The 60,948-nt window shown below is 42.0% G+C and overlaps 1 long non-coding RNA gene across 1 annotated transcript; it reads right to left on the reverse strand.

Moving 5' to 3' along the window:
* Window positions 1-14,253: 14,253 nt before the first annotated feature.
* On the reverse strand, window positions 14,254-43,801 carry LOC112625423. Its single transcript, XR_003119588.1, has 2 exons — window positions 43,761-43,801; window positions 14,254-14,835 (listed from the first exon to the last, which is right to left on the reverse strand). It is a non-coding gene; the product is annotated as an uncharacterized LOC112625423 (long non-coding RNA).
* Between the last annotated feature and the right edge of the window lie 17,147 nt (window positions 43,802-60,948).

Consider the following 60,948-nt stretch of genomic DNA (forward strand, 5'->3'; position numbering starts at 1 on the left):
ATTTTTATTAATTAAGTCAAAGCCTCTCTCGCTACCTCCTGACCCCTCTCTCCTGCAAGCTACATTGTGAAATAGTGAGATTTTTGGCTGGGCATGGTGCTCACACCTGTAAACCCAGCACTTTGGGAGGCTAAGGCAGGAGAATCGCTTGAGTCCAGGAGTTCAAGGCAGCAGTGAGCTGTGATCACACCACTGCACTCCAGCCTGGGTGACAGACCCTGTCAGAGAGAAAGAGAAAAGGGGAGAGAGAGAGAGAGAGAGAGAGAGAGAGGAGAAGGGAGAAGGAGGAGGAGGAGGAGGAAGAAGAAGAAGAGGAAGAAGAAGAAGAAGAAAGAAGAAGAGGAAGAGGAAGAGGAAGAAGAAGAAGAAGAAGAAGAAGAAGAAGAAGAAGAAGAAGAAGAAGAAGAAGAAGAAGAAGAAGAAGAAGAAGAAGAAGAAGAAGAAGAAGAAGAAGAAGAAGAAGAAGAAGAAGAAGAAGAAGAAGAAGAAGAAGAAGAAGAAGGAGAAGGAGAAGGAGAAGGAGAAGGAGAAGGAGAAGGAGAAGGAGAAGGAGGAGGAGGAGGAGGAGGAGGAGGAGGAGGAGGAGAAAAGAAAGAAAGAAGAAGAAGAGAGAAAGGAGAAAGGAGAAGGGAGAAGGGAGGGAGGGGAGGGGAGGGAAGGGAAGAGAAGAGAGAAGAGAAGAGAAGAGAAGAGGAGGAGAAGAGAGCAGAAGAGATAGATTTTATTGTTTTCCCAGACATTGAAAAAATCTGCTCATTCAATTGGAAAGCAGTGCGCCATTTTCTTTTAGTCAGTATCTTCAACAATAGTGAAGTAAGAAGAGCCTCCGCTGAAATTTTAGGAAGAGAGGAGCAGCGGAAACCACACACCAAATAGACAGAAACACATTCCCTGCAGAATAGCAAGAGGATCTGTGAGGAGGAAACCAAGAGAACAGTCTTAACAACATATTCCAAACTTCCTGCAGTTGTTTATATCTTCAGACAGATGAGAAGTTTCTATATATAGCTGTGCTTTAGCAAAATACTTTTCAGCTCTGGCTCTATCCAAAGAATGATAGGTAAAGCACAATGGACTTTTTGCAAATGAAGAAAACGGGTTCTTGGTTTGTTTTTTTTTTCAGTTTGATAAATCAGGTATGCAAGTCATTTAAGTGTTAGTTTATTCTCCAAACTATGCCTTCCTCTTCCATGGGATGAAATCAAACATTGAATAATTAAAGCAAATATGAAATCATAAATAATTCCATACAGACCCAAGGCTGTGGACATCAGAGACTTGGCTCCAGCCCATTGCTTTGATTCTAAAGGTCCAGAGACATCCTGTTGACCTCTCTAATAGGAAGAATCTAAAGTGCAGGGTAACCACTGACCCTCATTGAGATAAGATATACCTAACCCTAAGTCTCAAACCTGAGAAGACATGACCGCCTAGAATATATCTGTGGCCCCAAGGTCCTCAGAAGTCTTGGCAATGCTTCCTTTCCCTATTGTCATTAAAATACCATTTATATCTCCATGAACTTAGCCATTAGCTCCTTCCTGCCTTTTCTGAAATTACATAAGCAATGTGATACATATACTGAACTCCAGTCCAGAACTCTCATATGAACCCCAGGCTGCCCTGCCCTCAACCTTGTTCCACCAATGGTCTTCCCCATCTCAGTCAGTGAAAACTCAATCCTTCCCCTCACTCAGGCCAAAAACCTTGAAGTCATCCTTGATTCCTCTCACATCCCTCATGCATAAACTCAACAAATCCTGAATCTGATCACTTCTTACATCTTAACTGCTATCACCCTAGTCCACTTGTTCTCAGTCCCATTTGACAATTTTGCATCTCAGTGGACATTTGGCAATATCTGGAGGCATTTTGGATTGTCACATGGGGAGGGTTCTACTGGCATCTGGTAGAGGTTCTACTGGCATCTAGCGGATAGAGGTCAAGGATGCTGCCAAACATTGTGCAATGCACAGGACAGCACCCCGCAACAAGGAATTAGCCAACATAAACTATTAATAGTGGTGGAGAACCTGCCCTGGTCCAAGTCACTTTCTCTTCCCTGGATTATGTCTGTAGCCTTCTAACAGTTCTCTTTGCTTCCATTCTTGCTTCCTTCTCCATAATTATTCCCTGCATAGCAATAAGAGTTATCCTGTTAAATAAGTCAGGTTTGGGGGAGTGGTAAGAATCTCCATAAATGAAGGAGTGTTGAGGTGCCTAGGGGTTCAGTACTAAGTACTGCCAGGCTTCTTAGAGTCTCTCTCATGCAATCCCACCCAATCATGCACCTAGAGCTCTAGTCCCCAAACCCAATCCTAGACTCAGGTCCCTTGGCTATTGGAGCCAAACATCATAGCCCCCCCAATCCCAACCATCTGCTCAGAGGAGAAGAAAGAGTCAGATGGTCAGAGAGACTGAAGGGATTGAAGAAGTGGCTCTCCTTTAATACTGCTTCATCTTGAATCACTGGGGACCAGGTGAAGCTGGAATGCCCTGAGAATAGAACACTAGAAAGGCCGGGGCACCAAGTCTTCCCCTTCACCCACTACCCCTAGTGCAGACTTGCTAGAGACACTCCAGACAATGTGTTTGCTGCCAGCAAGGCTCTTTAGCTGTCTCTATGAATAATGTAAAATGGAACATTTCCATTTCCATATCTATCTCTCTACAATTTGCACGCCCTTCTAGGATTATTAAATTTCTTTGAGTTCCTTCAAAATAAAAATGAAAGTCATAGTATGCATTTGGGGAGTCACTGGAAAATTAGGGAGACCCCTGTAAATGCTGCCACCCTCAGGCAAGTTATAAGAAACACCCAGTAATTACTTATAATAACAAATGCTTGATAAATCTCCCAACTGTTGCATTTTAAAATAGCTTGGAAGAAAAGTAAAAGGGTCCTTTATAAGCTGCTAATGAGTTATTGGCATCTTTCTTAGAGATATTCCCTGGGCAAGTTAACACCCAAATTAAATAGTGAGCTGAGGTAGATGCATAGTAGCCACTCCATCAATATTTTAATTATAAATAATGAGAACAGATGAACTTTCCCATCAACAGGACGTTGAACAAACAAATGAAGAAATCTGCATTCATGGCCCTTCTCTCGGCCTCAGCAAGACCTGGACTTAACATGGTTTGGAGGCTCTGGGCTGCTTTCTCCTTTTCTCCATTTTCCCTGCATGAGCAAGAAATGGAAAAAGAGAAAAAGACACTACCTTCTTCCCCACTCCTGGCCTTTGAGGTGACAATGGGTGTGGCACTCCTGCCACACAATGGTAGAATGATCCTTTTCAGGATTTGCTACTGGAAGGAGCTGACCAACTGCCCACAGCAGCCCAGGGCTCCAGCTGGAAGCAAGGTCCTGAGCCTTCCTTCAGGGAGGCAGTCTGTGCCTCTCCTTAGGTCTTGGAGTGACTGATCTGTAGGGCCCACTTTTTTTCCCAATTCTCATTTTGCTGTATGCTTTCTCCTTCCCTTGTCCCAAATGTTATTTGCCAATGCTTGAAGTACATACTTTATATTGTTCATTTTTTTCTCAACGTGTAGGTATAACGAGGGGCTGAGTTACTGTTATTATTACTAATAATAAAAAAATAGCCAACTCTTTTGAACTTTCACTAAGTGCTAAGCCCTGTTCTAAAGACTCATTGAATCCTTTTACCAACACTATGAAGTTGGAATGACATGGTGAGTTTTGAGGAAGTCCAACAATTAACCTCCCTGTTCCCACTGGAGTTGAGAACTAATTGAGAGATAGACATGAGTATCTGGAAAATGAGATCAAAATATCCTTTATTACAATGTAGCCAATAAGGAGAACATGGCTTAAGGCTTAGGCTTTCTAATGCTGCAGCCCAGTATTGGACTCCTCACCAAAGCCCCAGCAACAGGGAGTTATCACAGAATTGCTTCCAGATGCCTGGCCCCATAAAACTTAGAGCAAAGCTGAATGTGTCCTTCCTGTGAGCAGCCAGGTGAGGAGCAGGCAGGGGGATGAATGAATAGAGGGCAGAAAGAGGACAGAATTACCTGCTTCATGGAAACTCAAGGCCTGAGTAAAAAACATCCCAACGCTATTGCTATTTCCAGGGCCATATAGCTGATATACTACATGCAATGCACTTTTCCTGGCCAAACGCCATCCTTCTTGAGTCACAAGGGGAATCCGCACTCTCGGTTGCGTGGGAGATGAATTAGGATGGTGCCTCCCTACTCTCACCCATCTGGTTGTCAGAAGCCCTGGGACTTCTGGGCCTGCTCCTGGTCTATGCAAGTCCATAAACATTAAGTACCTCCTGTCATTCTGGAACTGTGTTGCTCGATATTTCAGTCATACTTTTATGAAAGAATGAATCTCATGGAACTCATCATTTCTGTTCCTTCAGTTTTTCTCATTTATTTCAGCACCCTCTGTGCCAAATCTTGTTACCACCGGACTCTGTCTTTGTCGAAGAGCACACCGGGAATACCAGGACTTGCGTGAAATGGAAATGAGAGGAAAGCAACTGAGGCAGCAGCAGAAAGCAAACCTTTCCAGCAGCCCAGATTCAAGGCCAAGGGGTGCAATGAACTCAGTTCTGATGTAGTGTAGGACTCAGGTCTGAGCCAAGGGTGCGGGGCACGGAGAGGGCTTCTGGCAAAAATGTGAGTGCTTCATATTTAGCATTGTAAGTCAAGGAAGGATCAGAAAGCTGGGTCCAGCCCTAGGGAAAACAGGCTGAAAGAAGATGAGAGGGTCAAGGCGCCAGCTGACCAGTGGTCTGAGACACCTGGGAGTCCCAGAGGAATTTGGAATGGAACCTGGGACATGAGGATGGACTGAAAGCTAAACAAGTGGACAAGCCAAGCACTCCGCTAGGGTAGGGAGGGAGGCAGGCTGCAGTGAATTAATGGGAAAGGGGTGCCCCTCCCTGGCCCTCTGAGTGTCCCGCTCTCCTACATAAATAGGGATGAAGCCAGCTCCTGACCCTGCAGTCTTGGATATCATTGACTTAGAAGATTCCGAGCTCAGGAAGTGATCCCAGTAAGCAGAAGTGAGGGAGTAGAGGAAGTGATTTGGGAAGAGAAAAGTCCATGAAGGGCATATTAATGAGTGAGCTGCTGCTGTGAGCCACTGGGCTCCACCCCCCAAGGGCTCCCTGGGGGAGCTTCTGCAGCCTTCACAGAGTCACCTATTGACTCCGAAGATTCTTCTTCTTCTTCTTTTTTTTTTTTTTTTGTTTGTTAGTTTTTTTGAGACAGAGTCTAGCTCTGTCGACCAGGCTGGAGTGCAGTGGTGCAATCTTGGCTCACTGTATCCTCTGCCTCTGGGTTCAAGCAATTCTCTTGCTTCAGCCTCCCGAGTAGCTGCGATTATAGGCACATACCACCACGCCCAAATAATTTCTGAATTTTTAGTAGAGATAGAGTTTCACCATGTTGGCTAGGCTGGTCTTGAACTCCTGACCTAAAGTTATCCACTTGCCTTGGCCTCCCAAAGTGCTGGTATTACAGGTATGAGCCACTGCGCCTGACCAGCTTCGAAGATTCTTGGTTCAGGACAGAGGTGGACACAAAACACACGTGCAACAAGCTCTTGGTGATGGGAGTGGGAATGCGAGTGGGTGGGTGTGGTCAGTTATTGTCTAATGGTATTGTGACAATTTTTTGTCCAAAGCAGAACTCTTTGGAGAATGGAGGTGTCATTAATAATTACTAAAACTAATAACTAAAGGTAATGACCTTTCTTGCGTCTTCCAAAAATAAATTGTCAAGCCTGCCTCAAAGAGACTGACTCCAGGAGCAGATATTTTTCAATGAAAAACAATGATTTTGTGCTTCCTTCCCCTCCCAATCCCAGAGGCTGGGGTAGCAGAGCCCCTTGCTGCCCACCCCCACCACATTTCGAGTTGCCTGTGTCCACCTGCATCTACCCGCATTCACCTGCGGCAGAGGTGGACAGCTAGCTTCAGCCTGCTGACAGCTTCCCATCTCTGGCCTGTCGCACTCTCTGCTTCTCTGCCTGAGGGCTCCTCACATCCCGGAGCCTGCTCTGATGTCAGGAACGACCCAGAAGTGTGGCAAATTAAGTCTCCAGGGAGGCAACCTTGTTTTTTTGTTTTTATTTATTTATTTATTTATTTTATTTTTGCAACCTTTAACCAATGGGAATGGAGCCGGTGAATTTGCCCAGTCTCCCTGTGTTCTGGTGGATGACTGTGGAGGCTGCACAACCTTCCCCAGGAACACCTTGACAGGACTGAGCCCACTGGCCCACAGCAGTAACTCACGCAATAACATGCACTTCGTGGACTTTTCTCTCTTCCCAATATCACTTCCTCTACTTCTGCTTCTTGGGATCACATCCTGAACAAGCAACCTGCACCCAAGTCTTGTCCTAGGATCTGCTTTGAGGAGAATCCAAGCTAAGACACTGGATAGCAATGGAAACCCCATTCAACCTTACACTGATTGAGGTCCTGCTTGTGCTGGACTCTGGGGATGCAAAGTCCCTGCTTTCTAGAGAAAAAGGGGGCAGCCAAAGCAAATACACGTGCCAGGACCCAGTCACCAGAGCTGGGTCTCCCAGATGGCCTACAGATGGTCCTGCTCTCGTTTTCTTATCAAAGGGTAGTTATGGTTACAGATGACACTCTTGCTGGTAAGACCCAGCTGCTGTGGGCATCCTTCAGTCCACTTCCTCGGGGAATGCTGGGCAGGTCGTCCATCCACAGGGTGTTCATCACACTCCCACCATGCACAAACAACACTGCTGGCATACAGAGAAAGACAAAACCCAGTCCTGCCTGCAGAGCTCCAGCAGTTAAACACACAAAACAGGTGAAGCCAGTTTGAGCCCAGGCCTCAAGCATGTCTGATGCATGTATGTGCATGAGCGGATTTGCACGGCAGCAGGGGTCTGCTTGGAGGAGATTAAGGATTGGAGAAGACAGCAAGGGACCCATTTCCCAACCCAGACTCACAAACTATCAAAATCAATGAAAGACTAAGTCTTTTAACAAAATAGGACTTGCAATTGTATGTACCCTAACCACAGCAGTGATGTCCCATCACCTTTGCCATATTCTATTGGTTAAAAGCAAATTCCAGGCCAGGTGTGGTGGCTCAGGCCTGCAATCCCAGCACTTTGGGAGGCCGAGGCAGGTGGATCACTTGATCTCAGGAGTTCGAGACCAGTCTGGGCAATGTGGCAAAACTCTATCTCTACATAAAAAAAAAAAAAAAAAAAGCCAGGTGTGGTTGTGTGCATCTGTAGTCCTAGCTACTAGCGGGGCTGAGGTGAGAGGATCGCTTGAACCTGGGAGGTCAAGGCTGCAGTGAGCTGAGATCACGCCACTGCACTTCAACCTGGATGACAAAGTGAGACCCTGCCTCAGAAAAAAAAAAAAAAAAAAAAGCCAATTCTACATCCCCCACATCCTGCCCACACTCAAAGAGAGGGATTACATCAGAAGGTAGCACCAGGAATCATTGGGGTCATTCTACAATTCACCTGCCATGAGGGGTAGGGAGTTAGTGCCTGGGATTTTTACTTATAAATGGTGCCATTTATCAAAAGAGTGAATTAGGCTAGGTACAGGGGCTCACACCTATAATCCCTGCACTTTGGGAGGCTGAGTCAGGAAGACTGCTTGAGGCCAGAAGGTCTAGACTACAATGAGCTATGATTATGCCATTTCACTCCAGCCTGGGTGACAGGCCAAGACCCTGTCTCTGAATAAATTGACGAATTAATTAATCTATTTAATTTTTTAAAAAGAGGGTCCAATTTGAGGGGCAAAGAGTGCGGTGGTGAATCTTAGAGTCAATGGAGATCAAAATAGGATCTGCAGAGAATTTTGGAATTTATCTCAGTTTAACTGTGGAAAAAGAGACTAGGCTGTGGAAAATGAGACTTGGGTTTCTGGGACAGAGGACAAGAGGAGGCCTCAGGGACTCTGAAGATAGTTCTACTGATTCTGTTCATTTGTTAGAAAAACCAAGTGATAAAAAAGACCTGTGATCAAATCTCTGTAGCAAGGATGAAGGGGAGGAAAACACAGTTGTATTTTCAAGAGCAGGAACTGTGTATTTTAATGGATGCATTTCCACGTTTATTGAAAGCAAGAAGCAGACCAATTGTGTCAAGTTCTGAATTTATTCCCTGAGGAAAAGACTTCAGCTTCTTCTGAGAGAAAATGGATAATCACAGGAGGCTTCAGAGGGCATACAAGTGAGGGCTTTGGGTTCAGAGACAAGGCAGCTGGAGCGCTGAGCAGGGTGAGGGGCGAGAGACGCACTGAGATAGGAGAACAGGGAGCCACTGTCCAGTCCCAGCCATGCGGTGTCTTAGCTCTGTGACACCCAGCCTATGACCTGGCCTCCTCCAGCCTCCATCTCTGGGCCTATTCCATGGAAATGTCATGGAATGCTTATTTTTCTGAGCTGTCCTGAGGACCAAACAAGAGCATTCATCCCACAGAATTTTAGAAGTACCTGCAAAGAGAAATATGACTAAGTCCCATCTTCCTTCAGCTCACAGGCCTGTTGATTTGTGTGAACCAGTTTTATCAACCGGAGTGCGGCCAAAACACATGAGATGTTCCCAAAAGACTACCTGTTGCATAGCACTGATACCATTTCCTACCTTGATACCCAAAGCAGGAGTGGGTGGAAAGTTAACTGAGGTGACCACAGGAGTTCTCTTTACTAGGACAGAGTCTACAGTGTTCTCACATGACTGTTTTTTTTTTTTTTTCCAGTACTACCCATTCATTTCACAGATATGTCCTGATATAATTTTTTAAATCGATCTTGCCAGGTGCGGTGGCTCACGCCTGTAATCCAAGCACTTTAGGAGACCAAGACGGGCAGATCACCTGGAGTTGGGAGTGCAAGACCAGCCTGACCATGGAGAAACCTAGTCTCTACTAAAAATACAAAATTAGCCGGGCACGGTGGCACATGCCTGTAATCCTGGCTACTCGGGAGGCTGAGGCAGGAGAATCGCTTGAACCCAGGAGGCGGAGGTTGTGGTGAGCCGAGATCACGCCATTGCACTCCAGACTGGGCAACAAGAGTGAAACTCTGTCTCAAAAAAAAAAATTGATCTCAATATCATGGAATCAGAGACAGCAGAGAACCACCTATCACTGATATGTCCTCAAATCATACCCACAATCTCCTTGCATCTCAGTTTTTTCATCTGTAAAATGAAAATAATAATAATAATACAATAATTATCCACCTCAAATGGAGGCTCAAAGGAGAGAATGGCTATACCGTTGTTTCCTAAACTGAAATAAGAATACAAGCAGGAGCGAAGTGTGCTCTCTACTGTGTGTGTTTCAACTCAGTCCGAGGATCCTGAAGATCCTAGCACCATGCAGCTGTAGTTGACATTTGCAGAGAACTTCACGATTGTTAAAAGTTATTCTTTCCCCCAAATACTGTGGCACCCTGCTCCTTCTGGCCTTAATAATGGAAATGGAATTGGAAGCATGAATGCTGAGGTAATTGAAGTTAGAGTTTATCAATGTGAGAGCTGGAATTAGGAAGCCTAAGGCCTGGCACCCTGGTGCAGATGCTTCGCCTGTGACTGTACAACTTTCCATGCAACCACAGACACCATCAAAGGAGCACATGATCCGCATCAGCTTTCAGTTTCTGCGCTGACCCTAAAGATGGCCGAGGGTCACAAGGACCTCCTGAGCTGCAACATCTTGTTTCTGAGTTTCAGACAAACTTCAACTGAGTTCTAAAGCAACCTGGATCCAATTATGGAATTATTAGATGGATACAAATGTATGAAACAATTAAAAATACAATATGGGCATGATACTGTTTATCCTTGGTTTTGTTGGATGACATCCATCTTTTTTAATGGTAGGGGAAAAAAGTATGTACTCACTATTTACTCAAAACCCACCACCTGCAGGCTCAGAGGAAGCTCTGGGCATCTGTCAGCAGTTGCTTTTCTCTAGTGGCCATTGGCTTGCCCCAAGCCAGACGGACATACCCTCATCTGATTCCATTCAGACCAAGAGTGTTAAGAAGTCTACTGTCCCCACCCCCCCGCCGCCCATATCTTTGGTCCTCTTCTTCCTTTTAGTGATAGACCTCCAGTTACTAAGTTTTCACAGAGCCTATGGCCACTCAGTTAAAGATAAAATTTTGCAAATGCCCCTGGAGCCAGGCGCAGTCACATGACTAAGTTTGTACCAAAAGATTAGAAGTAGAAGCAGTTAATGCAACTTCTTTTTTTTTTTTTGAGACGGAGTTTTGCTCTTGTTGCCCAGGCTGGAGTGCAATGGCATAATCTCGGCTCACCGCAACCTCTGCCTCCCGGGTTCAAGCGATTCTCCTGCCTCAGCCTTCCTAATAGCTGGGATTACAGGCATGCACCATCACACCAGGTTACTTTTTTGTGTTTTTAGTAGAGACAGGGTTTCTCCATGTTGGTCAGGCTGGTCTTGAACTCCCAACCTCAGATGATCCGCCTGCCTCGGCCTCCCAAAGTGCTGGGATTACATGCATGAGCCACCATGCCCAGCTGATGCAACTTCTTTAAAAGGAAAGGATAAGCTTTGGACTTACTCTCTCTCCCCTCACACTACAATGTGGATATACTGGTGTTGCTCTCCTTTGGGTAGTGTGGACAGAAGTGTCAACCTAGGGAATAGTGGAGCAACAAGAAAGAAGGAACCTGGGCCTCTGGATATCCTTCTAGATCAGAGCCACAAATTCTGCCCAGCCAGCTTTCCCCAGATTATTATGTAAGAAGACATAAGCTCCTATTACTAAGCTACTGTGTTTGGGAGTATTTTTGTTACAGCAGCTGAGCCTAGACTTTGACTAACACACCTGTGCATTGGTGAAGAAATGGGCTGAATTATAGTGTGACTCCTATACAAGAAAAATATTAATTGATGCACTCTTATGGATGTTAAAACTGTGACCAGGACATTGAACATCAAAGAACATAATAAATGAGAGTGAACTCAAAGATCATAGGCTTTATTTTCATAGTCCTCACAATTTCCAGGCAAGTATTAATCTTGTAGACCACTAAGTACATGAAAACTACCTTTCATAATGGCAGGTGTGGAGGAGGGCTGAGGAAGAAGAAAAATGTTGAACATCCATAGAGCATTTACTATGTACTAAAGACTCTACTCCACATGTTATATCCTGTCAATAGTGAAGGTAGATATTATCCCCTCATTCCCACTGCCCCATCCACATCTTAAATAAGAACATGGACTCAGAAAGGCTTGATTTGCCCAAAGTCAGCAAGTTTGAGAGCCAGAATTTGAACCCAAATCTACTGGTGTCAAACTTCTTCTCAAGAATAAAGAATCAATAAGAATAAAAGTGGGTTGCCATCTCATGACAATTATGACCCTTCAAATAATAAGCACTTTACACTCATTTTAAAGCTCTAATAATACCAGAGAAGTACAATTTTGAGCAGGTGAAAGGACCTATATTTTTTTCTGCAAAGTGTTGGTGAATGCTACCTTCTTGTCTCTGTCACCTCTGCTTCAGGATGGGGACCAGGGCTAGAGCTTTGTGTTCTTAGCACCCCATCCATATGCCATTCTGTGTGGTCACACATCTCATCCAACTTCCTAGGACTCTCCATTCCCACTGTGGTCAGTCTAGCACTTCAGTGAGACAGAGGACTGACTTGGAGAAACCAAATCTAGAACCAGACCCTCTCACTGAGACAAGTAACAGGAGGCCAAACTGCCCGCAGGTGTTGGGATCCTAGATAAAGCCCTGACTCTCCTCAAGCCGGCGTTCAGTGGGGAGAGAGAGACAATAAACAAAACCATATACACAGCGAAGAAATTACGCGGGTATGGGGACAGAGACTGGGCTAGAAGGTAGCTACTTTACATCGGAAGGTTAGGGAGTGCCTCTCTGAGGACACCAAGGATGTTTCACCTGAGCGAAATGTGGAAGTAATTTGTGCAAAGTCAACAAGTTCAAAGTTACCTGAGGTAAAGGTGTGTGGTTTGGGAGACATCAGGAAGACCGCCTTAGCACCAGGGCTGAAGGAAGAGCTCCTGGATTCCCTGTTCCAGTCTCTCCTCTTCATGGTCCTGTAGTCCCCGCAGGGTTTGAACTGGGAGCACTCTCTAGCCCAGACCAGGATTCCACGACAGGTCCCCATTCCCAGGTGGCAGCTGGGAGAGACGAGGCTACAGAGCTGGTTACCAAGACAGGGAATGAGGTTGGGACACCAACACCAGACCTGAGGGCAGGGTGGGGAGTGGGGCTCAGGAACCAACAGGTAAGCCAATTAGTAGAACTGGGACATCAGTGTCAACAAACAGCAGAGCAAACAAACTGCAGTGTCTGGATGTGGAATTTCCAAGGAAATGTATGACTATTTCAGCACAGTTCACACCTCCCTTACTCCCACACAAAGTGTGCATTCCCTCTGTCTTTGCCTCTTGCTTCTCTCCCTTTTGTTTACTCTATTCTAGGCACACTTGCCACCTGGCCCGACTCACGTCTGCCTCCAGTGCTTGAACTTGCTATTCCCTCTTTCTGGAATTCCCTTCCCTCAGATGCCCTCAGGGCTCACGCTCTTACCTACTTCAGTCTTTGCACAAATGTCACTCTCTCAGTCAGGCCCATGCTGGCCACCCTCTTCCAAATTGCAAACACAAGATGGAGGAAGAAGCTCCCTGGCTAAAGGAGAGGAACCCTGTGAGGGAACCTGGCTCAGCCAAGGACAGAAACAATATGTCACTTAGGTGAAAGTCAGGCAGCTGTGGAACCCATCCTGGCACCCAGCATTCCCTTCTAATTGCCTGGGGAGAGTTGAGGAACCAAACTAGAACTCCACCATTGATATACCACTAACACTGGGGTCCGGGCACATGAGTTTTGGTTTTACTGTGTTTGTGTGTTTTTTAGGGGAATATAGACAATACATTACCAAAAAGGTTCAAAATTTAAAACATACCAAGGGACACTCAGTGAAAACCCCTCCTGTTCCTCTTGCCTTTTAACTACCTGCTCCCTCCACCAAAAGCCATAAATCTTATCAGTGTCTGGTGTATCTTTCCAGAAATATTTTATAGATAAACAACCAAAGATGTTTCTATTCCCCCCTGCCCTTTATCCAAATGGTGGCATCCTATACATACCCTCTTCGCTTTTTTCACTTAAATGTCTTAAGATATCTCCCTCTCAGCTTCTTCACTCCTGTCACAGCAGCTTAGTAATCTCTTTAGGTATGCTATCATGTTTTATTTAAGCAGTTCCCTTTTGATGAACATGTGGGCTATTTCTAATCCTTTGTTGTCAAAAACAGTACTGCAGAGAATAACCTTAAACACAGATCATTTCACCATGGATAATTCCGTTGGGATTGCTGTACCCAGGGTGTGAGCATTTTCAGTTTTGATCAACAGCACCAATCTGTCCTTCCTAAGGAAAACCCCCTATATGAGCAGGCAACCGAAATATGACTATTTCAGCACAAAACCCACACTTCAGTGCTCAGGGCTTGGCCCATAGTTGGAGCTTAATAAATGTTTGTTAGGCGAGTATATGGGAGGATGAGAGGATGACTAGATGGGAGGTTGGGTAGATGGATATACAACTAATGATGAAATTCAAGACAGTGCAAGTACTGCCTCCTTCCAGAAGGTCTCTGAAAACCAGCCTACACTTATTCCTCTCTTTTTTGTTTCCAGGGCCACAGAGTTTAAGACTTAATTGTTCTTCTTCATATGTATCCCTTTTGTGTCCTTAAATTAAGGGTAAATTCCTGGAGGGTCAGGACGACAGAGACTGGCAGGAAACAGCAGAGCAGATGGAATCCCAGCTCTACCATGTACTAGCTGTAGGACTCTGGGCAAGTTGCTAAATCGACCTGGCACCAGCTGCCTTGTATGTCAAGTGGGGGTGATTACACTTGTACCTACCTACCCCATAGGTGGTGCTGAGAGAATTACACATGCTAATGAGAGTAATGAGCTTAGAACATACCGGCCAACAGCAAGCCCTCGACAAATGTTTGCTGCTGATCATGATCGTGTTTCTGTTGTATCTCTTCCATTGCTTACAGTAGTGGTGGGCACACAAAGAGATATTCTGCCAGTATTTCACCGCTGATTCCATACACTTTCATAAACAATCAGTTTTAGTTGAACCATGCCATTCTTCCAGCATGCACATTGCTTCTGAATGCTGTTGAATATCTCTGACCTTATCTGCCTAGCTTGAGTCAACACAAGTATACATTAACTTATTCCATGAAAATTTAATATTATCAACCAGGAGCCAAGATTGGAGCCATGAACAAGACAGCAAAATCTTTGCCTTCATGGGGGCTTCATTTTAGTGAAGGAGACACAGCCAAAGGACCTAAGTGAAGGAGGCAGCCACTCTGGGGAATTCACTGCATGAAATGACTTTGTTTTGAAAATTTCAGAGGCAGAATTATCCAGATTGTCTGTCGGCATATCCCAAATGTACCTGGCTGTTTGCTTTGCTCTTGAGTTCATTCATTTTTATCTATGAAGCTTTTACCCAAGTGCTCGGAATTTCCTTTCTTGAACATCCCTTTAATCAGATCCATTCCCCTCCTCACCTCCTTGATCATTCTTCTCCAGCATAGTTGCTAATGATGTGTGCATGTGCCAGACTTGCACAAATGTTGGGCTGCCAACCACTCTGCGCCTGTTAATTTCATTCTCAGCTCAAGCCGGGATCCTTGAGTTGCAACAGATGCTGCTTCCCTGGGGCTTCAGTGCCCATCGATCAGCTTTGTTGATGAGGAAGGAAAGTTTCCTCCTTGACTGCCATTTGAATATAATTTATTGTGTTCTGAAAGAAAAGTGGAAAGACGAAAATGTATGGATGGGCAATAATACAAATGAATTGTGATGGATGACACTCAGATTTCAGTTTCAAAGGAATATGCTTTTAAGTCGATAAATGATTGCAGTGGTGAGATGAAGTCTCCACAGCTGTGCCAAATGGGCCCTTCTAAATGGTCAGCGTGCCTGTTGGAGTCCACAAGGGAGTGAGATGGACAATTATAATAAAGAAAATAATAAAATAAGCACATGGTGTTTAAGAGCAACGACACCATAAACAGACTGTGGATTTTAATCCAAGCTCCAATCTTGAGCAAGTTACTTAATGGTTCTGTGCCTCATTTCCTCAAATGTAAAATGGGAATTCTAATACCCCCTTCTAGTGGGATTTCTGGGAGGATTAAATGAGTTAAAATACAGGAAGTCATTAGAACAGTGTCCGGCATGTAGTAAGCACTAGATTGATATTTGCTCTTTTTGTTGTGATTAATGGTGAATGTTGCACTCTACCAGGTCCTGAGCTAAGCCTGTTTGTCCACGACTTCACTTCACTATCACCACCACTCTCCCTGTGACCATCATTGTGCTTAGCCTTTACAGGGGGAAATGGGTGGAGAGCTATGCACTTGTCTTCCAAATACAGAAGAATTTCTGACTTTGCTCTTATCCTCACTTAGGTTTTTGTTGTTGTTTTGTTTTGTTTCGTTTTGTTTTTGGAGATGAAGTTTCACTCTTGTCGCTCAGGCTGGAGTGCAATGCTGTGATCATGGCTCACTGCAACTCCCACCTCCTGAGTTCAAGCGATTCTCCTGCCTCAGCCTCCCAAGTAGCTGGGATTACAGGCGCACACCACCACGCTAGCTAATTTTTGTATTGTTTTAGTAGAGACGGGGTTTCACCATGTTTCCCACGCTGGTCTCAAACTTCTGACCTCAGGTGATCTGCCCTCCTCAGCCTCCCAAAGTTCTGGGATTACAGGTGAGAGCCACCATGCCCAGTCTCTCACTTAGGTTTTATATGAGTGTCTTCTGTTTATGTATTTGCAGTTCCAATTAGGTATAGGAAAAAATTTTAAACACTGGAAATAAATATTCCAAGCTGTTCATAGTGATTGTTTCGGGGTGATAGGATTATGAGGGAATAGATCTCTTCCATCTTTCTGTATTTTGATAATTTCTAAAACTAGTTGTGTGTGTATATGTATACATGTTTATTTACAATGAAATGTATAAAATGAATGTTTAAATATGAAAGAAGGACAGATTTAGTTCACCTCTTTCTTTTCCTGAAATAACTCAATCAACTTCCTCATCAGAGCACATTAATTAAGAAATCGGGAACTCAGTGTCACATACAGGACCAAGACTAGCTGATACTGGGCCTGGTCGTTGAAGAATTGTTGCTATTTCTGGGGACTCTCTTGGTCTATGAGATACCTACGCCCATACAACAACATAATTTTATATGATGAATTATGTAGTTACATACATGCTGTACTAAGAAATGCTACATCTGAGATAAAGGTATGAATTTTAAATATCATAAATAATTTAAAATTAGAATGAAAATAAATAACAACAAAAGCAACAGCATATTTCCTATGTAAAGAGGAATTGCTTACATTTCAGGTGGTTTGTGAGTTCCTTTTGAATTGAGTACTTCTATTATCTGAGTCCTGGCCTGAATCTGAGGTTAATTAGATGTTACCTTACAGCTGTAGAGACCGTTTCTCCTTTAACAATACCACTCAACTTTTCATTTATCTTTCCTGGTATCCTGCTCACCTGAAAATCTGTTGAGAATACATTACAGGTTTGATAGATTGGATTAAAAGGGGGAAAAAAATAAAATAAAGGTATTCCTACCTCACACTAATCTTATTTAAGAAAGCAGCATGAGAGCTCTAAGGTCGACTGTCTGAGCTCAAGAATTCAAGGGCAGGGGCAGTTAGAAGTCCTCCTCATTCAAACTACAGCCTCAAAAAATCTTAGGCCTCTCATGGAATATAAGTAGTGGTAATGGGAGTAAGGCATGTTCTCTCTCTATGGCCCCCTCACCTCAATTTTGCAACAGTAGGAACCCAAGAGGAAAAAAATAATTGTCCAAAATGTGTTAGAACCTTTTATTAATATGTATTTCCAAAATACTGCTGTACAGTAAATCACCCAACTACTTAGTCACTTAACAAAAAACAACAACTGTTGACAAGGATGCAGAGAAAAGAGAACACTTTACACTGTTGGTGAGAATGTAAATCAGTACAGCCTCTAAGGAAAACAGTATGGAAGTTTCTCAAAGAACTAAAAATAGAAATGCCATAAAATCCAGCAATTCCACTACTTAAAATCTACCCCAAAAAAATTATTATATTTAAAAAAGACACCTGAACGCACACGTTTATAGCAACACTATCTACAACAGCAAAGTCATGGAATCAACCTAAGTGTCCATCAGTGGATGATTGGATAAAGAAAATGTAGTATGTCTACAGGATGGAATACTACTCAGCCATAAAAAAAATGAGATTGTTTGTTTTATTTTGTTTGCAGCAACATGGATGAAACTGGAGGCCATGATCTTAAGAGAAACAACTCAGACACAGAAAGACAAATACTGTATGTTCTCTTTTGTAAGTGGAGCTACATAATGTGTACACATGAACTTAGAATGTGGAATGATAGACAATGGAGACTCAGAAGGGTGGGAAGGTGGGAGGGGATGGGTGATGAGAAATTAATGGGTATAATGTACATTGTTTGATAGATACCCTAAAAGCCCTGACTTTACCACTACGCAATATATCCATATAACCAAAATTAGAATTGTACCCCATAAATTTGTACAAATAAATAGAAACAAATAAATAAATGCACATAACCTATTTAACCACTTTTGACTGTTTCTAGTATTTTGCTATCATAAACAGTGCACCAAAGTCATTGTACTTTGTCATGTCACATATGTAATGTATACATATTTGTAAAATCTAGATGTGGCATTGCTGGGTCAAAGGGCATATGCATTAAATGTGTTTCATTAACAAAAAATGGAAAATGAATAAATAGTTTTTAAAAACAATGTAGGCTGAGCGCAGTGGTTCACACCTGTAATAGCCACATTTTGAGAGGCCGAGGTAGGCAGATCACTTGAGCCCAGAAGTTCAAGACCAGCCTGGGCAACATGGCAAAACCTTGCCTCTACAAAAAATATAAAATTTAGCGGGGCATGTAGTACCCTGTAGTAGTACACACCTGTAGTCCCAGCTACTTGGGAGGCTGAGGCAGGAGGATGGTTTGAGTCTGGGAGGCAGAGGTTTCAGTGAGCTGAGATTGTACTATTGCACTCCAGCATGGGTGACAGAGTGAGACTCTGTCTTAAACAACAGCAACAACCACAACAACAAAAAACACCTACTTGCTTAAATAGCAATTAGGTATGATTTCTCAGCTAGACAGTTCTGCTTACCGGTACTGGGCTTACCTAAATTTGACTGGGCTCCCCCAGGGCATGTGTGGTCAGCAGGTTTGGGGTCTGGGCCTCAGTTGGGTTGACTTTTTCCTAATCCACATGATTCTCCCACAGGCTAACACACTCTAGTGGACATGGCAGCTAGATAGTGTTCCACCAAGGAGAGAGGATGTGGGCACAATCTCTTAAATTCTAAACTCAGAACTGATCCTCCATGACTTCTACTGCATTCCACTGGCCAAAGCATAACACAGGCCAGCCCAGATTCCACATGGGGAATAGTTGCAAACTCATGCTGCAAAGGGTATGGATACAAGAAGCAGGGAAAATTGGGGCCACGTTTGTGATCAACCTACCACAAACTGGAAACATAATGGTACAGGAAATAAGCAACAATTATGAAATAAGTTTCATTGTTGTAATTATCCTGAAACAGTGTAGATCATAGGATTTTCACCAAGATGAAAACCAAAAAGTACTCAAAATTTTAATTAAGGACCATCTGAGAAGACACGAGAGACACCCATCAGATCCTGTCCCTGACCCACCCTCTAAGAGGCATTTCTCGTTCTGAAAGAAGAGTCCTTTGATCCCTGATGATTCTATGGAAGATTATTCCAAGTCTGGGGCCCCTTCAGAATGAAATCACTGCAGGCCTGTGAAGGGTTTGTTAGGTACCCAAGGTGATCAATTATTTCTGCAGTCCTGAAGGAGCACAGAGCAGTGAGATCATCGAAGTTGTTTCAGATGTCTTAACAAGGTCTCCTGATCTCAGGCTTTGTTTGACACAGTCAAGTTTTGAAAAAAGGTAGAAACGTAAAATTATGCTGTAGCCTGAAAAAATTCTCTTTTAAATGAAACCCTAAATTTATATTCAAAATTGTACGCATACTGCAATTGAAACCATGTAAAGCTATGTACATAAAAAGACAAAAGTAGACCAGGAACACACAAAAGGGAAAATAATTATATTCAGATGATGCAGTGGTCGTGTTTTTCTCATTTTTCAAAATGTTCTTTAATGCTGGGGTTATACTGTCTTACCATAAAAGGGCGGGGGGGCTGTAAATAAATTGAAAGCAAAAGTTAACAAGCATTTATCTTCAATAGTATACACATTGCAGAACAGCAAAAGCTCAGTATTGTCTTTATTTTATAATCTTAAGTCTGACAATGAAATATTCAAATGCCAAGAAATACAAAAGCAGTTCAGAATTATACTTTAGGAAGAGTTATGTGACTCCACTATCATTACTTAATTCATACAAAGTGCCTTAAATAAGTGGTTTTATCTTTATCTTGTGATTTTTTATTTGGTAGATTTCTATGAATTTGTCTAATGATGACAGGCCAGCAGGGCCCATGTGCTGAAGCATATCTAACAATGCAATCACAGTAATTTGAAAAAATAACAAAAGAATAATCACGGCTATATATTCTCTGGCTGGTTTTGAATGCAAATGCAAAAATGTGGGTAAATGTTCAAAATTAATGTATCTAAAGCCAGAAAGAAAAACCTGGCTCAGTAGGAAACATTTTAACTTAGAGTGTCAAATAATAAAGTTAACTCAATGTAAAAGCAAAGGAAACATGTTTTGTGTTTTGTTTTCCAAGGCCGAACACAAAGCTTTTAACATTAGTCAGAAGTTTGATTAAAGGATGCGGCACTATCTGAATCAGAAAAGTAGTTTTTGCTCTTCAGTAGTTTGCTATGGAGTAGCTTGTAAGGAATGAGTTGATGATTCCAGACTATTCTTAGATCCCTCCCCTGCCTCCTACTTCCCTACAGAAACCAGAAATAACCACAATAGGAACATTTTCTATCCATGCCATACTGGTTCCTTTCAAGTTATTTTTATATACGTTTTCTCATTTAAGATTCTTCCAGACCAGTGGACTAAATAGCACAGACATTATCATCCCCATTTACAAATAAGAAAGCAAGACCACCCCCCAAAATAAGCAACTTTGAGATTACAAATATGTTATGTACCCTGATCTGATCACTCTACATTATATGTATTGAAGCATCACTGTGTACTCCATGAATATGTACAACTGTTTGCCCATTTAAAAATAAAAATTTTAAATTTTGAAAAGTTAAAAAAAATGTAAGTAGTTCAAAGACATACAACCGGTAAGTGGCAGATTAGGTTCACCCTTATGAGTAGCAGAAAAGGAGGTCTCTTAAAGATGCTGCCTATCATTAAGAAAAGATGTATGATATTAGAGAGAAATTTAAAATATAAAAGCAAAAAAAAATGCCCATAATTCCACTTATCAGAGAGAGCCACTTTTAACACCTTGACATAGCTCCTTCCAGCTATAATGGTCTAGCTTTGTATTTCACTGAACAAACTGAATCAGTAAAAAAACAACTTTCACATTCTCCCCCACCGGTCTACCAACCCCACATCTGTGTCTATATACCCTGCCTTCCCTCCTGGTACAAGGGATGAACTGACCGTGTTCCTACTGTTTATTCTGCACTTGATTTTATTTTCTTTTACCTACTCAGAGATTCATTCTGCAATTAGCTACTAATCAGTGGTTCCCCCATGCCAAACAATTTCTATCCGTAAGCAAATATACTGTAATCTCTCCCATCCAGAACCAAGAAACAAACAATGAACAACTCTTTGTGGCCCCCACATCCTTCTCTCCTTCTCTCACGGCAGCCCTGTTTCTCTGCTCTCCTTTTTAGCACACAGTCTTCAAAGTTGTCTAGACTCCCTGGCTCCTGTTGTGCCTTGAACACACTCCACGCAGGCTTGCATTCCTGCCCCTCCACTAAAACTGCTTTTGTCCAGGCCAGTGACCTCCCCATGTCCAAATCCAGTGGTCAGTCCTCAGTGCTCTTCTTAATCCTGCAGGAGCACTTGACATCTATCCCACTTTCTTTGAAACACATTCTTCTTTTGGTTCCCAGCACACCATCCTCTCTTGGTTTTACTCCTGTCTCCACCACCACTTCTCACTTTTGCAGGTTCTTCCTCTCCCCAACCCTAAGATTGGCCCAGTGCTCAACCTTTTCACTTCTTGTTCTCTATACCAACTTGCTTAGTGATCTCATCAGTCCCATGCCTTAAATTACCACCTGTATGTGGATAATCCCCACATTTTATCTCCAGCCCTGATATAAATTTCTCCCCGGAACTCCAGAATTACATATCTCCACTTGGACATCTAATAGGCATTCCTGGTAGGCTCCAATATGGCCTTACTGTTTGTTTATAAGTGGTATCAGTTTTGATTCATTGAGAATCCCTTCTGATTAACCAGCCTGTTAGACACCAGTTGACACTTTCATTTTGACGAAGGCATCTCAACTTTAAAATGGCCACACTGAAATCTTGATTCCAGCCCCCTAGTGCTCCATCTTCTCACAGTCTTTCCCATTTCTGTAAACACTCTTGGACTTACAGTTCCCTCTGCCTGGAAATCTGTTCCCCCAGATACCTGCTTGACTTGCTCCTTCACTTCGTTCAAGTTTCTATTCAAACAGCAGCTGCGAAATCCTCCCTCAGCACCTACTTAAAAAAGGGGCTCCCCATTCCTCTCACTGTGCTTCATCCTTGGACTTTTCTGTTTTGCTGTGTTGCTCTTTTCATTAAAGCACATGTAAGATGATAAAATCTGGAAGGAGGTTATATATGATATGGCAGATTTGCTCATTCGGTTGTCTGTTTACACTCTTCTCCCACTGAAAATTAAGCCTCAGGCAGACAGGGATGTATTTTAGATTTTGGTTTGGTGTTTGATACTCAGGGCCTAGAAACATGTTTTATGCACAATAGGCTTTTTGTCTTCTCGGAGGAGACAGAAATTGAACAAATGACTGGGCAAATGTATCCTATTATATGTTATATAATTGAATGATTTCAGCTAAGAAGAAAAAAGAAGCAGGGAAGGGACTAGAGAATGAGAGAGACATGGGGGTCTATGTACATGCACACATACAACACATGATTTAGAAAAATAGTACCAAAAAGGCCATTTGGTAACCTGCTTCTTTTAAAACAGTATATATAGATATTTTGGCCAGGTGTGGTGGCTCACACCTATAATGCCAGCACTTTGGGAGCCTGAGGCAGGTGGATCACTTGAGGTCAGGAGTTGGAGACCAGCCTGGACAACATGGTAAAACCCTGTCTCTACAAAAAATACAAAAATTGGCTGGACATGGTGGTGCATGCCTGTGATCCCAACTACTCAGGAGTACCACTTGAACCTGGGATGTGGAGGTTGCAGTGAGCTGAGATCATGCCACTGTACTCCAGCCTGGGCAACAAGTGAGACACTTTCTCAAACAAACAAAAAACCAGTATTTTTAATGATAACATAAGGTTCTATTGTATAGATTATTGTTTATTTAACCAATCCAGCATTGTCAATTATTTAAATGGGTTCCTTTTTTCACCTCTATAAATAATTAGTTAGGTTTATTTTTTTGAATTTATGTTAATTTTATTTTATTAATTTTTTTATTTTTCCATAAGTTATTGGGGTACAGGTCATATTTGGTTACATGAGTAAGTTCTTTTGTGGTGATTTGTGAGATTTTGGTGCAACCATCACCCGAGCAGTATACACTGCACCATATTTACATTCTTGTATCCGTCGCTCCCCTCCCACTGTTCCCCCCAAGTCACCAAAGTCCATTGTATCATTCTTATGCCTTTGCATCCTCACAGCTTAGCTCCCACATATCAATGAGAACATACAATATTTGGTTTTCCACTCTTGAGTTACTTCATTTAGAATAATAGTCTCCAATCTTACCCAGGTCACTGCAAATGCTGTTAATTCATTCATTTTTATGGCTGCGTAGTATTCCTTTGTGTATATATACCACAGTTTACCCACACGTTGATTGATGGGCATTTGGTTTGGTTCTACATTTTTGCTATTGTGAATTGTGCTACTATATACATGTGTATGCAGGTATCTTTTTCATATAATGACTACTTTTCCTCTGGGTAGATACCCAGTAGTGGGATTGCTAGATCAAATGGTTATTCTACTTTTAGTTCTTTAAGGAATCTCCACACCATTTTCCACAGTGGTTGTAGTAGTTTACATGCCCATCAGCAGTGTAGAAGTCTTCCATGTTCACTATATCCACGCCAACATCGACTGTTTGTTTTTTTTTTTTTACTTTATTATGGCCATTCTTTCAGGAGTAAGGTGGTATCGCATTGTGATTTTGATTTGCATTTCACTAATCATTAGTGATGTTGAGCATTTTTTCATATGTTTGTTGGTCATTTGTATATTTTGTTTTGAGAATTGTCTATGCATGTCCTTAGCCCATTTTTTGATGGGATTGTTAACTTTTATCTTGCTGATTTGTTTGAGTTGGTTGTAGATTCTGGATATTAGTTCTTTGCCAGATGTATAGATTGAGAAGATTTTCTCCCACTCTGTGGGTTGTATGTTTACTCTGCTGACTGTTCCTTTTGCTGTACAAAAGCTCTTTAATTTAATTAGGTCCCAGCTATTTATCTTTGTTTTTATTGCATTTGCTTTCGGGTTCTTCATCATGAAATCCTTGCCTAAGCCAATGTCTAGAAGGAATTTTCCAGTGTTATCTTCTAGAATTTTTACAGTTTCAAGTCTTCACTTTAAGTCCTTAATCCATCTTGAGTTGATTTTTATATAAGGTGAGAGATGAGGATCCAGTTTTATTCTCTTACATGTGGCTAGCCAATTATCCCAGCACCATTTGCTGAAAAGAATGTCCTTTCCCCAGTTTATGTTTTTGTTTGCTTTGTCAAAGATCAGTTGGCTGTAAGTATTTGGGTTTATTTTTGGGTTCTCTATTCTGTTCCATTGTTCTATGTGCCTATTTTTGTACCAGTACCATGCTGTTTTGGTGACTATGGCCTTATAGTAAAGTTTGAAATCAGGTAGTGTGATGCACCAGATTTGTTCTTTTTGCTTAGTCTTGCTTTGGCTATGCAGGCTCTTTTTTGGTTCCATATGAGCTTTAGAATTGTTTTTTCTAATTCTGTGAAGAATGATTGGAGGTATCCTGATGGGGATTGTGTTGAATTTGTAGATTGCTTTTGGTACTATGGTCATTTTCACAATATTGATTCTGCTCATCCATGAGCATGGGATGTGTTTCCATTTGTTTGTGCCATCTATGATTTCTTTCCCATTGTTTTGTAGTTTTCCTTATAGAGGTCTTTTACCTCCTTCATTAGATATATTCCTAAGTATTTCATTTTTTTTCAGTTATTGTAAAAGAGGTTGAGTTCTTGATTTGATTCTCTGCTTGGTAGCTGTTGGTGTATAGAAGAGCTGCTGATTTGCATACATTAATCTTGTATCTGGAAAATTTGCTGAATTCTTTTTTTTTTTTTAAGCTGATGTATTTGCTTTATTATCACAACACATTTCATCATTTAACATATTCCAGAGTTTCCTTAAACCAACTGTATTCTGGAAATGCCTTCTAAAATGTTAAAATAAAAATGCTTTCCATACCACCTTTTAAAATCATTAAAATTATTTGAAAGGCTCTGCTGTTTTAAACACCTTTTAAGTAAGTAAGCCTATGGTCACTTATCTCAGAGGCATTCTTAGGCAAGGCAAGAATAAAACTGGAAAAATGCCATGTCAATTCCAAAGAAAATCCTAGGAAAAAATAATGTTTTCTGCTGGATATGAATTAAAGAGTGTAAATTTGCTGAAAGATGTATGCAAAGTATTTACGTATCACCTTTAAGTGGACTCAAAGAAAGAGTACCAGTTTGCACAATAGAAGAACGGGAGTTTTGCTCTAGTATGGTCATTCATTATCTCCATGATTTATACTGTGTCACTTAACTTCTGTGTGTCTTTCTTTTTTTTTTTTTTAATTATACTTTAAGTTCTAGGGTACATGTGCACAATGTGCAGGTTTATTACATATGTATACGTGTGCCATGTTGGTGTGCTGTGCCCATTAACATTAGGTATATCTCCTAATTAGGTCATTTACATTAGGTCATTTACATTAGGTATATCTGCTAATGCCGTCCCTTTCCCTACCCCCACCCCACAATAGGACCTGGTGTGTGATGTTCCCCTTCCTGTGTCCAAGTGATCTCATTGTTCAGTTTCCACCTATGAGTGAGAACATGCAGTATTTGGTTTTCTGCTCTTGCAATAGTTTGCTGAGAATGATGGTTTCCAGCTGCATCCATGTCCCTACAAAGGCCACAAACTCATCCTTTTTCATAGCTGCATAGTATTCCATGGTGTATATGTGCCACATTTTCTTAATCCAGTCTGTCACTGATGGACATTTGGGTTGATTCCAAGTCTTTGCTATTGTGAATAGTGCCGCAATAAACATACGTGTGCCTGTGTCTTTATAGCAACACGACTTATAATCCTTTGGGTATATACCAAGTAATGGGATGGCTGGGTCAAATGGTATTTCTAGTTCTAGATCCTTGAGGAATCGCCACACTGTTTTCCACAGTGGTTGAACTAGTTTACAGTTCCACCAACAGTGTAAAAGTGTTTCTATTTCTCCACATCCTCTCCAGCACCTGTTGTTTCCTGACTTTTTAAAGATTCCTATTCTAACTGGTGTGAGATGGCATCTCATTGTGGTTTTGATTTGCAATTCTCTGATGGCGAGTGATGATGAGCATTTTTTCATGTGTCTGTTGGTTGTATGAATGTCTTCTTTTGAGAAGTGTCTGTTCATATCCTTTGCCCACTTTTTGATGGGATTTTTTGTTTTTTTCTTGTAAATTTGTTTGAGTTCTTAGTAGGCTCTGGATATTAGCCCTTTGTCAGATGAGTAGATTGCAAAAATTTTCTCCCATTCTGTAGGTTGCCTGTTCACTCTGATGGTAGTTTCTTTCGCTGGGCAGAAGCTCTTTAGTTTAATTAGATCCCATTTGTCAATTTTGACTTTTGTTGCTGTTGCTTTTGGTGTTTTAGATATGAAGTCCTTTCCCATGCCTATATCCTGAATGGTATTACCTTGGTTTTCTTCTAAGGTTTTTATGGTTTTAGGTCTAACATTTAAGTCTCTAATCCATCTTGAATTAATTTTCATATAAGGAGTAAGGAAAGGATCCAGTTTCAGCTTTCTACTTATGGCTAGCCAATTTTCCCAGCACCATTTATTAAATAGGGAATCCTTTCCCCATTTCTTGTTTTTCTCAGGTTTGTCAAAGATTAATGGCTGTAGATGTGTGGTATTATTTCTGAGGGCTCTATTCTGTTCCATTGGTCTATATATCTGTTTTGGTACCAGCACCATGCTGTTTTGGTTACTGTAGCCTTGTAGTATAGTTGGAAGTCAGGTAGCATGATGCCTCCAGCTTTGTTCTTTTGGCTTAGGATTGTCTTGGCAATGTGGGGTCTTTTTTGGTTCCATATGAACTTTAAAGCAGTTTTTTCCAATTCTGTAAAGAAAGTCATTGGTAGCTTAATGGGGATGGCATTGAATCTATAAATTACCTTGGGCAGTATGGCCATTTTCACAATATTGATTCTTCCTATCCATGAGCATGGTATGTTCTTGCATTTCTTTGTCCTCCTTTATTTCACTGAACAGTGGTTTGTAGTTCTCCTTGAAGAGGTCCTTCACATCCCTTGTAAGTTGGATTCCTTATTCTCTTTGAAGCTATTGTGAATGGAAGTTCATTCATGATTTGACTCTCTGTTTGTCTGTTATTGGTGTATAAGAATGCTTGTGATTTTTGCACATTGATTTTGTATCCTGAGACTTTGCTGAAGTTGCTTATCAGCTTAAGGAGATTTTGGGCTGAGACCATGGGGCTTTCTAAATATACAATCATGTCATCTGCAAACAGGGACAATTTGACTTCTTTTCCTAACTGAATACCCTTGATTTCTTTCTCTTGCCTGATTGCCCTAGGCAGAACTTCCAACACTATGTTGAATAGGAGTGGTGAGAGAGGGCATCCCTGTCTTGTGCCAGTTTTCAAAGGGAATGCTTCCAGTTTTTGCCCATTCAGTATGATATTGGCTGTGGGTTTGTCATAAATAGCTCTTATTATTTTGAGATACATTTCATCAATACCGAATTTATTGAGTGTTTTTAGCATGAAGGGCTGTTGAATTTGTCAAAGGCCTTTTCTGCATCTATTGAGATAATCATGTGGTTTTTGTCTTTGGTTCTGTTTATATGCTGGATTATGTTTATTGATTTGCATATGTAGAACCAGCCTTGCATCCCAGGGATGAAGCCCACTTGATCATGGTGGATAAGCTTTTTGATGTTCTGCTGGATTCGATTTGCCAGTATTTTATTGAGGATTTTTGCATCGATGTTCATCAGGGATAGTGGTCTAAAATTCTCTTTTTTTGTTGTATCTCTGCCAGGCTTTGGTATCAGGATCATGTTGTCCTCGTAAAATGAGTTAGGGAGGATTCCCTCTTTTTCTACTGATTGGAATAGTTTCAGAAGGAATGGTACCAACCCCTCCTTGTACCTCTGGTAGAATTCGGCTGTGAATTTGTCTGGTCCTGGACTTTTTTTGGTTGGTAGGCTATTAATTATTGCCTCAATTTCAGTTCCTGCTATTGGTCTATTCAGGGATTCAACTTCTTCCTGGTTTAGTCTTGGGAGAGTGTAAGTGTCCAGGAAATTATCCATTTCTTCTAGGTTTTCTAGTTTATTTGCGTAGAAATGTTTATAGTATTCTCTGATGGTAGTTTGTATTTCTGTGGGGTCGGTGGTGATATCCCCTTTATCATTTTTTTATTGTGTCTATTTGATTTCTCTCTCTTTTCTTCTTTATTAGTCTTATTATCGGTCTATCAATTTTGTTGATCTTTTCAAAAAACCAGCTCCTGGATTCATTGATTTTTTGGAGGGTTTTGTGTGTCTCTATCTCCTTCAGTTCTGCTCTGATCTTTGTTATTTCTTGCCTTCTGCTGGCTTTTGAATGTGTTTGCTCTTGCTTCTCTAGTTCTTTTAATTGTGATGTTAGGGTGTCAATTTTAGATCTTTCCTGCTTTCTCTTGTGAGCATTTAGTGCTATAAATTTCCCTCTACACACTGCTTTAAATGTGTCCCAGAGATTCTGGTATGTTGTATCTTTGTTCTCATTGGTTTCAAAGAACATCTTTATTTCTGCCTTCATTTCGTTATGTACCCAGTAGCCATTCAGGAGCAGGTTGTTCAGTTTCCATGTAGTTGAGCAGTTTTGATTGAGTTTCTTAGTCCTGAGTTCTAGTTTGATTGCACTGTGGTCTGAGAGACAGTTTGTAATAATTTCTGTTCTTTTACATTTGCTGAGGAGTGCTTTACTTTCAACTATGTGGTCAGTTTTGGACTAAGTGCGATGTAGTGCTGAGAAGAATGTATATTCTGTTGCTTTTGGGTGGAGAGTTCTGTAGATGTCTATTAGGTCCTTTTGGTACAGGTCTGCTTGGTGCAGAGTTTAGTTCAATTCCTGGATATCCTTGTTAACTTTCTGTCTTGTTGATCTGTCTAATCTTGACAGTGGGGTGTTACAGTCTCCCATTATTATTGTATGGGAGTCTAAGTCTCTTTGTAAGTCTCTAAGGACATGCTTTATTAATCTGGGTGCTCCTGTATTGGGTGCATATATATTTAGGATAGTTAGGTCTTCCTGATGAATTGATCCCTTTACCATTATGTAATGGCCTTCTTTGTCTCTTTTGATCTTTGATGGTTTAAAGTCTGTTTAACAGAGACTAGGATTGCAACCCCTGCTTTTTTTTTGTTTTCCATTTGCTTGGTAGATCTTCCTCCATCCCTTTATTTTGAATCTATGTGTGTCTCTGCATGTGAGATGAGTCTCTTGAATACAGCAAACTGATGGGTCTTGACTCTTTATCCAATTTGGCAGTCTGTGTCTTTTAATTGGACCATTTAGTCCATTTACATTTAAGGTTAATATTGTTATATGTGAACTTGATCCTGTCATTGTGATATTAACTGCTTATTTTGCTCCTTAGTTGATGAAGTTTCTTCCTAGCATTGATGGACTTTACATTTTGGCATGTTTTTGCAGTGTCTGGTACCTGTTGTTCCTTTCCATGTTTAGTGCTTCCTTCAGGATCTCTTGTAGGGCAGGCCTGGTGGTGACAAAATCTCTAAGCATTTGCTTGTCTGTAAAGGATTTTATTTCTCCTTCACTTATGAAACTTAGTTTGGCTGGATATGAAATTCTGGGTTGAAAATTCTTTTCTTTAAGAATGTTGAATATTGGCCCCCAATCTCTTCTGGCTTCGACAGTTTCTGCTGAGAGATCTGCTGTTAGTCTGATGGACTCCCCTTTGTGTGTAACCCAACCTTTCTCTCTGGCTGCCCTTAACATTTTTTCCTTCATTTCAACTTTGGTGAATCTGACAATTACGTGTCTTGGAGTTGCTCTTCTTGAGGAGTATCTTTGTGGTGTTCTCTGTATTTCCTGAATTTGAATATTGGCCTGCCTTACTAGGTTTGGGAAGTTCTCCTGGATGATATCCTGCAGAGTGTTTTCCAACTTGGTTCCATTTTCTCCCTCACTTTCAGGCACACCAGTCAGACATAGATTTGGTCTTTTCACACAATCCCATATTTCTTGGAGGTTTTGTCCATTTCCTTTTACTCTTTTTTCTCTACACTTCTCTTCTCACTTCATTTCATTCATTTGATCTTCAGTCACTGATAGTCTTTCTTCCAGTTGATTGAATCAGTTACTGAAGCTTGTGCATTTGTCACATTGTTCTCATGTTATGGTTTTCATCTCTGTCAGTTCTTTAAAGGACTTCTCTACATTGGTTATTTTAGTTATCCATTTGTCAAATCTTTTTTCAAGGTTTTTAGTTTCTTTGCACTGGTTACATAGTTCGTCCTTTAGCTCTGAGAAGCTTGATTGACTGAAGCCTTCTTCTCTCAACTCATCAAAGTCATTCTCCATCCAGCTTTGTTCTGTTGCTGGCAATGAGCTGCGTTCTTTTGGAGGGGAAGATGCACCCTGATTTTTTGAATTTCCAGCTTTTCTGCACTGCTTTTTCCCCATCTTTGTGGTTTTATCTGCCTTTGGTCGTGGATGATGATGGTGACGTACTGATGGGATTTTGGTGTAGGTGTCCTTTCTATTTGTTAGTTTTCCTTCTAACAGTCAGGACCCTCAGCTGTAGGTCTGTTGGAGTTTGCTTGAGGTCCACTCCAGACCCTGTTTACCTGGGTATCAGCAGTGGAGACTGCAGAAGATAGAATATTGCAGAACAGTGAGTGTTGCTGTCTGATTCTTGCTCTGGAAGCTTCATCTAAGGGGGTGTACCAAACCATGTGAGGTGTGAGGTGTCAGTCTGCACCTAGTGGGGGATGTCTCCCAGTTAGGCTACTCAGGGGTCAGGGACCCACTTGAGCAGACAGTCTGTCTGTTCTCAGATCTCAACCTCCGTGCTGGGAGATCCACTGCTCTCTTCAAAGCTGTCAGACAGGAACATTTACCTCTGCCGAGGTTTCTGCTGCTTTTTGTTTAGCTATGCCCTGTCCCCAGAGGCAGAGTCTACAAAGGCAGGCAGGCCTCCTTGAGCTGTGGTGGGCTGCACCCAATTCGAGCTTCCCAGTGGCTTCGTTTACCTACTTAAGCCTTAGCAATGGCAGGCGTCCCTCCCCCAGCCTTGCTGCCACCTTGCAGTTAGGTCTCAGACTGTGCGCTAGCAATGAAGGAGGTTCTGTGGGCATGAGACCCTCTGGGCCAGGTGTGAGATATAATCTCCTAGTGTGCTGTTTGCTAAGACCCTTGGTAAAGTGCAGTATTAGCATGGGAGTTACCCGATTTTCCAGGTGTTGTGTGTCTCAATTTCCTTTGGCTAGGAAATGAATTCCCTTCCCCCTTGTGCTTCCCAGGTGAGGCAATGCCTCGCCCTGCTTCAGCTCTTGCTGCTCAGGCTGCACCCGTGGACCAGCCCCAACTGTCTGACACTCCCCAGTGAGATGAGCCCGGTACCTCAGTTGAAAATGCAGAAATCACCTGTCTTCTGTGTCACTCACGCTGGGAGCTGGAGGCTGGAGCTGTTCCTATTCGGCCATCTTGAGCACACCTCTCTTGCTGAATTCTTTTATCAGTTCTAAGAGCTTTCTGGAGGAGTCCTTAGGGTTTTCAAGATAGATGATCATACCATCAGCAAACAGTGACAGTTTGACTTCCTCTTTACTGATTTGGGTAACCTTTGTTTGTTTCTCTTGTCTAATTGCTCTGACTAGGACTTCCAGTACTATGGTGAAGAGGAATGGTGAAAGTGGGCATCCTTGTCTTGTTCCAGTTCTCAAAGGGGATGCTTTCAACTTTTCCTCATTCAGTATTATTTTGGATGTGGGTTTGTCATAGATGGTTTTTATTACATTAAGGCATATCCCTTTATGCTGATTTTACTGAGAGTTTTAATCATAAAGCAATGCTGGATTTTGTCAAATGCTTTTTCTGCATCTGCATTTTCATGATCTATTGAGGATTATGTGATTTTTGTTTTTAATTCTGTTTATGTGGTGTATCGCATTTATTGACTTGCATGTATTAAATGATGCCTGCATCCCTGGTATGAAACCCACTTGACCATAGTGGATTATCTTTTTGATATGTTGTTGGATTCAGTTAGCTAGTATTTTGTTAAGAATTTTAGCATCTATGTTAACCAAAGATTTCAGTCTCTAGCTTTCTTTCTTGACATGTCCTTTTGTGGTTTTGGTATTAGGGTGATGTTGGCTTTATAGAATGAATCAAGGAGGCTTCCTTCTTTCTCTATTTTGTGGAATAGTGTCAAAATGATTAGTACCAATTCTTCTTTGAATGTCTGGTAGGATTCTGCTGTGAATCCATCTGGTCCTAGACATTTTTTTTGTTGGTGGTGGTAATTTCTTAATTACCATTCCAATCTTGCTGCTTGTTATTGGTCTGTTCAGAATATCCAGTGCTTCCTGATTTAGGCTAGGAGGGTTGTATTTTTACAAGAATTTATCTATCTCTTCTAGATTTTCTAGTTTATATATGTAAAGGTATTCATTGTAGCCTTGAATTATGTTTTGTATTTCAGTGGCTTCACTTGTAATATCTCCTGTTTAATTTCTTAGTGTCGTCATTTTGATTTTATCTCTTCTTTTCTTGGTTAATCTTGCTAATGGTCTATCTACTTAATTTATCTTTTCAAAGAATCAGCCTTTTGTCTCATTTATCATTTGTATGTTTTTGTTTGTTTCAATTTCATTTAGTTCTGCTCTGACCTTGGTTATTTCCTTTCTTCTGCTGGGTTTGGGTTTGGTTTGTTTTTGTTTCTCTAATTCCTTGAGGTGTGACCTTAGATTGTCAGTTTGTGCTCTTTCGGACTTTTTGATGTAGGCAATTACGGCTTTGAACTTTCCTCTTAGCACTGTGTTTGCTGCATCCCAGAGATTTTGATAGGTTGTGCTATTATTATCATTCAGTTCAAAGAATTTTTAAATTTCTACCTTGATTTTGTTTTTGACCCAATGCTCATTCAGGAGCAGGTTATTTAATTTCCATGTATTTGCATGATTTTGAAGGTTCCTTTTGGAGTTGATTTCCCATTTTATTCCACTGTGGCCTGAGAGAATGCTTGATATGATTTCAATTCTCTTAAATTTATTGAAGCTCATTTTATGGCCTATCATATGGTCTATCTTGGAGAAAATTCCATGCACTTTTGAATGTGTGCTCTGCGATTGTTGGATAAAATGTTCTGTACATATTTTTTAGGTCCATTTTTTCCAAGAAACAATCCAATGTTTCTTTGTTAACTTTCTGTCTTGATGACCTGTCTAGTGCTATCAGTGGAGTATTGAAGTCCCCCACTATTATGTTGCTCTCTGTCTCATTTCTTAGGTATATTAGTGTTGTTTTATAAATTTGGGATCTCCAGGGTTAGGTGCATGTATGTTTAGGATTGTGACATTTTCTTGTTGGACAAGGCCTTTTATCATTATATAATGTCCCTCTTTATCTCTTTTTACCATTGTTGCTTTAAAGTTTGTTACGTGTGTACTTTGGGTTTTTTTGTTTTTTGCTTTTGCTTTATAACTTGTATTTTTGTTTTATAGGTCCTGTGTGATTTATGCTTTAAAGAGGTTCTGTTTTGACTTGTTTCCAGGATTTGTTTCAAGATTTAGGGCTCCTTTTAGCAGTTCTTGTAGTGGTGGTAATGGCAAATTCTCTCAAATTTGGTAATGGCAAATTATCTCAGCATTTGTTTGTCTGAAAACAACTATATCTTTCCTTCATGTATGATGCTTAGTTTCACTGGATACAAGATTCTTAACTGATAATTGTTTTGTTTGAGGAGGCTGAAGATAGGCCCCAAATCCCCTCTAGCTTGTAGGGTTTCTGCTGAGAATTCTGTGGTTAATTTGATAGGTGTTCCTTTATAGGTTACCTGGTGCTCCTGTCTCACAGCTCTTAAGATTCTTTCCTTCATCTTAACTTTGGATAACCTTATGACAATGTGCCTAGGTGAAGATATTTTTAAAGTGAATTTCCCAGGTGTTCTTTGTGCTTCTTTTATTTAGTTGTCTAGGTCTCTCACAAGGCCAGGGAAGTTTTCCTCAATGAGTCACCCAAATATGTTTTCTAGGCTTTTAAAATTCTCTTCTTTTTCAGGAACATTGATTATTCTTAGGTTTGATTGTTTAACATAATCCCAGACTTCTTGGAGCCTTTGTTCATATTTTGTTATTCTTTTTTCTTTGTCTTTGTTGGATTGGGTTAATTCAAAGACTTTGTCTTCGAGCTCTGAATTTCTTTCTTCCACTTGTTCAGTTCTAGTGCAGAGACTTTCCACAGCATTTCGCATTTCTAAAAGTGTGTCCAAAGTTTCCTGAACTTCTGATTGTTTTGTCTTTAAGGTATCTATTTCCTTGAATATATCTCCCTTTGCTTCTTCTATCATTCTTGGATTTCCTGGCATTGTGCTTTGTCTTTCTCTGGTACCTCCCTGATTACCCTAATAACTAACCTCCTGAATTCTTTTTCAGGTAAATCAGAGATTTCTTCTTGGTTTGGAGCCATTGCTGGTGAACTACTGTGATTATTTGGAGGTGTTGTAGAGCCTTGTTTTGTCATATTACCAGGGTTGGTTTTCTGATTCCTTCTCATTTGGGTAGGCTGTGTCAGAGGGAAGGTCTAGGGCTGAAGGCTGTTGTTCAGATTCTTTTGTCTCACAGGGTGTTCCTTTGATGTACTACTCTCCCCCTTTTCCTAGGGATGTGGCTTCCTGTGGACCGAACTTCAGTGACTGTTGTGTCTCTTCTGAATCTAGCCACCCAGTAAGTCTACCTGGCTCTGGGCTGCTACCAGGGGTTATCTGCACAGAATCCAGTGATGTGAACCATCTGTGGGTCTCTCAGCTGTGGATACCAGAACCTGTTCCAGTGCAGGTGGTGGAGGGTGCAATGAACTCTGTGAGGGTCCTTAGCTTTGGTAGTTTAATGCTCTATTTTTGTGCTGGTTGACTTCCTGCCAGGAGGTGGTGCTTTCCAGAAAGCATCAACTGCAGTAGTGTGGAGAGGAACCGGCGGTGAGCTGGGCCCTAGATTCCCAAGATTATATGTCCTTTGTCTTACACTACCAGAGTGGATAGGGAAGAACCATCAGTTTGGGGCAGGGCTAGGTGTGTCTGAGCTCAGACTCTCCTTGAGTGGGTCTTACTGCACCTGCTGTCAGGGATGAAGGTGAGATTCCCAGGTCACTGGAGTTGTGTACCTAGGAGGATTATGGCTGCCTTTGCTGAGTCATGCAGGTTGTCAAGGAAGTGAGGTAAAGCCAGCAGTCACAGGCCTCACCCAGCTCCCATGCAAACTGAACGGCCAGTCTCACTTCCACCATGACCCCGCACCAACATCCCTGAGTATGTTTCCAGGCAGAGGGCAAGAAGGGCTTGAAAACTTGCCCGAGGCTGTCTCCCAGCTGTGGGAAAAAAAAGGGGGGGCTTTAGTTCTTCCCCTGCCCGTGAAGTCTGTACTCCGGATCTGTGCCCTCCCCTGAGTTCTGTCCAGGAGGCTTCCTGCCCCATTCCAATTGTTACAAAGTTCAGCTAGACAATTCTTTCTCTCTGTGGAGTTTTACCCCCTGCCCCTCTGGCCACCCTCCCGATGGATCCCTGTGGTGCCGGGGAGGATGGACTGCTTGGGGACCCAGCGAGCTCCCAAGGCCTTTCTGCTGCTTCCTCTACCCCCGTATTTTGCTCAGCTCTCTAACTTGACTCAGCTCCAGGTAAAGTCGGAAACTTCTCCATCAAACGAACCTTCAGCTTCTCCGGTGGGGGTGTGCATTCAGGAGAGGAGGGTCTCCCTTTCCCACTTCTGCAGTTGGGCCACTCACCGTATTTGGGGTGTCTCCCTGGTCCTGCAGGGGCAGTCCACTTCCATCAGAGGGTCTGTGGGTCCTCTCGGGATTGCTGGTTTGTTCTTGCAGTTGATCTGGAGCTAAAATTCACAATGCAAGCCTCCACATGCTGCTCTCTCTGGAGGTGCAGTCTAGTCCTGCCTCCCATCCACCATGATCCTCTAGTTCCAATTTCTATTTAGGTTTATTTTAGAGTCCAGACCTGGTATTCAGTATGTAGCCACGGCCCCACAAGGTTACCAAGCACCTGAAATGTGGCCAGTCCAAATTAAGATGTGTTATAAATGTAAGATGCACACCAGATTTCCAAGACTTGATGCCAAAAAAGGAATATAAACTATCTCATTAATAATTCATTATGTCTATTATATGATAAAGTGATATTTTTGATATGTTGGGTTAAATAACATGTTATTAATTACATATAATACAAAATTTGTTTCACCTGTTTCTTTTTACTTTTTAAATGTGCCTATTTAAAAAAATTTAAATTATATAGGTACTTTTATTATATTTCTATTGGACTAGTGAGGGTCTAGACTCTTAAGGGAGGACACAGAATTTCCATTAATTATTTGCTAGTTTGAGCTAACAAGCCATTCTTTCAGAAATCAACACAATTCAAAACTCTAGTTCTTTCCAGTTACCTGGGGGAAATAAGATTTTTATACTGGTATATACTAAAAGTAGTTTTTGTGTTTCATGTGCCTATTCTGATGCTGTTTGATCTCTTGGCACCTCCAATCTACAGTCTTGTGGTCCTCTCCAGAGAAGCTGGGTGCTCCCTGTATTGATCATTCAGGAAGAAGTAGGTGGGTGGACAGGAGGATGAAATTTGGAATATGGGCCTTGTGGGTAGATTGGGAGACTTGGATGTTTCTCACTCCCAAAGATACTCTCCTATCAGAGGCTTAACCATGCCCCTTGCCCATGACCAGGGTCAGAGACAGAGGCATCTCCTTATGGAGTCACAGCTGAATATGAATAACCTGCAGGTCACAGGCCAGCCTGTCTAGTTCTTATTACTCTCTATGTTTATATTTTTCATTTTCTCTAAACCGATCATATGGTCCAGTCAAATGCTAGAGCTGTATCTTAGCTCTACTGTGGGGTAGCAAGGGAAGAATAAAGTAGCCCAGCTTGAACAAGAGTATATGCTGGTTCTTTACACTTTAAAAATATATCTTCAGCATTTCCTTGTTATTATATATTTTTCCCAAAGAGTGATTTGTAATGGCTGCATAATGTTCCATTGTATAAAAATACCAGTTTTTTAAATCCCCTACTGGATTTCCTGCCTTCTTTTTTTCTTTTCTATTTTGTAGGTATAACTACAATGGCCATCCTTATCTGGAGTTCAACAACCCTGAACTGGGCTCAAGCAATACATTCACTTCAGCCTTCCGAGTAGCTGGGACTATGGACACAAGCCACTGCACCAGGCTAATTTTTATTTTTTGTAGAGATGGTGTTTTCCTACATTTCCCAGGCTGGTCTCAAATGCCTGGCCTCAAGCAGTCCCACCACCTAAGCCTCCCAAAGTTCTGGGATTACATGAATGAGCCACTGCACCTGGCCTCATGCATGATCTTGATTATCTATTTTCCTTGAAGAATTGTGGAATTCTAAGATAAAAAGATTTTTTAGTCTCTTACTACATTTTGGAAAATTGACATTCTGAAATACCAATTTATTCTGCCACTGATATCCCTATTTTATTATAATTTTAGGATTTGGAAGAATTGGACCCATATCAAACCCATATCAGCAAATGGAGGAAGTATATGTGTGCCCTATTGGGCCACTGTTTGCTCAGTGCTTGGTGTACCTGAGAGCCCCCAATAACAGCTTGTTGACATCTCTTGACTTGAACCTGCATTTTTGGTGCAGTAACAATTATGTGGGCTTTGGAACCACTGAGAACTGAAGAAGGAATCCTAACACATACATTTGTGAACTGTGTCACTATGGGCACAGTATTGAACCACTTGCACCTTTGATCTTCTCATCTTTCACATAGGGATGGCCCTACCTACCTACAGGACTATGGTAAGGTTGAGATGAAATCACACGTGTAAAGCACCTGGGAGGAAGCTTGTCCTTAACCAGTATTAATATTCCACCCAGCACCCCACCCGAACCCCCTTCTCCATTCCACCAGTTCCTCCATCTCATCCCCGCCCCCACCTCATCAATGACAGCAGTGGCTTCTCTAACATCTTAGGATTCTGAGTTTGAATAAATTACTAATATTTTTATTTGATTTGATGTTCAAAGTCTCTGACCAAAAGTGAACAATTTAATTATTTTGTTTTATTCTATTTTATTTGAGACAATTTCTCCCTCTATTGCCTGGGCTGAAGCTCAGTGGTGCAATTATGGCTCACTGCAGCCTTGAGCAATCCTCAGGCTCAAGCAATCCTCCCACCTCAACCTCCCAATTAGTGGAGACTACAGGCACACACCACCATGCTTGGCTAATTTTTTTAAAAAAATTTTAGAGATGGGGTCTCACTATGTTGCATTATGTTGTCTCACTAGGCTGGTTTTGAACTCCTAGACTCTAACAATCCTCCCACCTCAGCCTTCCGAAGTGCAGGGATTATAGACATGAGCCACCACACTCAGCCTGAAGGTGAACAGTTTACAAAGAAAGAAGAGAAATTGTCCTTTCTGTGATGTTGCCAGACTCCCCCTGGCTGGAGGTTACTATATCAGCCCTGTGAGTGATAACCAGGCTGTTTGGGCCAAAAGTCTCTCAAATGAAACTTGTCTCTGGTTTGAAAAGAGCCTTTCTGGGAGAAATGCCCACATGAATATGTGGTTTTCTGTACTGAACATCTATCAACAACAGTGAAATTAAGTCAGGAAATTTTTAGCCATTTACAAAGTGATAACTGAAATTTGTGTTACCGTTCCTTTCTATTTGCAGTCATTTAATGCATGATTTCGTGATGAAGTTATGACCAAATACTACTTGAATTCATGATTTGTCTGGACTGCAGGGGGCAGATTTTGCTCAACATTTATTACAGTATTCATTCAGTGAGATTTTATTTAGCACTTGCTGCATGCCAGGTGATGAAACAAGTACTACAGATTAGGGCTGATTAAGGAAGACATGGTTTTAGATTCAGAAGCTTCCAGTCTACAGTAAAGACAAGCAAGAAACAAAAGATGATAAACAAAAATGCTACATAGATTACTGTATAGTGTGAAATTATGATAAGAGCCACAAAGGAGGAGAGGAATGCCTTGATTGTATTTGTGTCTGGGGTAACTAACCTAGGGAAATGCATGAAATTTAAACTAGATTCTCAGAAATGACTAGTTTAAAATGGAGTGGCAGATTGTATTTCCAAAACTAGTCACTACCATATGTCTGCCCCACATGCCCTTCTGGAACCTGTCCCTCCTCCATCAAGTGTTAGAGTCCACGTCCTCTCCTTCTGTCCCTGGACAGGTCTTTGTGACTGCTTTAACCAAGAAAGCATATCTGAAATGATGTCATATAACTTTGGAGGTAAGTCATAAAAGGTGATGCAGCTTCCAATCAGCCTCCTGTCTTAGAAGCTCACCCTTGGAACCCAGCCACATGGAGAGGCCTCTGTGGGGGTGAACTGAGACCCCAGGCCTCAGCCATGGCTGAGTTGACAGCAGCAGATTTTCAGCCACATGAGGGAACCACCTTGGGGGGATGCTGCGACCCTTAGTCAAACCACCCTAGGTGATGCTGCATGGAGCAGACGAGCCTTCTCTCCAATGCCTGCAAATTGCAGCTGTGTGAACAAAATAAATGATGACAGTTGTTTTCCAACACTAAGTTTGGGGTGGTCATTTACACAGCAATAGATAACCAGAAGACAGAGTATACAATGAGAGTAACAGACTGGAGGCAGGAAGAGCTTCACCTGTCCAAGGACATGAAAAGAAGCCAGTGTGACTGGAGCACAATGAGCAAGGGAGGGTGTGGAGTAAAAGGAGACAGAAGGGGCTGGAGCGGGCAGACCAAGGCATCCTTGGAGGCAGGCTACCAGTCAGCTAATATACAATGGGCTGGATGTATACCATGCAAAAATATCAGTTCCTGTCACTCCCACAACACAGGTCAGCTCCTCCAGCCTTGCGCCACTCTTGTCACACCCATCACCAGCCCCACCATGTCCTTCCTGAGGTGCCAGGACCAGCAGGCAGGAGTCCTTTCTCTGAGTTGCTACTTTCTGGCCCCACCTCTTCCCTTTTAATTGCTTCAGTCCTAGGAATGGTAGCTGCTTCCCGAAGTTATTCATATCTGGGCATCTGTGTGACAAATTTCCTGATTACTCCTGTGTTTGAAATACCTAGGGTGTTTCAACACATTCGGTTTGCTAAACTGAATGCTGACAACAAATAGGATGACACTTCCCCACTCCCTGCTGCTGTGGCCCTTCTCAGAAACCCCCTGGACTCCCTGGGATTAAAGAGGTGACAGCAGCACCACAGGCACCCATCTCCAAATCTTGCTCCAGCGCTGAAATTAACATCAGTTCTAATTTGTTTGTGCTTCTGCTGTATAAAGGAGTAACTATTTTGAATATCATCCCCCTGTAGAATATGGAAATAATTTTAGACTTGATTCTAAATCCAATGAGAGGCCACTAGAAGATTGTAGACAGTGGCCTGACATCATCAAATGTATATTTTAAAGGATTACTTTGACTACTGTATGCTGAATATATTGGAAAGAGGGCAAAAATGAATGCTAAGAGGCTAGTTAGGAGGTTATTATACTTGACAAGGTGAAAAATAATAGTGGCCTAGACTAGGCTGATGATGTGGGCATAAGAATACAGGTTCTGTTAATCCAGTTTAGGTCATCAATAACCTTGCTTTTTTTCTCTCTGTCTCTCTCCCCTGCATGAAATATAAGGATTGATCTACAAAGGCTATAAACTGTCAAAGCATAAGAAAAAAATATTTAAACAGAGACATTGGGTGACTATCACCACACAGGGCAATTAAAATGGAAACAGCTCTCACAGGCTCCCTAGTTTTTGTCGACTAGCTGGCTTCGCACACCAGAAGGCATTCCAAGGAATGTCGAGGTACTTCCTTCCCCGCTCTTCCTCCTAGGAACCTTGTCCAGCATGTCAGTTCTTGCTCTACAGGGTGACAACCATCGCTGCCCAGGCCAATGTTAGTAATTCTCCATATTTGCAATATCTTCAGAGCCTGATTTTCTCCTTCTTTCATGGAATAACTACTGTCAGAATTGCCTGGATGATTCTCCAGGCTCCATTGTTCACCCACCTCCTGTCCCCTCCTTTTAGAGTTCCTGCACAGCTCTGGCATTTACTTCTAATCCAGAAGCTTCCAGAAACGTCTTTGTGAACTACTAGGACCTTCTTGAGAACCTGGGACCCTGAGTTCTTTATGGAGGGCCTTCAAGGGTAGATATCAAAATGTGCGGAAAAGAACAAGAGGCTTAAAAGAATAGCTATGTGATGCTAGGAGAGTAACAGACCTCTCTGAGCCTCTGTTTTCTCACCTGAAAATAGAGAAAACCATCCATACCTGCTTGGGCTTTTAGGTAGTTCAAATACCTTTACCAAAACTGTACCTAGCTCACATTAGTTGCCCAGTAAATAAGTCATTGCATTAAAAAAAAAAAAAGAATACAGGTTCTGGACAGATTTAGGAGGTAAAGCAGACAGTATCTGGGGATTCACTGAATGTGGGAATGAGAAGGAGGCTGCCATCAAGAAGAACCCTAAGGTTTCCGGTGTGAGAAACTTGGGGCATGAAGTTCATTTGCTGATAGGAAACTCAAAAGAAGCAGGCGGAGGAATGGGTCATAAGTTCCATCTGGGCCATATTTGGGTAAATGACTATGAGTCATCCAAGGGCAAATGTTGAGTAGATGCTTTGATATATAGATTTGAAGTTCAGAAGACAGAGATCTTTGCAAGAAATAAAAATTTCCAAGTTATCAGACTGTAGAGATGGTGTGTAGAGCCTTAGAAATGGGTAAAATAATCTAGGAAGTGATTGTGGAGAAAGATAGGAGAGTCCAGGTCCAGGATTATGCTATGAGGAAGACCCAGGAAAAAGGAAGGAAGGAAGGAAGGAAGGAAGGAAGGAAGGAAGGAAGGAAGGAAGGAAGGAAGGAAGGAAGGAAGGAAGGGACAGGAAGTGTGGTATGGAAGGAAGGTAGGATTTGTTTTTCCTTTTTTCTTTTCTGTAGAGACAGGGTCTCGCTGTTGCCCAGGCTGGTATTGGAACTCCTGACCCCAACTGATCCTTCTGCCTCTGTCTCCCACACTGTCAAGACAACAGGCATGAGCCGCAGCACCTGGAGAGTAGAATTTTCAATTGGAAATTTCAGGCAGGCATTGGGATTGCTGCACTATCCCTGGCCCATATTTTCAGTCTCATTCTTGCCTTAGTCCACAGTATTCTAAAGGTTGAAATGGTAGGGAAAATGGTGACATGGAGAGAACTCTCTGGATCAGACAGCCCTGACCTGGGAACAAGGCTCAGCTGCTCTCCCACTGTGTGACCAAGGTAAGCCTTCTGTTTTCCCACTTTCAGCCTCTATTCTCTTTTCTCTCTCTCTTTAACAAATAAAATGGTTGTAGAGATGGGGGTCTCACCATTTTGCCCAGGCTGGTCTCAAACTCCTGGCTTTCGGTAATCCTCCTGCCTGGGCCTCCCAAAGTGCTGGGATTACAGACATGAGCCACTGTGCCCAGCCCATTTTCTTTTCTGTTTATCAGCATTAAAAGAGTGTTGTAAAAATAAAACAACTTGATGTGTATAGATATATTGATATACATTCAGATATATATCTGAAATGTATATAGCTATATATCTGATATACATAAAACATATATAAATTGCTATCTATCTATACCTATATCCACAAACATATATATACATCCATATATACATACATATCTATAGATAGATGGCAATTATATACAAGATTTGCATAAAGTTCTCAGCATATGGCAGATACTATACAAATGTTGGCCCATCACACACACACATACGCACACACACTCCTGACCACCCTCCTTCTTTCACACTTAAGAAAATAAGAACCAACAGATTTAAAAGATAATCCTCCACCAACGCTCTCGCCTGAAGAATTGATACTTTCAGAGCCCGGGAAGCCTTCTCAGCCAGCCAGAAGACAGAATCCGCACTGTGAGGCTCCCCAGCACATGGCTTGCATCATGCAGATGCCCACAAACCCTTCATTCAGAGATTGCTGAGGCTGGGGCTGGGCAGCCGCACAGGCAGCAAAGAGCTGGGTCTTGCATGTACTGAGACTCTAGAGAGAATTTCTGTAGGTTTTATTGTTGTTTTGTCCTCTGGGAAGGCTGCTCTTGACTTTCTGGCAATAAATAGAGAAATATAGATAGATAGAAGATAGATAGATAGATAGATAGATAGATAGATAGATAGATAGATATCAATTGAGAACATATATTGTCCCCAGGTTTCCCCAATGGATATCCAAATTGGCCTCACTGCATCTGTAATTTAGAAATGATGTTACTCCTAAGGCATTGGGCGCAGCAGCTAGGAGGCCAGATACCTCCACTCCAAATACTCTGTCCTGGCAGTCCCCCTATTTCAAATGTCCTGTAAGGCTGTGTATTAGGCTCTGTGTCTTGCCTTGGGGCTTTGAACATATGGTCACCATTTAAAGATACAGGCAAAAGTAAGACATTCTTTTTTTCCCTCCAACTTAAAAGGAAATCATTTTTTACAAAAACAACATTATAACAAGCAACATTACCAGACATTTTATGGAAAGAAAAATTTAACCCTGAACCCTGACATACCAAGAAATCAAAATGTTTTCTTTTTTGTCATGCCCTTCACCATTCCTAATTTGTGAAATATTTATGATTGTAGCATTAAACACAAACAAAAACAAAACAGGCAGTGCCAAAGCTGTGTGAGCTCCCAGACCTGCACTCTCCCACCGGCTTTTCCGACTCCTCTACCCAGATACATAGAAGCAAACTGTGGGAGGCCTTCTCCTGCTACCCAGCCCACCTGCAGATGGTCCAAATGAAACCCCCCAAACCCTCAATCAATCAAATTTTCCAAACATTACCTACTGCGTGTTCAGCTCTCTTCTAGACACAGAGCAGGGTGGGGAGGAGGGATGCAGGAAAGAAATAGAAGACCTAGTCCTTACTCGCTGGGGCGTTGCCATGGCAACGGGAGGGGGGCTACAGAGGGGGTGGAAAAGGGGCACAATTACCAAGAGAGGCCAGGGCCTAACTGGGGTTCTTGCCCCGTTTCATGTGTGCAGGATGCAGCTGCCTTCTTTGTCCTTTGTGAATGAAGCCACTGATTGTAGCTTCTGAGGCAGTTTCCCAAAAGTGTGTCATGAGAAAGAGGCAAGATGTTAATGTGCTAAGCAGAGAAAAACAATTCCATGGGCAGATGAGTTGGGGATGTGAGGGTTAAAGAAAAACAAACAGGTTTCTTTCTCCAGATCTCAAAGCATTTACTCTACTCACAGGTGGTGTGAATCTCAACCAGGGCGCAGAAGCCTGCTGCATTTCCCAAGCTTGGGTGGGTACAGGGAAAACACCTTGAGGATCCAGCATCTAAGAAACACACTTTGGAAACTGCAGCTCCAGAATATTCTCTTTTTGTGTCTGCTCAAGGACCATATAGGAGGTTCTCCCAGATATTTCTAGGCCAAAGGAAGTCATTCCCTCCCCTTCCTTCTCATGCCTGGAGAGTGGTAGAATTGAAGGGAAACCCATGGTTGGGCTGGAGGGCTCCCTGTATAGAGAGGCAAGGGTGGGGGTGGGGAGCTTGGTGCAGGGAAGGGAGAGAAGGCAAAGGATCCAATGAGAGACACCAATTACAGAGCACTTTTGCTGCTTCCAGCACTGGACTTTTGAGGGAGTTATTGAGTAACAGCTGCTGTTGTAACCAAGATGGAGGTCAGCTCCTAAACAGAAGGCTGCACGATTCAGTTTCATGGTCACCTTCCTGACATGCAATAGAAATCCCAGGCTTTTCCTGTTTCCTTTTCCTTGTGAATCCCTTCTCCACAGTGTCTATGGGAGTGAGGCGGATGAAGTCACAAAGCCTCTGAGGTTCAGCCTTCTAGGATTACTTAGGCTGTTCCAGGCCCCTCCACTTCCTCCCCAAGCTTCCTTCTCTAATTTCCTTAAGCCACTCCATTCTTTCACCCTCTAGTGCAGTGGTTCCCAACCTTGGCTGCACATTAGAATTATCTGGAGGTTTTCTGTGTGTGGTTTTTTAAATCTCAATGGCCAAACCTCATCTCAAATGAATGAAATCAGAAAGTCTAGAAGTGAGACTCAGGCACCAGCATTTTTATGGCTTCCCAGGTTATTCCAATTTGCAACTTTAAAAACCACTGACAGTTCAAGGATAGAATTCTCTCATTTAGCAACATTGACCTCCCAGGAAGCAGGTTCCTTTTCATCTGAAACCCAACTCATTCTTTTTTTAAGCCAAAACTCTTCCCTCCAGAGAACCCAAATTCTAATTTACTGGTATCTCTCAATTATGGTGTCTCTTATCTGCCACCAGATAATTTTCTGGAATCATCATGTTCTGTGCTCTAGGGGATCCAGTCTCACTTCAATTTCTCTGAGTATCTCCACAGTCCAATCGATACATTACTGTGTGTAGTTCAAAGGCAGAACACAGTGCCTACTTCCAACAGGCTAACTGCTAATGAGCATTGGCTCTCAATCATTCTTGCCAATTCCCATGTTCTTTTACTACCCCCAATTTCACCATCTTGGTACCATTAACGCACATTTCTGCTAGGCTAGGAGTAACTCTCCCTGCCCACTCCAGACACTCATCTCCTACCATTTCTCTTCTCAGAGAAGCCTAAGTCCATAACATAACTCTCATGCAAGGTTTCAGTCAGTGCTTAGAAGACTGCAGAGGGCTTCTCTCTGGAATCTTGGGAGGTAAACAAAAAATGTCACCTCAGCTAAAATTGAGACTAACGGAATCAATATAAAACAGATGAGATAGCCTTTCTGCTCTCTTCTAAATAACCTCCCTTAAAAGATAGGCTTCTAAGGCTGGTACAAATGAAAGTAAACCCAACCAAAAGATCAGATGGTTAAAATATAACTGTAGAACTGAGATGGATTTAATGCAAGAACAACAACAACAACAAAATGCAAAACAGGGATCCTTAAATGGGGAGGACAAGACAATTTGTTTTTTTATTTAGTTGTAGAAATATTTTTTATTTAATTGTAGAAATATCCATCATTTGTTGACTTTTGGAAAAATATTTAACACATAAATTAATATACAAATAAATTTTAGTGCATGTATATAATTCATAAATAAATATATATGGGATTAGCACTCCCCAAAATAAAAATGTTTTTGGATATTACTGTTCTAAATAATTGCGTTCTAAAATTTCAGCCTACATAAAAGGCTAGTGTTCAACTTGGAATGAGAAGAAGGAGATGGTGAAAATGGCAAGAGGTGGTCAGTGTTTACCCAGTACTATTGAGAAGCAGTGTCATGACCAGAAAAAAGCTTATCAGGCATATATGGAAGCATGTTCAAATGTTATGGCTTAAATGTCAATTATTTAAATTTATCCAGTCCCCTATGCCTGCACTGCGAGGCAACTATCTGATAGTAACCTGCCATCTCCTGTACTCTTTCCTACAGGAAGGTCATATGTAAATCAGCCAACTCTGGCCTCCAGGTCTGTTTGGAAATATTGTAAAATCATAAATTAGCGTCCTGGTTTATAAAGTGGTTTGGCTTTAGGTTGGGGTTTCAGTTGAGTTTGATGTGAGTCAGGCCTCCTAAGCCTGATCACCTCTGAGGGAATGTAAGACTCTGAACCTCTCAGGTTCTGCCTGGATCACCATCATTACAAACCACTACAAGGTACTCTCTAAGTCTCTCTCTTTGGCATCACCGCAAGTGTCACTCAACACATATATAATTTGATTTGTCTGAATTCCAGAGGGAACAGGGTTTCTTAGTCCACCTATGTTTTCAGAAAAGGGAAGTAGATCATTGTTAGGAGCTTAGTAGTAAACCCCAGACACTAGGGGACACACAAAATGTAGTATAGGAGGAAACAACCCAAATGTTCATATCTGATAAATGGATAAACAAAATGTGCCATATTTAGACAACGAATATTATTTGTTCATAAAAAGGAATAAAGTTCTGTTGGATGCTACAACATTGAAATATTATGCTAAGTGAAAGAATCCAGTCACAAAAGGGTATACATTGTATGATTCCTAAATATAAATTGTCCAGAACAGAAAAATCTATAGAGACAGAAAGTAGGCCAGGCATAATGGCTCATGCCTATAATCCCAGTGCTTTGAGATGCCAGTGTGAAAGGATTGCTTGAGCCAAGGAGCCTGAGGCTAGCCTGGGCAATATAACAAGACCCCATCTCTATAATATTTTTAAAAATTAGCTGGGCATGGACCTGGAGTCCCAGCTGCTCAGGAGACTGAGGCAAGAGAATCACTTGAGTCCAGGAGTTTGAAGCTACAGGGAGCTGTGATTGCACCACTGCACTCCAGCCTGGGCAACAGAGGAAGACCCTGTTTCTAAAAAATAAAAAAATAAAATAAATAAATAAAGAAATATAATTCAATTTAAATAAATAAAGTAGATTATTAGTTGCCTAGGGTTGGGGGAGGTGGGTCAAAGAGAGGAAAAAAATTATAGCTAAAGCATTACAGGTCTCCCTCTGGGTGTTATGAAAACATTCTGAAGTGATAACTGCACCTCTGTGAATATACTAAAAAGCATTGAATTGTACCCTTTGGGTGAATTGTATGGTATGTGAATTATATTGCAATAAGACCCTTTTTAAAAATGAAGTATAAGATGAGGCAATGACCAGCAGTTCATATGGGTCTCCCCTTTGGGATTGTCTTCCATTGGTCACTGGTTTTTCTTCCTAGTTACTTTCTCAGCACGAAGAAGGAAACCCAAAGGCTCATGCTGTCAGAGTTCTCACAGAAGTTCACAGAAGTCATCTGCGAAAGCTGACGACCCACCCTCAGCCCACAGTAGAAAAAGGGGTTGTGAGCAGAGGAATACTCATCCCTACCTCACACTTCTCTAAAGTGCTTGTAACCATAATCTAACAAACATTTCACAATCAGAAGAAACTCAAAAAAATTTCAGTAAAGCCAGTAATCTAGATTTCCAAAATATGCATCCAATCTGCATAGGAAGATTTATCATCATAGAACTCAGGGCTGAAAGATCACACAAAATTTTAAATGTTAATTTAATTATCTTATTGCATAGGCTCAGGGTGTTTAACGAGCTCCATCCTCATAGAGTTTCAGTCAGGATATGGCATAGACATTTCCTCACTCCTCTCACCCTCAAACCTGCCTAGGGAGTGTCCAATGCTCACCTTCTCCCAGGGTCATTTGCCTTTTCTTGCTCTCTACTCTCCTCTCCCCACAAGCTCTTCTTTCCACTTCAGAAAGTTTAAAATTGCCTTCCTGTGTGGCAGGAAATTGAATTTGTCATATCCTACATTCTTCTAGCTTTTTGGTTTATAGTAAAAAATTTATGCTTGGTCCTCCAAGCTCTGTTACTAAATATTTAAAGAAAAGCTGTTGAAATTTGAAAAATATGCTATTTTTTCTCTCAAGTATCTGGCTCTTGCAATTCAATGTGTGGCTTTCCCAACTACTATTCCTGAAATGGGCATTGAGAGTGAATTCTGGTTGTCAAAATTTTAACATTGACTTCTTAATTCTCTTTGTATCCCAACTATAAAAATCCCAGTCCTCCTTGAGGGACTGTACCTCTGGTTGAATATGTGAAAATAATGTACAAATCAAAACATAGTACCATTTACACATCTAAAAACTGACTAACTAAAACTTTCTAGTTCAAATGTGCTATGATTCTATGACTTTAATCTAACCAGCCTTGGGTCTTTGGTATTCCTACCATGGGAGTAGACCCCTACCACCACCATCTTTTTTCATTCTTCTCATACACCCTGATACTTCTTCCTCCTTTCTCTCTCCCCTATCCATTTTCTACGTGTGGTTAGGTAATGGTCTTCTAATCTCCCAGTGGATTGCCAATGATAGAAGAGAATGGTGACATGGCCCCTGAGTTCTGTGGCACAGGCTAAATCAAGCCTATACATTCTCTGAAAACATTTGTTTTTGTCTTGAAATTTCATACATGGTTCCATTCACCTCCACAACTGATCACTGTTCCTTTTAAATGTTACGAATAAGCTTTAAATTAGAAATCAAGCCAGGAGTGGTGACTCATACCTGTAATCCCAGCACTTTGGGAGGCAGAGGTGGAGAATTGCTTGAGCCCAGGAGTTCAAGACCAGCCTGAGCAACACGGTGAAACTGTTTCTGAAAAAAAAAAAAAAAAAAAAATTAGTCGGGTGTGGTGGTACACCTGTAATCCCAGCTATTCAAGAGGCTGACGTGAGATGATTGCTTGAGCCTGGGAGGTTGAGGCTGCAGTGAGCCATGATCATGCCACTGTACTGTACTGTACTGTAGCCTGGGCAACAGAGCAAGATCCCATCTCAAAAAAATAATAAAATGAATTACAAATCAAAAGTACTTAACTTTTTCTAACAATCTTCAAATAAAATTGACCCTCCGGTTTAAAGTGTTGCTTTGATTCTGTTGCTTCTAACTGGCCTTAACACATAGCCTAGTGGCCCCTGGTAATGGACACACATTTCACAAATATGAGTAGATGATTTGCCAATACTAAGTCTGTGTTGACAACCAGTAACAGAAAGTCGAGACAATATTTGTGAAGTAAATTAATTTGGAATAGACAATATTAGTGAAATAAATAAATTTGGAATAGTAGGTTTGAACACCTACTCAGAAAATGTCAAGGAGTAAAATTTGTTTTGCTCCTTGTTCAGACCACCAGCTTGCAGCATTTGCTGTGATCATAAATAACATTTGCATCTTCATAACGTGTAAGGGGGATAGTATTTGGGGAATGGTAAACCACCATATTAATCCTCAGTTGTCTTCAATTCCAAGTCATGCTAGCATACTCAGAGCACAGTCACCTGGAGGTCTCAAGTCATGTACATCCTTGGAATTGTTGAGAAAAGACTCTTCCCACATGGCAGTAAGATGACAGGTCTGGCTGTACTAAGGAAGGAAAAGTCTGCCTGTCCGATTGGAAGGATTGTAGGGAAGGAGAAGAGAGAAAGGAGTTGGGGAGAAAGAAAGATGTAAAGGTGCTTCTTCTTCCCATTTACCCAAAGGAGGGGCAATGTGTTTGTTTTCTATACCATGTAACAAATTATCATAAACTTACTGGCTTAACACAACACACATTTATTATCTCACAGTTTCCATGGGTCAGGAGACTGCATGTTTCAGTTGGACCCTCAGCCGAGGGAAGAAGGCAGAAGATGGTGTCAACAGTCTGTATTTCCATCTGGTGGACCAAGTAGAGAAAGGTTCACTTTCAAGTACATTCCAGTTGTTAGCAGAATTCTGGAATTCCTTTCCTGGCCATTGTGGGACCGATGTCTTGCTGGCTTTTGTGCAGGGATGGCTCTCGACTGCTAGAGGATGCCCTCAGCTCCTTGCCATGTGGCCCCTCCCTCTGGCTGTTTCACACTTCCAATCTCTCTGACTTATCTGTTCCTAACCTCTGAACATGTATTTAAAGGGCACATGTGACTGGGTCTGTGCCACCTGGGTAATCTCCTTCTTTTAGGATCAACTGATTTGGGATTTTAATCACATCCACAAAAGCCCTTCACCACACACAGCACCTACATGAGTGTTTGAATACTGGGAGAAGGTGTGTGCACCAAGGGCCTGGAATCCTGGGGGTCATCTTCAAGTTCTGCCCAGCACAAGCCATCACTCGTACCCAGTGACGTGTGGGGAAGGCTGGAGACATGTTTGTAGTGCTCATGGCCCCAGGCATTCTGGGGAGGCCGCAAGCCTTCAGGAAAAGCCCTTGTCTGCCACAGCAGCTTGTAATGGGACAGAGCAGTTATGGGCATTGTTGTGGAGGTGGATAATCAAATGAGCCACAGGCAGCACTTCCAGCTGCCCAAGGCCTCCCCATGGTGAGCAGATGATTCAGAAGTGCACAGGTGGAGGCAGCGGCCCTGGTGGGCATGAGGGCTGCTGGCCTGGCCAGAGGGCAGTGTTAAGGGGATGGAGTTGGTGGAGACTGAGATCAAAGAGCAAAAGCCACAGACTCTAGCAGTGGGTCCCAGCATGGGAACTCATGAAGTCTGCAAAGCCAGTCCTGCCACCCTCAAGAGAGGCAGAAAGGGTTCAGCATATTGCACAGGGACCCAAAGGTCTGGGCTCTTCTTCCCTGCTGAGAGTCCAGGAGCCACGCCTTTCCGCCATTACACCTAGAGTCTTTTTAGAGAAGAAATGAACATGGGGAGGGGATCAGAGAGCCTGAGGAGACTTGAGTTGAGTCTTGGTTTGCCTGGGACTGAGGGAGGTTCCAGGGCCCAGGACTTTGGGTATTAAAACTGGAAAAGTCCTGGAAAACAGGAAGGTTGGCACCATAGCCTTAAAAGGCTATTTCAATTATTAAGTTGAGCCAAGATTTAAACTAAGTTATGCCAGGCTGAATCTCACACATACACACACACATGCACCCCACCTCAGGAAGGTCATGACCATCTACAGTAATAGTCAGCTGCATTTTTTTTTTTTTTTGCTTGCCTGAGTTGTAGGTCTTGTACATTTGCAATACCTCATCACCAGTTTCATATTCTCTTGCTTCATCCTCACAGCAGCACTGTGATAAAGACAGAAAGGGGAATGCTACCATGTGACAGATGAGGCCAAAAGATGACCTGAAAAGTCCACGACCAGTGACTGCATCACAGGGCCCATGTTGGAACCAGACTGTTCAATTCCCAGTTTTCAGCATATGATGAATCTTCAGATCTAAGAATTTTGCCACTTACACTTATCTTTTCCAGTGCTCTGCTTAATTTCATTAATAATTTAAATCCTGAATATTCATCACATGTCGATTACTATTCATCGAGTGTTCATTGGTTTCATGGCTGTATTCAAGACACCAGGTGGGCATGGTCTCAGCTGAACCACAGCCGTCTGCAGTGGCCCCTCCTCACCTGCCTTCCTGGCCCAGATAACAATAGGAAAGTCAGAGTAAACAGCAGATCGGTCAGAACACTCTCTCTGTGTGATGCTTCCCCCTTGTGGCCAACTTGCCGCTTTGGACAGGAAGTAAAGAATTCTCCAGAAGGTCTTCCCCTTTCAGGGATTACCATCTAGGCAGGTAAAATGCCTGGGCTGGGGCCTGAGCCTGGGTGGGCTCTCCCATGCCCCAGGCTCAGAGATTTCACCTGAAGAAATCTAGCTTCTTCATCCACTCTCTACTCCTTCGTGGGCAAGGCAGGTGGAGGACAGATTGGCCCACAAGAAATCTGGGTGTTTGAAGATTAGGGCCCCCAAAATAGTCTCTGATCTCCAAATTCCAGCCAGGAAACTTAACATTGTTCACCGGCTGATGCTCTAAGACACATCAGTGCTTGACTGTCAACATATGTTCAGTGCATCTTGAGGGTGTTAATAGACTGAAAGCAATGGCCAATTGTCCAGGATGACTGGACAATATGGGTGGTTAACCGTCCTATAATCTTCATCAAAGCTGCCCTCAGGCCTTCCTTGGTGTTCCTGTTCTTTCCTTTCGTATGTATAAATACAATTTATAAATTTCATATGTGTATTTCAGTATATATATATATATACACACTAGAATATATAAATATGTATTTTAGTGTATATATACTGGAATATATAAATACATATTTTATATATATAATATATATACTGAATAGAAATATACTTTTACATTCTAAAACTATATTGACCCAATTTGGGAGTCTGAGCGATGATGAAGCAGGGCAGATTTAGCTTGGCACATGGAGTCCTGTTCTACACTGACTCCAAGATGAACAGAGCCAGCCTGTGATGGACACAGTGTCTGAGAGTAGAAAAATAATCAGAAAAATAGTGGTGGGCAAGGTAGAAGAATTAGTGGCAGAACCTTCCTGGATTATTTTTCTGAAGTCAGAAGCTCCAAGGAGGCAGCACTAATGGCAATTAATTGGTTAAAAAAATATTTCAACTAAACTTGTCTCACACTGGGTTTACGTAACTTGGTCTAGTGTAAGGTTCGGGGTGAAAATGGAGATGAAAATTAGAGTTGAGATGGCAGAAAATCTACCCATTCATGTTCTTGATAGAAAATCCACCTCCCACCCTCCTTGCACCTCCTGTGTCCTGTTTACATCTTTCATAATGCCTTCTCTTTCTGCTTGCAGTCCTGATTTTGACTCTAGTAAAGAAACTGTTTGGGTAATTATTTTACCAAGCCTTTCTCCAGTACCAAACCAGAAATGCGGACAGAGATGGCAATAAATGTCTTTGAGTGAATGAGTGATTGAATGAAGGGCTGTATTACTGAATGAATAGGTGTTCAGTGGCTGTATTGGGCACAGGGGATCCAGAGAGGAATAGACAGAGGATGCCTGGCCTCAAGGATCTTACAGTGGGGCAAGTAATTAGAAGGCTGAGGAATGCTTCAAGGCACAAGGGCAGTGACCTATGAGAGTCTCTAGCAACCTGGCATGGTTTGGGGGTACATGGACTTAATGCCTCAAAAAATGCTTCGTTTAATGCACTGAACAAAGAGATGGAGATCTGAGGAAAGTGAGTGCCAGGCAGACAGAACTGTGTATGCCAAGGCCCGAGGCAGGGAAGGGATTAGCTCATTAGCAAGAGAGAAAGAAAATCACTGTGGCTGGGCCAGAGAAAAGGGGAGAAGGGCATGGAGTGAGGGGGCAGGGGCCAGATCACACAGGGCCTTCAGTCCTTACTGAGCTGGGCTTTTCTCTAAGGGTAGTAAGAAGCCATTCATGCGTAGTAAGCCATGCAGTGACATAATCAAGTTTGTTCTTTTTTAAAAAAATATTAATTTCTCTGACTGCTGTGTGGAGAATGGATTGGCAAGAGGGAAAAATAAAGAAGGCGCGACCGTCAAGAGGCTGTGGTGGCAGTCCAGGTGAAAGGTGATGCAAGCTTGATTTTGGTGGCAGTCCTAGAAATGAGGAGGACAGGGAGGATCCGGGAGTAATTTAGGAAGAACTTGTAAAGTATACGAGTCAGAAGAAGGAGTCAGGGATAACACCCAGGTTTGCGGTTTGGGCAGCTGATGCATGGGCACTAAGAGAAGGAGCCAGTTCCTTGCTCATTTGGGAGCATCTTGAATTTAGTGTCCTGTGAGGTGCCATATGGTCAGTAATTGCTATGTGAGTCCGGAGACTGAAAGAGGGTAGTGCTGGAAATAGAGAGAGCGTGAATGGTAAATGAACAGGACGGGTCCAGGTAAGAGGATCTTGAGGGAGTCCACCGACCGGCCAGTGGCTAGGCCACCATGACTGTCTAGGGCAATGCAGCAACTCTGTGTGGCAACTCCTCCTGCATTTTGTTTTCTAGTCTGCATTTTCCTGGGCATCAGATAATTAAATTCTCATATGTGGTAGAGGCTATGGTTGCTTACCCCATACCTATTCTCTCCTCTGCCTTAGCAACAGACTCCTCTATTGTCAAAGGTCTCAATGTGCCCAGCTAGAAAACTAGGCCTCCTGGCATCCTTTGCAGATAGGAATGGCTAGTGGGGTATAAATGGAAATTGTTGAATGAGACTTTTAAAAAATGTCCTAAGGGGGCTGACTCAGCAAGGAGGCATATAACCTTTGGCTCTTCTATTTTTCTTTATTTCCTCCCTGGAACTTGGACCTGACAACTGGGGCTCCACTGGCCGTCTTGGACCATGAAGTAAACTTGAGGATGGAAGCTACACACTAAGGGTGGAAGAATGAGCAGAAAAATAGTTTCTGGGTCTCTGATGACTGTGAAGTTACCTTACCAGTCTGGGTGACTTCCAGGTTTCTGTGACATGAAATTAAAAATAAGTTTCTGCATTGTATAAGCCACTGATATTTAGATTGTGTGATTTATGCAGTCAAACTTAATCTAACTGATAGGTACAATAATCAAACATGACATGAATTCAAGAGACTGTATAGGAATACACAAGAAAAGATAACACAGATTGGGTTGCTGCATGAAAGAAGAAAATGTTCTGTCTTATATCATCAGGGAAATTTTCCACATTTCTTTCAATGTCTTGAACTGGGAGTGCAACAACCAAAGCAGAACGTCCCAAGTACCTCCCCTTGGGAGTCTATTAGTAACTGCATCTTTGAAATCACAAGGGCATGTCAATTCCGTATACTGAAAGCAAATACAAAAATTGTGCTCAATGTGATTAAGACCTAACAACTATAATTGAATAATTGCAAAGTTTGTTTCAGACAATTTAGAAAGTGCAGGTATCTCAACTGCTTGGGATGCATACCCATTCTGTACAAAGTTTGCTTGCAATGTTTCCAGAAAATTATGTGTATATATATATGTGTGTGTGTGTGTGTGTATTTTTTGTATATATGTGTATATATATAACACACACCTATATATGTATATATAATGTGATTCTCCGTTCCTGTTAGTCCACTAATTCTTCTAGAAGTTGGTCTCCAGGTTGCCTGACAAAAGAAGTAAGTGAAGGCCAAAATCCAATGGGGTCTTTCTGCCCGAAGACTACCTAGGGGTAGGGCCAGTTTGGCCTGGAGGCAGCAGTACTTTTTACAATTTGTCCCCCTTAAGAGGCATCCTTTGGCAATTGACACTGAGATGCTAATGCGCTAGCAAGTCCCCTGGTAGATACATGCACTCATCTTGCTCCTCTAAATGGCATTCAAGGAGCTGAGACACGGGAAGGCATATCCATTCAAGTTGAGGCATGGGAAGGCTTATCAAGAGTCCCTCCAAACAGCTGAGAAGGCAGATGAGCACTTTGAGGGATTGGTATACAGAAATTTATTACAAGTAGACAGGTATGGGTAACCTGTGACAGAGCTGTAGCCACTAATATAACTCCAAAAAGAGGAAAGCAATTTACTTCCTACCAAGACTAAGGAAATGAGGATGTGACCAAAAGGGGAAATTTTAAAGAAATTTCTCTGGCGCTTCTGTTGCTCTCTAGCAGCCCCTTGTGGTACTTGAAACAATCTGCAGCCTAGTGCCTCTTCCAGGGCCCGCTCTTAGCTGCAAGAGGTTTGAACGCTAAGAAACTGATACCTCAGATGCACTAGAATCCCTCTTCTAGGCACAAGAATCTCATAGAGCTTTCAAGAAAAAGTTCACAGTAGCCAAAAAGAAACTAGCAATGCATCCATTTTCTGCACAGTAGTGAAGCTCATTCTGTAAGAGAACCAACTGAGTTAAGAATCTCTCTCGCTGTCTCCCCGGTTCTCCAAACGTTTCATAAAATCTGTGCTCAGGTAAATCAATGGACACAATACCACAGTTTTGTAAGCTAGACAGTCAGGAAGTAGGCAAAGGTCAGCTCATGAAGGGCTCTTTGTGTTCTGCTGAGAAATTTCAAGGCAATAGGGAGGTATGTAAGATGTAAGGAAGGAGGTGACACGATCAAACCTATCATTTACAAAAGATCGTCCTGGAAACAGGGTGCAGCTTGGTTGCGCTGGAGGAGAAGGATGGATTAGGACACTGTGATGTCAAGAGAGTCTGACCCAAGGCAAGGAGGGAGGCATAAAAAAAGAAAAAGAGAGCTTGAAGAGACAAGTGTGACGAGAACTGAAGGGCTTAGCAAATGGCCAGATTTCCAACTAAAGCAACTCAGTGGCTTTAGTTGGAATTGGATGAGTTTAGATGGTTTCTTGGAAAGAGCTTTGCCTCTGGAGTAAGGCTCCTGCCCTGATGCCACTTTGTTCTGTTTTCTATTTGGCATCCATTAATCAGAGGGCCAAACTAATGACCAAAGTTGTTAACATCTCCCCAGAAATCCAGTTTTCACAGGTGCATGAAAATCATTTACAAACCTTCCAACCAGTCCTCAGTTCCTACCCCAAATCACTTCCCCTATCAAACTCACACACCCAAGGGCCAAGCACCAGATGACTAGGGACGGTCCCAATGCCCCAGAGCCTGCTAGAAGGTTGCAGACTAGCCAGTCCTACACTGTTTACCCTGCCCTGCCTTGCCTTTCCTGCAGAAATCCCAGTCCAGGCTGTAGCCTATGCTTTCCCCTTCTACCTCTTGACCTCTAATACTTCTCCATGTGACCCTGTGTGACATGACATGCCTTCTCCTCTTGGGAAATGTAATAAAAATCTTTCAATGGCATTAACTTCTGTGTGACACCACTCAATCCCTTTTGTTTATCTTGTTTTTATAGACAAGGTCTCAGTCTGTCACCTATGCTGAAATGCAGTCGTGCTATCACAGCTCACTGCAGCCTCAACCTCCCAGACTCAAGCGCTCCTCTTGCCTCAACCTCCTAAGTAGCTGGGACTATAGGTATACACCAACAACACCAAAACTAGTTAATTTTTTTTTTTTTTTTGTAAAGACGGGGGTCTCACCAGCTCAGGCTGGTCTGGAACGCCTGACCTCAAGCAATCCTCCTGCCTCAGCCTCCCAAGTCATTGGGATTACAGGCTTGAGCCACCATGCTCGGCCTCAATTTGCTTTAAAAAGTAAGACCTGAGCACAAATCACACCTTTTCCTTTGTAATTCTAGATGTGTTACTACCTTGATTGAATTTTCTTTTGCTCACCTAAAATATATGAGTAATAAAAAGAATTTATTTGATTGTCATGAGGCTTATTTAAAATATACAATACAGGACGGGTGTAGTGGCTCATGCCTGTAATCTCAGCACTTTGGAAGGCCAAAATGAAAGGATCACTTAAGACCAGGAGTTTGAGACCAGCCTGGTCAACATAAAGAGACACTCATCTCTTTTTTTTTTTTCCTTTTCTTTTCTTTTTTTTTTTTTTCTTTTGAGACAGAGTCTTGCTCTGTCACCTAGGCTGGAGTGCAGTAGCATGATCTTGGCTCACTGCAACCTCTGCCTCCCAAGTTCAAGCAATTCTTCTGCCTCAGCCTCCTGAGTAGCTGGGACTACAGGCACGCACCACCATGCCCGACTAACTTTGGTATTTTTAGTAGAGATGGGGTTTCACCACAATGGCCAGGCTGGTCTCAAACTTCTGACCTTGTGATCCACCCACCTTGGCTTCCCAAAATGCTGGGATTACAGGTGTGAACCATCACACCCGGCCCCCATCTCTTAAAAAAAAAAAGTGATAACAGTCTTTGCACATTAATCATGAACATAATCATGTTCATTATTATCACTAACTCTCAAGAATGTGATCTGCTAGTGCCTTTTTCCCAGCAAACTCAGCCTCTTACAGGCACAATATAGTCAATGAATCCATGTTCATGAAACTTCACCCCTGTCCAGGTGCAAGGTATCCTATAACCCAGGTAAATCCACTGTGATCTGACCAAGCAACAGATATAGAGCTATGAGAAACTGGATTGCATACAAAACTAATGCATACAAAACTCTTCACTTAAAAAAGAAAAATTAGTAAAAAGGACTCCCCTAGTATACTTTTTAAAAAGGCTATCTTTATGATCATTCTAGCTAGAACTTTTCAGGAGTCCAACTATTCAGAACTTGACTATTAAGCCTTTGTTTAAACCCAATTGTTAGTTTATAAAAACTTCCCGCTAGACTCTCAATTATTGTTGTTCTAAACACAATGATTTGAGAACAAAAAATGAAACAAAAGATGTTTTACAAAGAAAAGAAAGGCAATACATGAAAAAAAAGTAAACAGAAGGAAAATGGCCTTTTCCAGCAGCAAAATACTGTTATTGTTATTCCAAAACATAACAGTAATTCCACAGAGAGCCTCCCACAGTTTCAAGTTGCTAACAAAGAAAGGCTTGTCCAAGACCACTCAGAGAGTATCAGAACCAAGATGGTGACTCTCTTTAAAGGAACTCAGCATGAGAAAATTTCTAGATTTCCCATAGCATTTAATGCTAACTCCATGTGGTTCAGAGTGAGAACAGATTACAGCAGGATCACAACCAGGATGAGGCATGTGAGATGCCCGAGGTGCAAAATGTAAGGAGGCACACGGACTCCCAACTCTGTTGAGTGTCCCTGGTCCCCACCCTGTGTTACAGCTACAAGGATAAAGAATTTCCATTCTAACGCCATTAACATAGAGGAGCTCTATCAAGTGGCTAGCCCTCAGCTGTAGCATAATCTAAATACAGACTATTGTGTGCTGTACTCCACGCTGAAGCAGGCCTCTATGGATGGACTGGGTCCTTTGCCAAGCAGCTTTCATAGAAATCTAACGAGAGTCTTGGATTTGAAGAGGAACTGAAACTAAACAACGTTTGCTTATTCAGACCAGAAGTAGAACAAATTCTCAACCTTAGCAAGTCAGTGTTTCTGAGAAATTCACAAGTTCTACAAAAACACATTTTATGAAAGTAGCCACCACCCAGGATCACACATGTATTTAATTCCAGCAGTGCTTGGAATCAAAAATTTCCCTATATCTAGTTCTTCTTCCTTTAGCCTCACTCACTCCAGACTGGGACAGGTTGCCAGTAAAACTCTGGGTTTTGTTTAAAATCTGCAATACAATTATTCCCATAAGTCTGATGGCAAATGAGTGCATTCTATGGAGTGTTTGGTTTTTCTAGATTTAAGAGAAGCTCTATTTAACTGTAAAGGATGCCTTTCAGCTGTGTCCCTACTAAAAGCTTCCCATACAGTCACTCTCATGACTGTCGTTCTTTTTTCACTAGAGAAGGCCACAGTCATTTTGCTGTAAGCATTCTGAGTTGATGCGCATGGGAAGGAACTTTGGGGTCAACATTCAATTTGGCTTCAGGAGTTGCCAGATTTGAGTGTTGGTTTCTCAATTAGTCTGCTGCCCTGAAGCTCCCCCATAAATCCTTCTGTGAATGGGTAATTTATTCAATCCTGCAACAAATATTTACTGAGCACTTACTCTGAACCAGTACTGTTCCAAGCACCAGAGATGTATCAGTGAACAAAACATGCAAATTCTGTCATCACATAGCTTACATTCTAGAAGGGGAGACAGAAAATAACCAAGAGCACATCAATAAACTATACAGTAAGTTAGAAGATTATACGTCATAGGGGAAGAAAGAGAAAGTTGAGCAGGGTAGGTGGGATGGGATGTGCTGGGGACAGGGGGCAGCATAGAGGTGGACATGGTGGGATGGTGCTGATGGCAAGGTTAAATAGGACAGTCAAAGTCAGCCTCTTGGAAAAAATAAAATTAAGGAGACACTTTAAGGAAGTGAGAGAATTATCCAAAGACATCTAGGGAAAGAGCATGCCATACAAAGGGAACAGCCAGTTCAAAGGCCATAACAGGGGCGTGTTCTTGTTGTGCTCTAGAAACTGCAATAAGGCCAGTGAGTTTGAAAGGAAGTAAACAAAGAGAACAGAAGAGAACTTTGAAGAGGTGATGAAGGCCAGATCGTGACAGACCTTGACAAGTAATTTAAAGACTTTAATCTTACCCTGGGTAAGATGGAAAGACATTGCAAGGTTTTGAGCAGAAGAGTGATCATGACTTCGCTTTAAAAGGATTCCTCTAGCCGCTGCTTTGAAAGTAGTCTGTTATGGGAGGGAAAAGAGCAAAGTGGGGAGACTTTTGAGGAGACTACTGCAGTCAAACAGGTGAAAGGTGATGGTGGCGTGGCCCAGGATGGTAGCACTAGAGAGAGTGAGAGTGGTCAGATTCTGAATGCATTTCAGGTATGCTTTTAAGGTAGAACCAGAATCTTGGCAGATTAGACGCCGAACATGAGAAAGAGAATTGCCAAGGACGACTCCAAGATTTGGGGCATGAGCAACTGGAAAATTAGAGTCACCATCAACTGATGGTGGATCAAGCTTGAGAGAAGGAAGAAGTTAAGTTTCTTGTTTTTTGGGATTTTGTTTTGTTTTGTTTTGTTTTTTGAGATGGGATCTTGTTCTGTCGCCCAGGCTGGAGTGCATGGCACAATCTCAGCTCATTGTAACATCTGCCTCCTGGATTCAAGTGATTCTCCTGCCTCGTCCTCCCGAGTAGCTGGGATTACAGGTGCGCACCATCATGTCCAGCTAATTTTTGTATTTAGTAGAGATGAGGTTTCACCATGTTAATCAGGCTGGTCTGAAACTCCTGACCTCGTGATCAGCCTGCCTCAGCCTCCCAAAGTGCTGGGATTACAGGCGTGAGTCACCACATTTGGCTCGGAAGTTA

Source organism: Theropithecus gelada, chromosome 5, assembly GCF_003255815.1.
Source record: "Theropithecus gelada isolate Dixy chromosome 5, Tgel_1.0, whole genome shotgun sequence".
Classification (NCBI taxonomy): Eukaryota; Metazoa; Chordata; class Mammalia; order Primates; family Cercopithecidae; genus Theropithecus; species Theropithecus gelada.